Genomic DNA, 70,459 nt, shown 5'->3' on the forward strand with positions numbered 1-70,459 from the left:
GCAGAGAAACCAGAAACCTCTGACCTGGGGCTGCTGGGTCAAGCACAGTCAGCAGCCGAACAGTGCATTAGCCCAGCAGCCCGCCTGCAGCCAGGGTTTCACTGCAGCCTTGCTTTTCTGCAGCCAAACCCTGGAGAAATCAGCAAGTGGGAGAAGGCAGTTCGGCAAGGGCTCAGGTCAGAACGCAGGGTGTAAGCACCGCATGTGCACAGAAATGCGGGTAAATGCGCCGACCCTCCTTGCACCAGAGGTGCAGGTGGCAGGCAGCTAGCCGAGAGGCTGCTGGCTGTATTTCATATATATAAATATATAACCTTCCTCCTGAAACTGAAAATGTGATGACCTCTCTGAAGAGCTGCCTAGGTGAGGAGGAGCAGGGTAGGGGAGCCTTCACCCCGCACCTCGAAGCGATGCTGGGCTCTGCGCAGAAGCCTGGTCCTCGCTGCGGGCAATCAGCTTTCAGAAATCCGTCCCTGTGGGAAACGCCAGGCTCAGGGCTGTGAGAAACAGCAGGACTGGCTGCTTCTTAATTAAATACCCATGTCGAGGGGCTCGGTGGCAGTGGCAAGAGGTGCTCAGGGCTCTGCCAGCTCAGGCTCTGGTCACCTGGAAGGGAAGGGCAGGCTGCCTGACACCTTGCAGGCAGTTACAGGCTCCATTTCCAAGGGGAAAACTGCACTGGTTTGTTGCAGACGATGCTACAGGCCCTTGGTTTTTACCTGCTGCTGCTAAATTGCCTCTTCCCGAAAGAGCAGACCGTTTCCCTGCAGGCTCTGCTCACGAATGGCAAAATCCATCACCTCTCCGGAGAGCTGCACGAGTACCTGTGAACTCCCCATGACCCGCCAATACCCTCAGCACTGGCTGGATGAGTTGAAATGGGTAAATGGATGAAAAGAATTTCTGCTCTAACTAAAAGACAGATGTATTTATCTTCCTTCACATCCTGAACTGTTGCTGGAGGATAATTTCTGTTGCTACAACACGATGCCTGCACAATGTGCCATGAGTGCTGGAATTGAGTTAGCAGGACCGGCAGAGCAACTGGCGTGTGTTCGGCCAGCTATTAGCTTATAAATCCAGCCTTAAATCTGGAGCCAGAGCTCCGATAGATCTGTCTGCACCTCTCCTACCGGCCTCTGCTCCGGTCGGCTGCATGCCAGCACCATCATTTGCCGATGCTAATTATTGCCCTCATTGCCGATGCACATCAGACCACTGTATGGATCCAAAAAGACAGTGTCTAGATCCATTTGAAGTCCCTATTTATTTACAGTCCCACCAAAATTGGTTATAGGCATATCAGAGATGGGAGTTTGACAGAAAACTATATGCAATAAGAGCGGTCTTGAAAAACCCCAGGGAGCTGAAGAAGCTCTCTGGCATTAATAATAAAGAGATTAATGCTATGGAGCTCAGCGTGACTGTAACTGTGGCATCGCCTTAAGGGGTGGCAGGGTACAAACCCTGCAGAGCACATCCGAAAGGAGCTGTGCAGAAGATGCCTGGGATCGCTGCCTGTAAGCAGGGGCTCACTCTGCACCCTTCCCAACACCATCTTGCACATACGCCTGCACGCACACACACCGTACCCACACCTACACGCAACTTATTCTTCTGTACTGAAGTGCATTTACTCCATGTGGGGAAATACTGGGAAGTTTTTGGCTTTACAGCATCTGTTTTGACTCCCTACAGAAACTCTCCACCCGCCTTAATCGCCCCATGAGCGAAGAGACTCAGCCGAGATGGAGAGCAACGCGTCCTCCGGGAACTGTACCGATCCCCAGATGTCCTTCCAGTCCACCCTGTACGCAACCACTTACACCATCATATTCGTCCCCGGCCTCCTGGCCAACAGCGCTGCCCTGTGGGTCTTGTGCCGCTACATCAGCAAGAAGAACAAAGCCATCATCTTCATGATCAACCTGGCCATAGCCGACCTGACTCACGTCCTCTCGCTGCCCTTACGGATGTATTACTACATAAACCACACCTGGCCATTTGGAAGTTTTCTTTGCCAGCTGTGCTTCTACCTGAAGTACCTCAACATGTACGCCAGCATTTGCTTCCTCACCTGCATCAGCATCCAGCGGTACCTCTTCCTCCTCCATCCCTTCAAAGCCAAGGACTGGAAGCAGCGGTACGACGCCGGCATCAGCATTGCCATCTGGCTCTTTGTCGGGGCGGCGTGCTTACCCCTGCTCGTACTGAGGAGCCCAGCCTTGTCCAACAGCACAGACACGTGCTTCTCGGACCTGGCGGTGAAGAAGCTGAGCCCGGGAGACTCCATTGCGCTGGTGACAGTGGCAGAGCTGTTTGGGTTTGTCATCCCCTTCGCCATCATTGCCTGCTGCACTTGGAAGATGTGGCAGTCCCTGCGGGAGGATCCCACGCAGCTGCAAAACACCAACGAGAAGCAGAAGGCTTTGCGCATGGTCTTGATGTGCGCGGCAGTCTTCTTCATCTGCTTCACCCCCTACCACATCAACTTCCCTTTCTTCATGCTGGTGATAGAGAACATCATCCAGGACTGTGCCTTTCACAGAAGCACGCTCCGCTTCCACCCCATCTCCCTCTGCCTGGCGAGCCTCAACTGCTGCCTGGATCCGGTCCTCTACTACTTCACGACCTCCGAGTTCCAGGACCAGCTGCTGCACCACAGCCGTGCCGCCCTGCGGGCTCGGTTCGCGTGCCGCGGGAGCAGCTTCTCCGTCACCGAAACCGGCCACGACATTCATATGAAGAGGAGACATCTTCCACGCTTTAAGTTTTGGTCTTTTACCAAGTTCTTCGGCCGAATAAACAGCATGGAAATCCCCCCCATGCCACCTGACGAGCTTCTGCTGGAGTCCATCTCTTGAAGCGTAAGCCATTTCTCTCCATGTAGGTGCTTCTCATAGCTTGAGTGAAGATTGCCTTAGGTCTCCAAATAAGCCTTGAATTACCCTTGTGTGCAACAGATGTCAGGATCTGACCTAGAAGGACATTTTAGTGAAGGAAAAAAAAAGGTTTGCTGGTTGTGTTGTCGCCATTGGGGACTGTTTGCCTTACAGTGTTCTCCATCACATTATTATTAAAATACCTGAAGCAGCCATCGCTGATGCCAGTATTTCTCCTGTGCAGAACTGCAGCCAGGTTTGGGTCCCTCTCATTTCTGTTGTTTCACTGCTTCTACATATTTGTCATTTTTGAAAATCCTTCGGAATCCTGAGTTGTAAGCGGGCGGCTCAGCCTTGGCACAGCTCGGGGAGGCAGCACCAGGGGAGTTTCAGCCCCGACCGCAGCTACCCGCAACCCATGATGACTTACAGCATCGACCGTGCTCACGTGAGGCTCCAGATCAGGACAGTTAATTATCTCCATATAAACTGAACCTCTCTCCATTAAAAAAAAAAGAAAAAATCTCGATCATCTGTACCTAATCTAACCTAACCTGGACTGCAAGACTATGACTTTACCAACATATATCAAGCAAAGAGTATTAATCTATATCCTCATCAGTGTTAAGGGGGGGTTCGAACAAACTGGGGTCAGCTCATGCTATTGAAAAAGGGACCCAGAACTGAGCAAGGGAATCCACCTGGCTCCCAGGAGCTACGGGATGCTCAACTGATTATGGGGGGATGAATACCTGGAAGACAGACTGTGACTGGATATGCCACGAGCAAAGAGGAGGAAGGATGAAGGATCTCTCCCAGGGCACATCTGCTTGCAGTGACCCAGGGCAAGCTGCAGAAGGGAGGACTAGCAGCTGGTGTTGCCCTCTCCTGTTGTTAGTAGGAGGCTTGTGTTATTTGGCATTTTGCTAAAGCCTGTGGTCACAGATCAAGAAAAAAAAATTTTCACGCTGAGGGTGGTGAAACACTGGAGGGGGTTGCCCAGAGAGGTGGGAGATGCCCCATCCTTGGAAACATTCAAGGCCAGGCTGGACGGGGCTCTGAGCACCCTGATCTGGTGGAAGCTGTCCCTGCCCATTGCAGGGGGGTTGGACTGGATGGCCTGGAAAGGTCCTTTCCATCCCAACGCATCCTGTGATTCTGTGTTACCCAAGCCTCTCAGCTTTGCTCTAAAAACCAGAAAAAGTCCCAGCCCTCACTGGGTACCGAGAAAAGTTTACAAAACTGACCTAAGTGCATCCTTAAGGCTTCAAACGCAGGAGGAAATAAAAGTTATCTCAACACAAATTTTAGCATTGCGGGTATTATTTTAAGTGCTTGTAAATAGTCTCATTATGCACCATGTCTGCTCTCAAAGCAAGGGCACAATCTGTGGGGGGGGGGGGGACACCCCAGTCTGGGGCTCAGAGAGGCCCCGTTGCCACCGCAGCCCCTCGCACAGTGGCCAGCGCAGGGGCTGCGAGGTTTCCTCCTTGAGAGCTAAAGCATTGACAACTGCAATGCCAAAAAACCCGTAAGGAACTATATAAGTAAACATAGGCAGAGGGGGTTTGGTAGAAAACAGCTTTGCCGGTGATGGGATGCGCCTTTCCAACCCATGCAGCATTCCTGGGGAGCACGGAGCAGGCGGTGGCTTACCCTCACATTGCCAAGGCTGGTCTTAAAGACGAGGGGAGATCCAGACAACCTGGAGGAATTTGCTTTGGTACTCACAGCATGCCAGAGACAGGCAGCAAACAGCTGCCCTGCAGCTCCGTCCCAAATCTTCTCCTCCTCTCACACACGCACAAAAAAACCCAACAAAAGGACATATGTTCCTTGTTTGCTCGGGGGGAAAAAAAGTTTTCAGGGCTGCAAAAAGCTGCTTCAGATGGCACAAACCCAGCAGCATGCACAGGCAAAACAGGAAACCCAAGCAAAACCTCGCCGATGCCGTGGCTGGCAAGAGCCGGCCCCGGGCAGCCACCACAGACAGGACAGGTCACACCACCAGCACCTTAACTGGGAGCGTGGTTTTAGCCTGGGAGTGTCTTTCGGGAATGGTACAACGCTGAGTAGCTGGGGTGGACGTCCAGGTAGCCCTCAATAACCACAGTTGGATATTTTTAAGTCCTGCTGACTGACCACAAAGCCCCTATTGCGGCTCTGACCTTACCGACAGCGCCAGCTCCAGGTTTCCCAGTAGCACCAGTTACCAGTGGGACTTTGTCCGTTTGTTTTCAGATTGCACAGCTTTTCTATAATGTCTGCAATGCAGTTTGCCCCTTCCAAAAAAGAAAAAGAAACAGGAAAAAAAGCAAAACAAAAACTCTTACTGACCTGTCACGGAGAGACGCAGCAGCAGCCCTTACTCGGGCTGCCCCTGCCGCCCCTCGGGCTTGCCTGCACCGCAGGCGCATCGGAAAGGGAACAGAAAAATCCCTTTCTGGGTTACATGCACAGGATAGCAAGGATTTTGCTGGGTTTTACCCAAACCCAACCCTGAAGAAATATCCTTTTCCAGTGCAAACCAGTGCTTTCTGCCCTTCGGAGGCCACGAGACGCCTGCCAGCCCTCCTGTTTTATCGCAGCCCACCAAGACCCGCTGCCACAAACACCCTGGCTGGGCACCGGGGCCCAAGCCGCCGGGATTTGGGGTCAGAAAGAGCTCTGCTGCCTGGATGCAGCAGCAAGGGGGGACAGACGGACAGGGTGCTGCTGGTCCCCGGTGCAGAGATGCAGGAGCAGGGGGTTTCACCAGCGGCAGCTCAGGTTCCCTGCGGGGCAGCAGGTCAGCGTGGGCTGGGGGATGCCTGGCCCCACGGTGCTCCTAAGAAGGTTTAGGTAGAAAGCTGCGACGTGGAGGATTTGCTTTGCTGAGGCCAAGGTGTGAGCTAAGGTCTTACAAGAGAAAAGCTCAAGGTTGAAGAGAAGGGAGAGCAAGGCACTGGGAGCCGACGTGGGGGGGGAAGAGGACAGGGTGAATTAAGAGCTTTTCAGGATTTCTTTCTCAAAGCCATTACCTGTGGGTGTTAAACCTTTTATTCACATGACAAAACCAGGCAGTAATAACCCCAGTGCTGCGCTTTAGCCTCATTCATTTTCCAGATAACGCTCTTGCAAGTGGGTCCGATGGCAACAGCACCGAGAGCACGTCCCTTACCCGGGGCACTCCCGTCCCCGCGTACCACCCTCGGCTGTTCGGACGGACGGACGCGTGGCGCAATGCTCTGGCCTCAGCCAGCCCGAGAGCTCAGACCGATAAGCCACTGGTGACGATTTTGGCGGCGACGGTTTCCTCCCCAGCAAGGCGTGCTGGCAGGAGGGCTGCCGAAATGCCCTCACGGGAAGGGCGAGAGGCCGCAGCAGCAGAGCGGGCGGCTCAGCCGGACCTCCGCCAGCACCGACAGCACCGGCACATCCTGAGCTTTTCACGTGCAATTAATTATTCTATATGGCTTAATCCTTTACGCCTGACTTTGACTAGAACTGCTTAGTTGTGTTTATATATGTGTGTTCATCCATATCCACATACACCCCTGCACACCGACTGCACTTACATATACCTAAAATTACACAGTACTTAGGAATATCCAAGAAGACGTCTCTTGTGCACTACGCTTTCTAGGGCACCGCAGGGAAGGAGGGAAGGCTGCTTTTCTCTTTGCTATAAATACCTTTTTGCTCCCTCCATGACCGCCTGCTTCCAGTCCAGCCCCAGCAAAGTGACTTTGCCTCTGGAAAACCACTCAGCCTCAGCAGAGCTCGCACCACCTACCCAGTAGCGAGACTCAGACGGATGATTTTTGGCACAGCACTAACAGCCACCACCACTGGCAACGAGCTGCTTCTCCACCCACCCACCCACCTCGCGCCGAAGAGAGGGGAAAGCGCTGCGCCTGGCAAAGGAACAAACACAACAACTTCAACTCCGAGTGCAACCTAAACGCACAGAAAGCAAATTTTGCTGCTTTAAACCAAGCCGAGCCAGGGAGCGGTTTTCCAGACAGTCATGATTTCACCAGACCCGAATCCAATTTTTTGATTCACAGGCTCAGCCAGCAACACCCTGCGAAGCCCAAGTCACTGGTGTTCAACGGGACAGCACCATTTGAGAGACCCAGGGCTGTCCGTCAGCCCCTCGCGCGCTGCAGGGTCCTGTTCGCAGCACAAGGGAACGGGTTTTGGGAACTCTGTGTCGATGCCACAGCCACGTTCAGCGCTGTAAGGGTTAGCTCTCCTCCGAGAAACAGTCAAAGCCTCAACCTTGCGGCGGTCAGCGAGTCCTTTCCAGCAGGAATTGCCACGCCAATTGCTCGCTCCTGCTTCTCTTAACAGGGGATTTTTTGCTTTTTTAAAGAAAATTTCCCTGCTGTAGGCGGATAGGGCAGGCACTGAGGCTGGGGAGGAAAATCCAGAACTTTTTAGCCCCCGGGCTGGTGAAAACAGCACGGCTGCACCCCTGGTTCCATGCAAGCCCTGCTGATGCTGGGAGCTGCGGGCAAGAGCCTGGCACAGCCGCGGGGCCAGGGCAAACATGCTCCTGCCCGGTGCACGTCCCTCCCCGGGCTCCTCCTGGGCCATCACCGAGCAAAACATCACCAGCCACGCGGAGAGAAGACAGACATGCAACCCATTCTCAGGAATTATTTCCATTAAAGACTGTCAGTGCAGACCAGAAATACCTTAGCTGTTTCTGTCTGAGGATCTCCTACAAGGTCATGAAGCACAAGCTTAGATGAACTGAAAATTTACAGTTTTACCTTATAAAAATTGGAAGTATAAGATAAAATATAAGTAATAAGAGAAAAATGTAAATATTAGGTAAAATTTTATGTTATACTGTCAAATAACTGAGTTGTGATTTGATGCCCAGCTCCAAGTTCTCCTGATTTTCGGTGGCCTCAACTACAGCAGGCTTGGGGAGGGTCCGGCCAGCGCTGCCGCCGTGTGCCCAGGGAGAACCCGGCTCGGAGGCTGGCACCCGGCTGCCGGTAAAGGCACCCTCGGGTTCCCACCCACGCGCCCCGAGAAGGGGCTGAGCCGGTGCCACCGCACGCGACGGCTCCTGGAGCGATGGGAAACGGGATGGATGCGGGCAGCCACGCACGCCGGCTGCGTGCGGAGCGTGGCACCAGCAAAACAGGATATGGTTATGCTCTGAAAGGTGTTTTTGAAACAAAAAGTCTATCTGTACAGTAAATAGGCTCGCTGCCCCAAGCGCAGGCTATGCTTTCTTATAAATAGGCTGGCTTCTGCAGAAATGAAAGTGCAAAACTGAGCATCCATCACACGTTTGATTAGGAAAAGAAAAGAAAAAGACATCAGAGCCCAGGTGCTGTTGAGCCACGGGGGCTGGCACTGCCGTTGTTCTTGGTCCTGGCCTCAACTCCGCTGTCTATGGAAGTGGCATCCAAACCGTCCCCAACGCAGAGCCAGGGTCACGCAGGGAAAGGCTGGCGGGACAGGAGCAGAGCCTGGGGCCTGCCAGGTTTCACATCGCATGATTTTGGGGTGTGGGGGAAGGAAATAAACGTTTTTTCTTTAAATCACTACGGTGAAAACACTTTGCAAAGCATGAGAGCGCACGGCAGAGGCAGCTGCCGGGAGGTGCTGGCAAGCACGGGGAAAGTTTTGCATCCCAGATCCCACTGCAGCTACAGAAACGCTCCAGGACTAAAGCGAACCGAGCTGGCATCCTCCACCGAGGTCTCAGCACATCTCCCAGGAGACTCCGCAACAGCAACAAGCCCCGTTTAAGCAATAAACCCCAAACCTCCGCTGCTTCTAGTCCAAAAGCATCAGATTAATCCATCCCTGCACCCAAGGGGACAACTCCGCGGCAAAGATCCCACAGTGCTGAAAGCTCTAGCTCCCACACAAAATTAATTAAGGCACATTAAGTAATCAGCAGGCTTCAAAAAAGGCTAGAAGCTTTAATTAGTAGGATTATTAGCTGCTGAAACAGGCAAGCGCCCGCGTGTTTTGGGAGGTGCAAGCTGCAAAGCCCCAGCGAGGAGCTGTGCCACCGCAGGGACGGCAGGCCCGGCACACTTTGAGGCTATAAAAGCCCACAATGGGCCCGAGAGATTAATTTCCTATAAACCATAATAAAAAGATGTATAGAGAGCTACAAAACCCTGCTGTAAGCGGGAATTGTTATACGAGTAAATCAATAATGCTTTAATGGAGGGGGTGTCACGGAGCCCCTGGTGCCTGCTGAGGCCACGGTGGGGACGGCGGTACCCAGGGCCACACCGACGGGCACCGCGGGACGCCTCTGCAGCGCCGCAAACCTCTCCGTAAGCCACGCTGTGAAACGAGTCCTGTTCTCCCGAGCAGACGCACAAGAAATGGGAATAAATGAAAATAAAAAAGTTGCAAATCATTTTAAGTCGAATTGCTATAGAAGTGGTTTAAAAAATAGTCACTTTTTCAAAATAACCAATTGAATCAAGAATCCTTGATCCCTCTTGATCTTAAATTTTTGGGGGTTTTGGTTTTTTTGTTTTGGTTTGGTTTTTGGTTTTTGTTTTTTTTTAATACTTCTTGAGCCAGACTCCCAGACGGATAACTACAGAAGTGCTATTTTTCAAATTAAAATGACTGAGCGCGCACAGGCAAGCGAGCAGCCAGCACTGCCCTCTGCCGATGGCCACCGCCCCGTGGGCGCGGGGCCTGGAGCCGGGGGGCCACGGTGATGGGCAACGCCGCTTCATGGCGCAAGCGGTCATTTGGAAGAGACGAGTCCTTGGCTCTGGCCCTGGTTTGCTGCGTGTGAGCTGCAGAAGTCCACTGAATAAGAAAATGATGACCGTGGAGAACCTCCTGCTTTCGGCGAAGCCCAAACTGGACCGTGAGCAGCTTCAAAAACGCTGCGTTCAGGGACAAAAACATCCAGATAAGAGCGAAGGAACCTTTCCCAGAAAGCTGGGGGAGAGGGAAATAACTGATGAAGCCCCTGGCTTCACCAGCCCCGTGGGCTGCGTGTCCCGAGCAGAAGGGGACTCTGCGGGCAGGCGCTCGCCCGTGGGACCCCGCGCTGCTTCAGCTGGGTGCCGCCGGGGCGTCGAGGCCCCGGCCCCCCACCGCCGGCAGCGGGGGAGGCTGCTGGGGCGACGGCGGCCTCACGGCAAACAGCGACTGCCAGCAGTTTCCAAAACACCCCGGAACCAACAGCGCCTTTACATCTATATATATAGAGAGATATATATACACACAAAACCACAAAAAAGAAAAAAAAGGGTCAGGTCCAGCTTGGACCCACAGGCGGGAGGAGCCGTGCGCGCAGCGCTGCCGGCCCGGGAGGACCCCGCTCCCCTCCTGCGCAGGCACGGGCTGCTGCTCCCAGCGGTTGCGCTTTTGCTTTGCACGTCAAGAGGGGTGGGGACCCGCCGCTGGCACCCACGGATCGGGGCCCGCGGGGTCACACCAGAGCAGCCCGCCGAGATGGCAAAGGTAGGACCGATATTCTTTTATCCCCGGTTATCTTCGGTTCAGGCTAAGGGGGTTAAATTGTACTTTTTTTTGATTATTGCAATATAGACTTGGAGCCTCTTGGTACTCGCACTGGAAGTGCGGAGAGGGGATGGGGACACCCCACCGAGAGGCCGGAGGGTGCAGCATTAGCCACCCACCCCTGAAAATCTCCAAAAGTAAATGAGTAGAAGCAAGGAGATGCAGGCTAAGCCCAGGTACGGGTGAGGAGCCAATATCTCCATTTACCAGAAGGGCAAGCTCCTCTAAGTGCTCACAAGATACTTGAGTAACTGAGGGAGAGGAGGGGTATGGCTTAAGCCAAAATAGCCAGCCATGAAGTCTCAACCCATATTTTCTGTTACTGTTACGTGATTATCAAGAAGCTGTGTTTAAGAGTAACCCCAGCTGTGGCAATTCTTAACCTTTGCAAAACCCACAGCTGCTTGTGAAGGGATTTGTCTATAAGTGCACTTCTTGAGGCCATACGGCCCCATCTCCACAAGCACGGGGATAACCGGTCCGAGTTACTCGTTACTCCGGGTCTCCCTTGGGTTGGTCTCACTGTATTTGTCCAATGGATTTTCTTAAACGGTCTGCTCCTCGCAAGAGGCAATACGCTGACTTTCCGCTGGCAATTTTCCACTTGACTGCGAGTGCCCGGGAGCGCAGGCGGGCGGCTGCGCGGCCCGCGGGGGGCATGCGCTGACGGTTTGGGTGGAAAACTCGCAGCTTCGGTGCTCGTTACTGTGCACATCTACCAGGGACATCGGGGTGCGCCAGGAAAGGAGAAGAGGGGTGAGGGATGAGGCTGATACACGACACTGCCGCTCTGGGTTTGTTTTCCCTTTTTAACCAGGATAAATATTAACAAGGAGGACAAGAGCTTTTGCAAAGGATTAAAGGCAAAAGCAGCCTATTTCACATGGCATTAAACCAGAGCGTTTTTTTTTTTTCCTGCAATAATCTTGGAATTTACCCAGCCGAAATCCCCCCGGCGTCCCCGGCTGCCTGACTCACCGCCCACCAGCGCGGCCCAGCCCCTCTTCCAGGGAGCTCCCCCGTGCTCCAGCCCCACAGCTCCTTCCCAAAATTCCGGTGCCAGAGGGGGAGTCTCCCTCCAGCAGATGCTGGCAGCTCCGCCACTCCTCCCAGCACGGACATGGGTGGAAAGGCAGGGAGCACAGGCGAGGCAGGGGGTAGGCATGCCAGGGAAACACTCAGTTACCTTAATAATGAGCAAATGAGGAATTAATGAAAGAACAAATAGAAAGAAACCTTTTCATTCCACATGCCAATGCCCCACAGTCCTAACCTGCAAAATCTTGGCTGTTTCACTGGTTTTTTCCCCTGGAACAAACGTTCACCACCTTTGGTGACTCACGTTTCAGGTAACCACAGAAATGGGATGGGATGAACAGGCACTTGCTCTGGTACTCTGCAGCCAGTCAAATTGAAGAAGCCGCTCTCATCCGTATTGCTTTGCAAACACGGCATTAGCAAATATACCCCTGCACCTCAGAGCAGAGGCTGGGCGAGGGGAGGGATGCTGTGGAGGCCACCGGTGCCCAGGCCGGGGCAAGGCAGGCGGGGACGGCGGCGGCCAGGGTTCGCTGCGTCAGGACGAGCGCAGCAGAACCCCGGAGGCCCTGCGGACAAAAGCGCCGTGGCCTCTCTGGGCAGAGGCTACCAGAGCAGAAATAGAAGAGAGAAATCTCCGCAGCTAGCACAGCAAGAGGCAACCGCTCCTATGGAAGGAGATATAAACCCAAATATCTGCCAGAAAACTGCTTCAAAGGAGAAAAGCCTTTACTTTCTCCTGACAATTCTGAAAAGAACTAAAAAGCAATCCTATGCAATGATCAGTTTATATTTCTATCAGTTCTATTTTCAGTTAAGACCTATTAATTATTACTACTAGTAGTTCTCTCTGCCAAAACGGGACAGCAGCCCTTTGGGTGACGTAGGAAGCGAGTGGCTACTGGGAGAAACCCGGCACAGGACACGGCTGCCCTGCTGCGGTCCCCAGGCCAGCTCCCGCGTCCCCACATCCCCGGCACAGCGAGGGACAGAGCCAGCACCGCAGCACCTCTGCTTGCGCAGCTTCAGCAGGGAAACTAAATTTCTATTTATCTATTTATCTTTCCATCCTGTGCATGGTCTCCTTTTATTTCAGGCCGTGAAGAAGAAGGAAAAATAGAAGCGAGGTGCCAGCCAGGAGCACAGCCCAGCCCCCCCCAAAGGGTAAGTCAGCAGATGACACCAGGGTGGCAGCTGCTGCTCTGCCCGTGTCACCTCTGCCTCGGGCGTTACGTGTTCCTGCGGCATAAATACCAGCCCCCCACCAAACACGGGGCCCCCGCGCACCCACTGCTCACCTGGCCAGCAGCAGTCCTTGCAAAAATGATGCTCGGTGGCAGGATCCAGCCGGGCCGATCCCTTACCCTGGTTCTGGGAGGGAGCAGGAGGAGTCGGGCAGCATCCCGGGTTCCCTAAGGACCTGAGCGCCAGGAGAGGACCAGGCACGATGCTGCAGTGGGAGCAGCACCTACAAACAGCACCCAGCCATAGGCTTCTTCCCCCCAGGCTGGTTTAAAAGCTTCTCCTCCACCGAGCTGGGTTTTAAGAGCTGCTGTGGCTTTGCTTCCTGGGGTAAAACTCACAGGATTTGCTAACGAGGCTCCCGGGTTGCCCCGGGCAGTTATAACCATCCTCAGGTGAGGAGCCTGATTGCTCCGGTGGGCTCTGATGCGGGCGTGGGGCAGGGCCCCATTGCATCCCAGGCCCACAGGTGGTGTGGCTGTGACTGCTCCCCAGCTCCCGCATTTGTTCATATGGATCGTACGGATACATGGCTGCCCTTCAGCATACAGAAAATATTTCACACAATATGTGCCCAGCTTTAACAAGCCCTGGTTGTAAAGGCTAGCTACCAAACCTACCTGGTGTTTCTGACTCATTACGTACAAAGGAGAAGTCTTCATCCAGCGCCCTGACGTGGCTGATGGTGGGGTCTCCTTGGCAAAACGGGCGGGAAAAACCGTTCAGGGGAGGAAGGAAACCATGCCTGGGGAGAGTCTCGCACCTACCGCCGCGGCCAGCCCCCCGCGCCGAGGGGAAGCGAGCGCAGAGCAGGCGAAACAAAATTTCCTCTTTCTGGAGCTTTTTTTAGCATCCTGCTGGTTTTTACATAGCACATTTGGCTGAACTTTGCAATGTTAGTGCTCGGGATTTCCAAAGCGTGGTTTCTCACGTTGCCATGTTTCTACCCCCGCTCTGAGGGCGGCCGCTCTCGCAGGGGCGTTTCTGGGTGCCCCGGGCGAGCACCCACGCTGCTTCTCGGCTTCAGCTGGGCTTTCTGGGACCCCTCGTGCTGTGGGTTTGCAGCTCCGGGGAGAGGCAGAAGGTGCTGGAAGTGCATCCCTGCCCCGGGGCCGGGCTGGAGGGAGCAGGGGATGGCATTGCAGGAAAGCTGCTGTGCAGAGGGGACGGGGAAATGCAGGTGCTGGGGGGGCAGCAGGAGAAATGCCCGCGTGCACGTGTGTGTGCACGTGTGCGTGTGCTGGGCTGTGAACAGACAGCTGGGCTGGGACTGCGCCTTGTCCTTCCCTTCACGTGTCCCATGGCCCAGCGACGGAGGCAGGGTGAATTTACCCACCCGGGAACGTAGTCAGAGGGAAAGGAGCATGATTCAGCCTCCCTGAGTGGGTGATAGGAGCCCCTGAGAAAGAGATGAAAGACAAGCTTGTTTAAAAAAAAAAAAATTAAAAAGTCATGGGAAGGAAGAGCTGGGTGATGTGGGCTTAGGGCTTTATCTTGCAAACACCCCTGTAGGTGCTCCCCAGCCAGGCGCAGCCCTGCCCGAGCAGCGTTCCCGGGAGCGGTGCCGGCTCTGCTTCTGCAGGAGCGGGGCACCCGTATGGGCAGCGAGCGATGCCACCGCAAAGCCACCCAGGCTCCTTGCTGCTGGTGCTTCGCAGCAAACTTCGGGCAAGAAGTTGAGACATTCTGGGTGAAAAAAAGTGAAGATCAAGCCAAGGCAAAGCTGTGCAGCTCCTCGCGAGGCACCCTCGCTCTGCCGGGCAGGCTGCCCGCGTCCGAGGGGACGGTGCTGGTATCTGGGAAGCCAGGAGGAACAGAGGAGCTCTCCGGGAGTGAGAGGATGAACCCGGTCCCGCTGCCTGGGCGCACCCCAGGGACCTACAACGCGGTTGTTTTGCTCGGACGCCCCGGCAGGACCAGGACCTGGATGGGAAGCCCGGACACATCATGCTGAGGAGTTTGCTGTAAGAGTAAAGGCAGGCACGTCTTCATGGGGCCTCAGCATCACCACGGAAAACCACCGTGAAGGAGAGCATCCCTCCCATCCTCTATAAGTACCAGTCCCCACTAAGCAGCTCTGGGTGCCACATCCACAACCCCCTCCCAGTTACTTGTGCCAGTCAAGCTCCAGGAAATGGAAACTGAAGCCCTTGGCCCAAGTTACCCACCAGTGACGGATAAAACCTAACGAGTAGGTGAGCACCAATTAGTTTTCCTGCATGACGAAGAGATTACTCACATTTCTAGAATTAGACATGCAGGTCTGTGCATCAGAAGTTGGGCGGAGAATTAATAAAAGAATTGGAAAGTCTTTGAACAGAAGGCTAATTAACTCTACGGCTTATTAATCGTCGCTTCTGAAGTTTAACGGGATTATTTCACAAGCCATTTTGCCCTACTGGTTATGTTAGATGCTGGCTCCCTGGAAGAAAGGAAGACATCTCCATCTCATCGGACTCGTTACTCAATGGTACGCAAGAGAAACTACACAAATAGCCACAGAAAAGCTGCCCACCTGAACCATTTCCTTTTGTAGAAGATTTTCTGTTTCCACCCAAAACTACTTCAAAGTTTCGGTACATTCACACTGCCACATCGGCTTCATTAATAAATGTTCACATTTTAACGCCTATACCTCAAAGCACAGGAAAAACCATCTGGGATTGCAGCAGGATGTAATTTTGCCTTTATAAATGTGCCTTTGGCATCTTGGTTGGTATCTAGAAACTTTTCCCACTTAGACCTGTAGGTTAATTCTTCATGCTGAAGCAAAAGGCAAACCTGAGAGAGTTTGGACAGAAATATGAATTTCCTCTCTATTTTCAGATCTGGGTTTGTGTTTTTTTTTTTTGTCTGACAGGTTCAGATAATATCAGCTGCTTACCATGCAAGCAATTTTAAAATAAAGTCCACCTACACTCACCTTAGGGACGATATCTGGTATTTCCAACAGCCACAGCAGTCACACGTGCAAGATGGGTAAAGGAAAGGCTTAGAAAAAGCAGCTGTGAGAAAGTCAAATTGAATATAATGGAGGTAGTTCTGCAGGAAAAAGTGTTTAATAAGTGGGCCAGTTGTCCCTGCTTGCATGCAAGTATCATTTATATTCTGTTTATGAAAGATAAATGAAAAAGTTGACCCCGGTTCAGTGAAAGCCACCGACTTGGGACTTCCACTCCATGCCGCAGCAGCAGCGGCTGCGCCGGTGGAAAATGTTCATTTCCCAGGCGCGTGTGTCAGGCTCATTTACATCAGGAGCAGATGTCGTTCTGTCATCTTCTCGCCTGTCCATAGCCGTGGTGCGGGTGGGAAGCTTCTGGAGAGCTTCCTGGGAAGACCAGGGGAGCGTTAAACTCACGAGTGCCGTGTCGGGCGAGAGCATCCCTCTGCCCGCGGCAGGGCAGCGAGGGGGGACGCAGGCACGGCGCTCGCCGGAGCATCTCTGCGCTGGCCGCGTGCTCGGGCGCGGGGAGACCAACGCGAGGGAGATTGGGATGGAAAAGGTGGAGCTGGGAAAGACGCAGCCAGTTAAATAAGCCCTGCGATCGGGGCTGACTTCTGCTTGGTGGTACAGCATGGGAGGCTGGTTTGTGGCAGCAATTAAACAGATTTTCTATTTATACCTCAGTGGTTTTGCACCTCCCTCCACTGGGAGAAGCATGGTGGGAGAAGAGCTGACTGCCACAGATGCCTCTAGCAATAGGTTTCTGCTAGAGAGATGCTCCCACCGCTCTTGCAAGCTTTCCTGTACCTTTTGCTTTGTAAGACCCGTGTCTCCCCGCAGCGTTGTAACTGCGCCTTTCTGCCTTTCAGCTGCAGGGCCACATCGGTTGTCAAACAAATCCTGCGTTGAGAAAAGCGGCTGCAATGCCACCCAAAAGGTGACAGAGGTGCAGCGCCGGTGACGAACTGTCGACTGCTTCAGCACACGATGATGCATTTCTTGGTGTGGATCCCCTCCCTCTCAATCCTGCAAGAGACTGGAGTAAGGCCTGGTCACTTCTGACGAAGAGCATGAGCAAAGCACCCGAGCAGGACTTTAATTAACTCACTCACCCCATAACGAAGCTCCTCCCCAGAGTGGACACGATGCCCTGGTAACCAAAGCCTCACGCAGGGGTGCCAGGGCTGAACCTTTTTATTTAAGCACTGACGACCTGAGGACAACCTGGCCGCAGGATGCGAGTGAGGAACATGTTACCATGCCGGGGCTGAGCACGGATCTGGAGCACAACCATGACGAACAGTTCGACCTGCACCGAAACAGACCTCAAGCCCTACTATGCGATTACGTACACTTTCATCCTCATCCCTGGACTAATAGGAAACACATTAGCTTTGTGGGTCTTTTACGGGTACATGAAAGAGACTAAAAGGGCCGTAATATTTATGATCAATTTAGCCATTGCCGACCTATCGCAGGTTTTGTCCTTGCCCCTGAGGATTTTCTACTACTTGACCGGGACGTGGGAATTCGGAGGAGGTCTCTGCATGTTTTGCTTCTACCTGAAGTACGTCAATATGTACGCAAGCATCTACTTCTTGGTTTGCATCAGCGTACGCAGATATTTGTTTCTTATGCACCCATTCAAATTCAGCGACTGCAAACGCATCTGTGATGTGTATATCAGCATCGTTGGGTGGGTTGTGGTCTGCGTTGGCTGTTTGCCTTTCCCGCTTCTCAGGTTTCACCAGGATGCTACAAACACGTGTTTTGTGGATCTCCCCGTAAAGGAAGTTGAACTTCCCCTCTCCATTGCGATGATGACGATCGGTGAACTGGTGGGGTTCATAACACCCCTATTCATCATCCTATACTGCTCGTGGAAGACCATCTTATCATTAAAAGAAAAAAATTCTGCTTCACATGACCTCGGAGAGAAAAAAAAGGCTTTAAAGATGATTCTCACTTGCGCTCTGGTATTTCTGATTTGCTTTGCACCTTATCATATCAGCTTTCCACTAGATTTCTTTGTCAAAACCAAAAAGATTAAAAACGGGTGCGTCCAGATCTCGGTGTTTCACGTCGTAGCTTTGTGCCTTGCCAGCCTGAACTCCTGCGTGGACCCAGTCATCTACTACTTTACTACAGATGAGTTCAGGAGACGCCTTTCCAGGCAGGACTTGCAAGACAGCATTCAGCTCCACAGCCTCAGTTACGCGAGGAAGCACTCCAGGGATACGCTCAGGGAGGACGCCATGGACTACTAGCACTGGCCTTCCCCAAACGGTTGCCAGGATTTCAAACATTCACTATATTTTGGGGTTTGGCCCAATTTTGTTTTTCCCTAGGACACTGAGAGCGACGACTCGGGCAAGCTTCTGCTGAGGGCTGGAGAAAAACAAACAAACCTCCCCCAAAACCCAAACCTGTCCAAAAATATGTTGACTTAATACTTTGGTTGCACATTTTCTCTGAATATAAATAACACCGTGTCGTTCCCGCAGGCCCTGTTTCTAAGCTGGGCACCCAGGAGCGGGTGGCTTTGGCAGCAGGAGGAGGACGCGGACCCGTGGCGAGGGGTGATGCTGTGACCCGTTGTCACTGGTGAGGCCATTGCCCGGCCATGTCCTGGTCACACACTCTGGCTTCAGCAAGAGGCAGCAAAGATTTTGGGGTCTTGCTATGCAGAAAGAATTTGTTCCTAAAAACTAGTAGGTGACACAGTATTATATATTTCTGAGGCAAAAGACAAGCAGCAGTGACTAACTCCTACGGAGAGTGCCAGGAGCCTGCCTTGGGCCATGCTGACCACGGGGCGAGGAGCGTGAGGTGGCCCCAAAGAACTTGCCATTTAAATAATTAACCAAGCCTCCATTTTGGGGTGTAGCAAATGACATACCCCCAAATCACAAAGTCATTGAAGGGTCCAGACACTATTTTTCTGCCATCAGTTCCCATTTGTGGCTTGCAAGCCGTACGGTTTGAAGCTGTATCACTGCCTTGGATGAGCTTTAACCACGGGGCTGCGCTTCGAGGGTATTTATTCAGGCTAGACGTCCACCAAGCCTCTCAGGCCATCTTTTCACGAAAGACGGGGCAAATTGTTTCGCTTTCACAGATAACTGACCCTGCACCGTCGCATCGGCTCTTCGTTAACAGCAGCGTGATTAAAACCCAGAGGAACCAAACCTTTCTGAAGTTTACTGTAATGGAAACTCACTATAAGCAGTCAAAGGTGCCACGCAACAGGCTACGAGAGATTTTTAAGAGAGGCTCAAACGTGGATGTATGTTTAATAATGATTTCTTTAAAATCAAACAACAGAAGCTTTGGGCTTGACTGGTATTTCATTTGCACCTTCCTGTAAAATGTATTTTTCTGTGAACATTTGAAATGTTACATTATGAAACATAAAAATACTGTGACAGTGTGAGCTTTTATTTAATGCAAATGTTGTTTTATAGATTTAATTTATAACAAAATATGTATTTTATAGAAAAATGATGTGAATCCCAGAGAGTGCTGGAACACAGAAAGACTTTTTTTCTTTTTAAAACCCCTTTCTGTATAATAAACCAAAACTCCACCACCTCATCCCTACAGGAGTCTGAGCCAGCGTGTCTGTATCCGCGGGTCGGCCGAGTAAGCACTGCTAATTCATGGGAACCACAAAGCACATTGTCATTTGTTCACAGCAATGAAAAAATATTTATATTTCCTGTTGTTTATGATAAAAAAGTCCTTTTTAAAAAAAAAATTTAAATGTAATTCTCGGCCCGCTCTCCCCTCTGTAACTGCCTTCATCACCAATACGCGCATCCGTGGACCAACGCGTGGCAGCACTTGGATGGCCGACGCCTCTCGAGCCCCTGTAGAACATTTCAGACGCCTTTTCAAAATTATTTTAACCTCCTTCTTGCACCGGGGAGAAAAGCAAAACGCTGGCTTGCACAGGGACAAAACACACGGCTGCAAATCGCAGCAGCTCTCTGCCCCCCCCGAGAGGTTCACCAAGAGAACGGGATTTCCCACAGCTGAGGGCCAGCACCGGCGCAAGCCCATCGCCGTCCCTTCTGGCCGCCGTCCGCGGCCGCGTGGGAGGGGAGTGGGATGGCCCTGTACAACCCCCCGGACCTACTTTTAGCTTCCGAGGGGAAAAAGATGTTACACAAAATGGTGTCAGAAGTTCAGAAATTGTTCAATGAGAAAAACCTCAATAAGCTTAAGTTTTCCCACCTAGAAAATACTGTGGGTGCAACAGGAGCCGTTTCCCCTGCTGCCATAGCAATGTGGTTTATTCATATTAGTATTAACGGTCTCTCTTTACAGGAAGTCTGGCGTAATAGTCGCGGTAGCTCACACGGGCCGAATTCAGGCGAGACCTGCCTGCCCTCCCCGTGCCGCGGCACCTCCGCCCCGGGTGGGACTGGCTTGGGCCGCGCTCTCCGTCGCAGAGGTCTCGCGAGCCCTTGGCTGACGTGGCCACGGGCATCTGGAGAAGCGAGATATTACTTAGATTAACCGAAGGTGTATTTTCATGCCCTGTTGGTGGCTCGGGATCCATGACACCAGCCCATGCTTGAGCCCCGCAGCGATCACGCACCAGCAGAGAGATGCTCTGCTGCATTTCTGCCAGCCAAGAAAGCCTCAGGTGGGGATGGCACATGGCACACGGGAGGTTCAGAGAGGACAAGTAACGCCCGGCCACTGCAGCAGCAGGCAGCGATTGCTGTTTGATCGCTTTTCTGCCCAGCTTCGAGCTCTGTGCTGGGCCAGATCCCATTCTTCACCTGGACTTTGCTCAGCTCTGCCTGCAGCTCTCTGTTAGCCTGTTCAAAGTCAGCAGAAGCTGATATTCCCATGGAAATCTTTTCTCCGGAAGGCCTTTTCAGTAATAAATCTGGTCCGCGGCACTGGACTGGGAATCTGAATGAGAATGTAACTGAGAGCAAAAAAACCCCAGCCCCAGCATCGCCTGTATTCTGCAGGAAGCATTTCCTCCGGCTGCTCGAGAAGCACCTCTCCCCTGCGAGGGCTGCTACTGCCGAGAAGCAGAGCTCTGAAGTCCCTGCCAACAACCGCGCCAGGCGGGCTTCGTGCTGAAGCGACAAGTGGCTTTTTGACACAAACAGCGTTAGGTTTAATTTGTGCTAGGCCAAAAGAAAAGGCATATTCTCTTCTTTTTTTTTGCAGCGGTTATGTTTCAGGAGAGTTATTCTGTATCTGGCAGTGAAAGAAGCCTCTTTGAAGGGCTCTCCCTGAAACTGGAAGCACGCTGGGGGCAGGCTGCATCCCTCCCGATCCCAAAAAAAGCCATTTGTGGCAACAGTGCAGACGCAGGGAAGGTCTCAGGGGACGCCTGGGGACCTTAAGCTGTTCAGATACAGCATCAAGACAAGTGGCTTTTTGGGAAGCATTATTTATACCCAACACGACAAGGCGAACGAGGGTGACACGGTTCTGGGTGGAAGCAGAGCTCTCGGCGCGTTTCTGAAGGCCGCACGTGGCAGCCCCCCGTTTCCATCGACTCCCACGCAGCCGCGCGCCCCCGAACCCGCGCGCCGCGGAAAGCGCAGGCGCCGCCTGCAGCAGCTGCAGATGATTTCATCACACCTCAGGCGCCGCTTCTCACAGCTCCCTTCATGTCATTGTCATCACGAGATGAGGCATGATGGGTTTGTTGGTTTTTTTTTTTTTTTTTTTTTTTTTTTTGCACGTCGAGACTGTGCTGGCAAGCGAAGGCTGCTGCGGAAGCGGAGAGCGCGCGCCTGCCCCTCTTCCCGTTCTCCTCTTTACACCTTCGCGAGCTGGTCGTGCCGAGCCAGAGCAGAGACCCCCGAAGCGGCTGACCTGCTGCTGGCGGCGGGCTTGGGGAGAGCGGTGAAACGCCGGGCTGCGGGCAGCAACCCTGCCCGGGCACGGCCGTCCCCAGCTGCCGGTTGTGGGGCTTCCTGCAGCCACATCGCTCTCCAGAGCCATGAAAAGCTCTTTTCCAACCTGCTTGACCAACGTACGCCTGAACCCACTGATCCCGGTGGCGATGAATCCGGCAGCAATGCATTCCTGTTTTAATTAGACGACCATCGCTTGGAAACGTCCCGCTGTTGCTTTGAGCCGGCCACCTGACAACGGCTTTCGGTGCCCCTTCCTCTTGCACCACGAGAGGCCAGTTCCCTTTTCAGCTCCTCTGCACGGCTCGTGCCTCCGCGGAGGCGAGGCCTCACCCGCGCTCAGGACCCCCAGCCACCTCCGGGGCGGGAGCAGGGCCACGTGCTGGTGGCCACAGCACAGGTCCTCCATGGCCACAGCTACCACCTTTCCAATCTCCTCTTCATCTCCTCTGCCATCACCAGCCGTTGCCCATGAGCTATCCATGTAACTCAAAAAATCTCCTTTCATCATGAAAAGAGCTGATTTACAGCTCCTCTCCCCTAAGCAGAGTTGTTCTCCCCCCTTACACCTCTTTTCTTTTATCAGCACTAGAATTTATCTGCTATTTTGTCATCTGGTTGCTCAACGTCCTGAGAAGACTCTCCATTTCTTGGTAGGCAGCGTTAAGATTTTCCAGCTCCGGTTAAGGCTGCACCAGCAGCAAACTTTGACACTTTTTACTTCACCGTTTACTTCCTTTTTCGCTTTGCTATTAGCGGCTCAAAATTAGTATCGTCCCCAGCATCACGAAAACAGCTCGCTGGCCATAAAGGCACACCGAGCACCAAACCCGGCGCTGCCGGACACCGCTCCTCAGACCTCGATAACTAAAAAAAACCCAAACCACAGCGAGTGACCCAGATACAAGTCAGCCCCATCCAGTACAAAAACAACAAAAAAAGCTAAAATCTTGTCAGAGATGGTTTGATAAATGCCCTGACAGAAAGAGAGCAGATAAGCTGGAGGTGCCTCGCCAGTGCACGGTTCACGCTGCCGGTTAAGTCAGGGCAGAGGAGCTCCAGCATTTGGGCTGATAAACTGAGCTCTGTGTAAATGTGATCTGTACGATACACATTAGTGGTCAAAAGATCAGATTTTGAAAAAGATCCAGTTACTTAAAGCCATCAAGAATAAAATAATAGTAATAAAAAACCAGAACACATCTGGAACAGCTGTTTTGGTACCACCACTCGCCGCCGTAAGGAGTTTGTTGGGACCAGCAACTACCATCGGATTAACCTGTTTCACTCACCCTTCTCTCTAACGCAGTGATTTCCACTTCAGAACTTTACTGCATGGGTAACACTGCTGAAATACATAAATAGAGGAAGATTCTATGAATTTCCAAAACTAAAAGAAAAATATGCCGCAAAGGAGAGTATTTGGGAAACTCGGGGTAAAACCAGGACATTCCAGTTGAAACAAACAGTCAGAGATACAGGGATCTTTGTTTTGCTTATCATCAGTTCTTTCCTCCAGTGTCCCTTTAATGTTTTATGCGCTATTAAAGACTCGTCCATAGCATCCCGGTACTGATGAATTACCCCAAAAAACATTTCATACTTTGATATCGTTCCTTACTTCCCGAGACTGAACCCCACGCAAAGACTCCTGCTGATGCCAGCAGGCTCCTTAATTTCCATTAATGCAAACACTGACCTCCCCAGGAGCACACGGGGACGGACACCATCGCGTATTTGGATTAGGTCAGCCGATGTGAGGTGACTTTGGTTCAGTCCCGTGAAGGCTCAACCCTTGTCCAAGGCTCTGCTCCCCCAGAGCCAGGAGAGAAGCAACAGAAATGCCCTTTCTCATCATGCTTCCAGTGGCTACAAGGGGAACGACCGCAGGGCTGGCTGGCCCGGCGGGCTCCTCCGCCTCGCACTGCATTTAGGAAGAATCTCCAGCTGTACCAGAGACCGCTTCTGGGCATCAATATATCTTCTTTCAGGATTGCCATCATCCTCTTCCTCAGAGAGCGACCTTCAGCCGAGAGGAGGAGGTGCCTGGGCCGGGGTCAGGCGCTCCCATCTGGTACACTAAGGGCTAGATTTAACGTAGGACCGGGGTTTCTAACAATTCTGCATCGCTTCAGTCTCTCTGGGAGGAGCGCACCCTGGTTCTCAATCATGGGGAAGGGACAAGGCTGTCACTGCCCCTCCCCTAAGTACTGTCCTTGCCTAAGAAGGAAGGAAAATGGTTAAAATTCCTCCTTAATTTAAGAAAGGATTTGAATGCCTGTTTCTCCTCACTAGGCAAACACCCTTGGCTCGTCGGTGTGAGGACAGTCTCTGCTCCTCCATCAAAGCAGCGCGAGGACGAAGCGATCGCAGCCCCGTAGGCTGGCCCTGGGTACGGGGAACAGACAGAAACACGACTTTTGGTGGTTAGTGCCGTCTCCTCAAAGGGGAAGACCTGGGTGCTTGTTCCCGCTTCCAGCTCTATTTCTGTCTCTTACGTCAAAGCAACACGGGATACGCTCCGTAAACACCACCAGCTGCTGGCAGGGTTTAGGTGGGGTTTTTTGGTGGCAGTTAGCGCTCCGTTTTAAGGGATCTCCATCCCGTCTGCGTGCGGGCGATGATTGAGCAATGGCGACCTCTAAGAAAGCCAGTCCGGCGACATGCCCAGACGTACCCAGAGCCTGTTTCAGCATGACTTAGACCTCAGAAAAAGTCCTCATCCCAGTCAGCGCCGGTGCTCAGTTCTGGGCTCACACAGAGGTGCCAACATAAAGTCACGGGCAGAGGAAAAGCGAAGCCTCTCGGAGGTTTGGGACCTCCCTGGTCAGCAAGCGGCTGAGCTACAATCGTCAAGATTAGAATTTTTGATGCCAGTCTGTTAAGTTTCCTTCCACCCCTGCTTTTTTTCTCCTAAACCTAGAATTCAGAGGGGAAAAAAAAACCAAAAAAACCGAACCAACAAAGGTAGGATGAACAGAAATGATGTAAGCGATTGCCATACCGTATTGTGAGAATTAACAACTCTCTTACCTCACCTGCCTACCCGTTTTCCCAGCGGGCTGGGCAGTGATGCAAGAAGGGGATACCCTGGTGGGGCTCCGGCCAGCGGCCGGCTCCAGGCACCCCACGGCCAGCTTCGCCTCCCCGCTTGCCGCCCCAGGAGCCCCAAGGGCAAAACTCGGATTTAAAGCTTTTTAATCCACCCAAACTCTTGTCTTGGCTGCCTAGTTTCTCTAATCTGCTGTCAGCCTGTTTATCGGCCCTGTGATTCAGTGCCGTTATCTTCGCAAACTCCGCTATGACATGCCATAGTCGATATTTAAAGAAATGGTAACTCCTTGTGGTCAGACAGAGGTCTGTGCAGTTAGAGAGAAAGTTCCCAGGAGACCGACATAAAACAGAAGCTAAAACTCATACGGCTTTGAGTTTCTAGTTTAATGAGAGGTTTCTCATTTAGGTGAATTAACGCTAACCATCAAAGCCCCACAGCCCAGCCTGTTCCTGTTGGTTAACAGTCTATAAAACCCAGAGCAGCACCATCGCAAGCCCAAAGACAACAGCGGCACCGTGCCCATGCCGGCATGGTGCCGGTCCTGCGAGTTCCTTCACCCCAAGTTTCTCCCTCCGGGTTTGTTTGCGCCCAACTGACCCGGCCCAGGTGTCTCCCATGGGACGTCAAACCCCGGTGGCATCCAGCTCAGAAGCTCTTTGGCTGCTGCCTGGTTCAGTGGGATCTTCTACAGCAGCCACCAGCTTGGGACAGGGCCATGTTCTTCTGCTCGTCCCACAGGAGGGACGCAACCACCGGCGCTGCCACGGATGGGAAGCAGGATGGTTTGGTGCGGGGCGAACGATCCCACTCCTCACCGGGATACACGAGAGCCCCGAACCACTGCCTCGCTTCCCAGGGGTGCCCAGCCCTTCGCAGTCACGTAACGCGGGCAACGCTGCAGAGCGCTTATTTTTAAGGTCTTCTCCCATTAGCCAAGAGCTCTTTGTTTGGCGATCGGTCAAATCCACAAGTTCAGCATAAGGGAAGATTGCTTCTGGAAATCGAAATCCCTTTGGAGATGCACCCGTGTCCAGGCAGCACTGCCAGCACCCACCACGGCAGCACGACAATAAAGCCAACTTGGCACCAAACTGGTTGGGTATTTAGGAGCTGAAAAGAAATAAAAAACCTGACTGTGAACTATAGAAATAAGCGGGCTGAATATGGCACACGAGCACTGAACTAAACACAGGAGAAATCCCAGATTCAAGCCCCGCTGATTTTGTTCCCGGTGGGTTTTGCCCTCGCTGCCTGTTGCACTAAAGCCCATCCGTGCACTTCTGAACCTTCCTCTGAATCGCATTTGGCACCGGGACGGTGTTCCCGTGCTGGCTCAAGGCCAGGTCTAAGACCAACGCTGGGCCCAGAGATGCGCAGGCTCTCCAGGGCTCGGTGCTGAGCCCCGGGGGGTGGCCGTTAGCATTTGCGCGGGCCCCGTCAGGGTGCATTCGCCTCCGTTTGCATCAAAGCAAGTAGCCCTTCCTAGAAATACCAGGCAGGGGACCACAGCACTGTCTGCTCAAAGGATGAATGCAGAAGCAAGGCTGAGATTTTACGGCTTTGAAGAACACATCCATGCTCCTCAGTGCAACAGCCACAGCCAGCATGACCTCTTCGATGCGGAACAGCGTGGGAGAGCAACGGGGCAAACCAGGCCCCTCCGCCCACCTCCCCTGCGAGGGGGCGACGCTTTTCTGCAGGAGCTCACCCGAACGTCAGCATCCAGGTGTAGGTCCCGGCTCTGCAGCAAGGACCCATCTTTTCCTTGTAGCACTGGAGTTTGTTGGCTAGTGGTTTTTGTTTAGGTTTTTTTTTTTTGGTTTTTTTTTGTTTTGTTTTGTTTTGTTTTTTTTAGATGTACACAAAAGCACAGAAGAGGAAGAAAATCAAATGACGCTGAGAAAGCAAAAAGAAGTTTTGCAGAGAGAAACCATTAGCTCCATTAAAAAACAACAAATATTGTGAGTCTGCAAATAGATACTGCAGGTATCCAGTATTTCTGCAAATAGGGTATTTATAGAAGAAATACAGAAGTTGTCGAGAGCTGGAGCTCACTTCTTTCTTATGCTCGAGGCACCCAGCCAGAAACTTTGTTTTCCCTCCAGTTAATATGAGTCATTTCCCTATTGAAAATCAAGGGTCTTAAATCTACGGTGAAAACAGGCCCTCCGAAAGGCCCCAGCAGTCAGCAGCTCTAGGTGCAAGCTCTCCCCAAGCCACGTACGCGTCCACTCGCTAGCCACCTCCACCCGCGCACACCTTGCCCGCAGAAAGCCCGCTCAGGCAGTCGGCAGCAGGGGACTGTGTCTTTGGGGTGTCACTGCTGCCTCTCAGCCACCCCCCCGATTCAGCCATGGTTTGTAAATTGTCAGGAGCAGTTAACACCGAAGCTTTGACGAGAACAGAACGAAGTCAGACATCAAGGAAAGCAGCTAACACTGCAGCACAGATGTACAAGATAAGCAGAAATGCTTTCATTTCTTTTCAGAGCAGAACCTGCAGTGGAAAGCCAGCAGTTACGGCTCAGCTCGCAGCCCGGGATGTGCTATGGTTTATTTGTGTGAAACTCTGGTCCCACCCTCTCCCTCTTTCTTTGTTTTTTTTAAAAACGTGAGTTGAGGCGGCAAAGCCGTAACTGCCTCACGCTGGGCGATAAGGCACGCTGGCAAGGGCAGGGTAGCCTGAATGGTGCCTTCTACGTCCCTCTTATTTTTCTAAGCATTAACTAGAGAAAGAGGCGAAGAATGGGAGATGACAAAGAAGCTACAACTGCCAAGTGCGGAGAAACCAAAGTACCGAGTCGCTTATTGTCAGGTGAGAGTGGAGTGTCACCGCTGATATCAGCGCCCCGCAGAACCAAACGCCCCTGCAGACCCCTTCCTCACCACGGGATTTTTGATCATCAAGTGGAAACCGTCGGTTTGCCTTATCCGTGATCTGTTCCTGACGAATCCCACGCGCAGGCGCTCTCGCTCCAGCATAAAAGCGCCTGGTCCCACTCGGACAAGGGATGGGGTTTGTAGGAAGGAGGTTCCTCGGTCCCGAATCAGGTGTCCACACAGGGGCTTAACCCAGAACAGCTTCAAACGTCAACAAGGCCGAAAAGGGAAGAGCTTACGAGAACCTGAACGCTTCTGTAACAGACGCACGACGTCTACATCCACGGTCAGAACGACTTTTAAGACAGCAAATTCACTTTTACAGTCGTTGATGTGGGACCCTGGGGAGTCACGGTACAAAAAGAGAGAAAAATACGCTGAAGTAAACAAAATAGTTGAACTATAAGAAATAATTTCCTTTGGAGGTGGAGTGCTAGGTGGAGAGTCTTTAATTACTCTCAAGACAGGAAATACACCCATTTATATTGCCTAGGTAATATCACAAATATATTCGCATAATGATGAAATAATTTTAATGAAATCATGTGGCTGTAATTACACATATTGTAATTACTTTGCTTGCAGTCTCGAAGCTTCGATCGGTGCTAGCATTCGGGCTCTGTGCCACAGCCGGCAGCCGAGCCAGCCCCGCCACGGCTCAAAACGAGGACAGTCAAAGCAGCTTTAATCCCTCCAAGCCTGACCCCAAGCGCAGCCTTGCCAGCGCGGCAATTCAGCCACGCGGCTAGCCGCTGTGCCGCTGCGGAGGCCTCGTGGACTGCGCTGCACTTATCGGGCCCTGCAGATGTCCTCTTCTGCTCTAGGATTTATTTCGGGCATGTTAGAAGAACATGAGATGAAATGCAACAGACCAGGGAAGTGGTAGGGTGGAAGAGGCTGTCTTTAGTTAAATGTCATGGGTTTTTTCTCTTTCCAGCCTTCCTGAATACTTCAAAGACCAAGAAACAACAGCATCAACCTACAACATCTGAAGCTGGCAGCCGCTCCGTCATTAACCAGGGGACTGTCCCATTCAGCCCACCCCGCTGCCAGCAGGGCTGCAGCAGCTGGGGAAGAACGAATCCCAGACACAGGAGGACGATTTAAAAATAGCAAACCAGAATTTTTCTCAGGGAAATTCAGAGCTGATTTCAGCACGCTGATATTTCTGCCGTCATTCACCACAAACTCTGCCGAGCACACCTGAATTTTCAGTAGCTTTCCCTGCGATGCCAAGAACTAGCGAAGCCCACAGAAGTAAGCCCAGGCTTGCTGGAGTCCTAGGTCCTAGTCCTTTCCTAGGACTAGTCCTAGTCCTAGTCCTTTCCTCTTCATCCTCCAGGCACCTGCATACACACCGTGACTTCTGCTGTGGGTGCGAGGCGAGAGCTTTTCGCTACCATACCAAGCACGGCTGTGCTGCAACTGTCCACAGTGCAGAGTTGAGCTTATTGTGAAAAAGATCTCGCTTTTAGACAACCAGTTTATCAACTCCGAGGCGCTCAAGCTCTATTTCATACCAGGCTGAGGCCTCGCTATGCCTTTCAATGGTGTCCACGCTGTCGCCATTTTCTTCTTCCCTGGATCTTCGTCTCAAGGTATTTATACAGGCAAATAACAGTTTAATTCCTATGAATTTTTGCTAAGTCAGGCTGGAGGAAACTCTGCAGTTCTAGTACAGATAGCAGCTACTCTAATGGAAGTGCCTGTCACACCCTCCCCAACACCCGCCGCTATCTTACCCACTCACACTCAGACAGAAAGCTATCAGGCTTCTGCAAAGGTCAACAGCAACTCCCCCGAGTAATGAATTCAAGTCTGCTCTTCATTATGCGTTTTCTCCTTGATTAGAGTGCTTAAACTTGAAAAAAACCTCACATGTAATGCTGGAAGAGGAATCATCCAAAGCACCGGATTGTCAGCTTAACGTTCATAAAGGTATTTAAAACTCGCACCTAATTACACCGTGTCAGAAAAAGAACATGCAAGCTAGCATAAAGATAACTTGCCAATAAGCAAGTGCACAGGTATTGCCGATTGTCCCGTGCACACTGGTTGCTTTTTCAGTAAACACACCTGCAAACAGAAGCTACTACAGCAAATAACCTTGCATTTGCATCTTGGTAATGCTATCCCTTCAGTTACCACACCCATGTCTGAAGCACAGTCTTACCTGGCTACTTAACAGGGTTTTACACAGGTTCCAGTTATGTTATAAAAATGTTCTTTGCTATAGATAAAAACTATGCAAAGACACTGAACACCACCTAGAGGAAGTTTTCATCAAACCATTTTTAGGTTTAGTTTTGGCAAAACACCCGAACACCCGTACGTTACAATAAATACACCGAGTTTATCATTTACACGCACTTTTCGCCCAAGCGCTTGCTGCCTGTGCCATCTACCGGTGCGAAGGCCGCCTCTGACTCGCACCCTCTCCCCTGCCTCCTGCGGACCAGCTGAACGCAGGAGCTGCTCAAGCAGGGACGGCGTTAGAAGACCCTGCCGATACCGGCTGCCTTCACAGGGGCAGCCTGAAAACCGCAGCCCTTTGATCTGAACGCCTGCCCCCAGCACAAAGCGCTCGGGGACAGAGAACGTGACCGAAACGTCAGCTCCTTCCCCAGCGCAAGAGCCCCAAGCAGGTAAGAACAATCTGTTCCTTTGAGCACGCTGGCTTATTGCCTAGAACATCTAATAAGCTCTTCAGGAACTGACTTAATTTCTTTTAAAATCTTTACCAAAGGTAAGAGAAACTGTTTCAGCCCATCTGGAAGCACGTCCAGCACTCCGGTTAGGCGTCTCCGGGTAGCCAGCAGGTTAAAGGCTTGTCCGGCGAGAGCCGCCCACCGGACAGTCACTCAAAGCTGGCAGGAAGAATTTCTATTTTTTGTTTTCAGTAAAATCAAACCTCAACGCTGCAAGCAGATGCTTCTTGCTCCCTGCAACTAACACATTTCCAAACCCTTCCACTCAAGACTACCAAAACAAACCAGCCAGGCAACCCACTCTCGATAGCCTCTCAGACAATCTGGAGGAGGAGGAAATCACCACGACAGTAACTTGCCCCAGCACATAGCAAGTCTGGAGCAGGCGCTTGTCAGCGCGGCTGCTTCCCCCAGTAACACATACCTGCTTCAGCAGAGCATACCTGGCTCCCGCTGACAGTAATTAGAGCTTTCCACAGCATCCTATTTCAGTAAAGTTAAGTACATCATGACGTACTCTCCTACGCTTGCTATTTTAGAGCCAAGCAGACCAAAGCTCTAGTTTTGGGGCACATCCTCCGCATCGCATCGCCACGCACCTCGGGAGAAGAGCTGCGGGGGTTTCCAAGCCGAGGCAGCCGAATCCCCTGCTGCCCAGGGGCTCTGCTCCTCTCCTCTGCACAGTTTCATGAACAGCAACCGAGATCAGCTACTCCTGCAGTCCCTTCTCATTCCCTAGTTCCTAGTGCGGAAAGCCTGCTCACTGTTTTACTTCCAGCTGTACAATCCAAGTCACTTCCCAGGAAAGCCAGAAGGGTTCAATACACACATTAGCTCTCTGAGCAACCAGTCACAGGAATTACACCGCAGCGCTCTCGTAGCTCGGAGCTTAAAGCCCAGCAAAGCTCAGGGGTAAATGCTGAAAGGTGTTACAATAAGCTGATTAACCCTCCGCTATCTCCATCTATTATGATACGCTAAAAAGACTTCTCATTAACGCTGCCATAAACACACTAAGCCAAGCATACCTTTAGTCACCAGCCTCATCAACGCCAATATTGAAATGGATGAATTACAGAACACGTCCTGCCTTTGCCACCCCACAGCTGCCAGTCAGGGCCGGCGTGCCGGGAGCTCCGCTCAGCGGGTTCGCCGAGCATCGCTGGGAACTGCCTGCTGGGGGATCAAGTCGGAAGCCAGATGTCTTTTCTCCCCTCTGTTTCCCAAGTTCCTTTTGCACCACAAAGCATTTCCACAGCAACAGCAAGAAGAAATTCGGCTTCACAAGCTGAAAGAGAGGGGAGGGTAAGAGGGGTAAGAGGGAAGAGCGCCGCACGCTGCCCCAGGCCACAACCACCACTGCCCCCAGGCGGGCCGCACACCAGCGTGCTGCGCTCTTGCCTCGGAGCGCCATGAAGTCACACAGACGCCAAAGTTTTAGAGAAACATTTATTATAGGGTTGCAGAATTTATGCCAATATAAAGTCCCTTAATAAAACTCTGAAGTTCATCAACTGCAGGACACTAACTCTTCATTATCTTTATACTGCAGCTTTCAAAAAAAAGGAACAATGCTCTGACTGCAGTAGTAATGCTACTTGCTCATAAAAAGTTGATCTAAAAAGTTTATATAAGCCAGAGTAGTTTAAGTTTACAGCTACAGTCACATTCACAAGTGTGCTATACCAGAATAGATTCTTGAAATAGGAAGTTACAGGATAAACTAATTCATAACCAAAAATACTGACAAGCTTTAAGAGCAACTCTATCCGAACCTAACAACCAAATACCACAAAACCAAACAAAGGTAGAAGAATTAAACATAAGCTTGGGGAAGGTTCCAAATATACATACGAATTCAATACAGTAATTGCACAAAATGAAAGAGGGTAGTGTTAGAGGTTTATGATCACTGAGGTTGGATTTTACATGCTTCACACATGGTAGTTAAAATAAACCTTTAATGATACGCATCAGAAGGTTTTTTTAGCCAGGATACGGAGTGCAGAGCTATTCTACAGAACTACACAAAATGTGCAAACCACAGATTATTAATATTAATCATTCTGTGAAAGTTAAGGTGAGCAAAATTGGTTCCAGCCAAGGAATTGGTTAACATTTTTATATATATATATTTTTCCGCCATTCCCAGATTACACTAAATCAAACACATCCAACGGATAAACTGGTATTAACCTTCTAAAAAAACAACAAACCTTACTTAAATTTAAGTCTTACATGAGACAACTAAAAAGTTATACCAAGGATCAAAGAAAGCTGAAATGGTGACTGTGTCTTCTGAAATACAAGCAATACACAGAAAATGCATAAGGCTTTTGATTATCACTGCACATTTTAATTTAAGAAGTCGACGTCTAATGCTCAGACTTCTCAATGAAGGTGTGAACTAGTCACCTCCCATCCGACACCCTTCACTGTTGACAGATCTTTGTTTCAACAACGAAAGAGTTTTCAAAGTGTCTGATTGAATGACAGTTCTCCACTGAACGTTTCTGCAGACCTGGGGACGAGAGAAAATGAGAGCCTCAGTAAAGGAGATCTAGAACCCAGCAGCAAGGATTTACAAGTTTTGTACCGTTATAAACAGCAGCAAGATACAATCATTCAGCACACAGCATTTCTACAGCCATGAGTTGCCACCAGGGCTTGAGATCAGTTTGTTATCTATCAGAAAGCCTCCCTCATTTTCAGAATTGGTAACAACGAGAGGGGCCCACGTACGACACGGGACAAAGCAAGCAAGCACGCACTTTTTTCTAGTATCCTGCCACCATTTCAGTGACAGAAGAGCCAACGCTAAATAGATTGTTTATGGCAAAGTTTCTCCTAGCCCTTCCTAACCACAAAGAAAAGGAAAAGCAAAGCAGATTGAAATGACAGGGCAAGAGTTTAAAAACCCAAAGGGTGCAGGGAAAAAAAAAAACAACCAACAACTTAGTTCTTCATCAGCACTTCCCCCCACCCAGCGTGTACTAACACAGAGTGTGCTTCTGTAGAGCAGTCTTCACTTTGATGAGAGCCCTGTGAGGATCTGCCACTCAGCTGATGATCTTACTCAAGTTTTTCCTAACACTATTAAAGTGATTTTCTCTATTTTGGGACATGCCAGTGTTGGATCTGACGCAGGCTGTTAACCTGTATCAGCTGTGAATCTTTACTAGGAGCCAAGAACACAGTAGTCCTGCCGTCCAGGACAAGCTGCTCAACTAAAGCACTTCAACATACAAGAGTCAGAGGAAGATTTCTAGCTTGTTTAATAGGCAGAGAATTGTCCAGAGTAAGCAAGAGAAGCTACTCATCGAAGTCTAGAAGCACTAGCTCTTAAACCAAACCCAGCAGGGCACTGCTTTGGTTTATAAACACTTAAAATATAGGCTCTCCTTCAATTCGCCTCAATCTTAATGCCTGTATGAGTAAGAAGTTTCCAGTGGCTATCTAACTGGGTACATAACGGAACAGTCAGGATAAACCGTCCTGTTTCTCACACGCCGCCAGTTCCAACTCCAGGGAGCTGCCGCAAAACCCAAGGTCAGTTTGATCTAACAGATGAACCCATGAACTCTACAAAAATCCGAGAGCCAATGCAGCACCAGCTAAATGTGAAGACTTCTCCACAGAAATTACAGGAGTTTATCCGGTTTAGTCTAATTAGTTAGGTGTGCATGGCTTGTACACACTAGAAGATGTGCTAGAAATTTGACCTGGAAGGCAAGACAAGCCTTGTCCCTGAACAATTTTCTCCTCAGCAGCAGTATTCCATTTGACTACGTTTCCCGCCCCCCTCCCCAAGGGCAAACAAGGTCAGTCACAGAACAGAAGCTGTACCAAGAGGCAGTATTCATTTACTACAAGCTTTTTGTGCAAGTATTCTGTAGAAGTCTTTTACTATGCAGCGAAGATGTCAACAACATGCTATAGCAAGATGATTTAAGTAAACATAAATACTCTTTGCAGTATTGTCTGTAGACTACAGTCCTTCAGTCACAGCAGCAATTTAGACTTGTTCAGAAAAGCGCCTTCACGACAGCTAGGAGACACATGCCTCTCCCTCCCATAAAGGCAGCGTTTACTGGTTCTTCATGGGCCCTGTTAGCTACACAGGACCAGTTTTATGCTCCCACATACAGAGCCTTCCATCTAGTAACAGGATGCAGTCTGTAGCAAACAGCAGATGTGGCTCCTGAGGCTGCAAGCTGTAACCGGGCTGAGGAAACTCTTGCCTAAGAGCTTGGCAGGAAAACCAGAGCAGAGTTCTGACAAACCAAACATTTGCATTCTGAAAGGCTGTAACCGACAAAGGATTCGTTCACTATGTGTTTGGTGAGAGCAGCAAACTATGAAACGCTTTGAGAACTACAGTGAACTACAATTCATAGCATCAGATTTCTGTACTCCAGGCCTCCTTCCAGTACGTCACACCACCGACACCTCAAATTCAATCCTTTTCACAGAACGGCAGCGGGGTGGCGTGAGGAGACAGGCAATACAGAAACTGAGGCCAGAAGTTCCTGTGAAGTGTTCTTCCTCTTTCACAGAGGAAGTCTGGGATGTCCGGAGCTAGCTGTTCAGTTGTTGTTGTTGTTGTTGTTGTTGTCCCAGAGCAACCGAACGAGAAGATAATGCTTTTACTTGGTGCTCCTCTAACCCAGTTTTAGACAGGACAGTGACAGACTAAGCTGCACCTACAGAGACTCACATTATTAGATGGATTATATGAATTTGGTGGACAAACTAAATTACAGCTTCAACCAAAAGATAGAACAGAAATAGGCTTAAGTTCAAATTTGGTTTGAGCATGTAACCTTTAATTCCATAACCGAAACTCTCTCTCACCATGTTTGTATGAAACTTCAGATACATACCTGAAAGTAGGGGAAAATACCCATCAGTTCTGTGAGCAGTCTCAGCTCATGTCGAACACTCACAGATTTCCAAGTCTAAAAACTCCAGAAGTATTTACCCTTTGCCTACTCGAACAATAGTTTTGGTTTTTTTTACCGAAGGGAACTTACCCGTTATCTGGTCTCTGCGCTGAAGTCTGAACGTCTCTTTTCCAACACAGAGTTGGTAGATGAAGATACCCAAGTCAGACACATTATCTATCTCCTCTGTAACCACCATTTCTTCACGGACTAGGTAGGTCTGAGGCAAGTAAGAGCCAGTCTAAAAGAGAGAAAAACCTTGAGATACATTATTCTGCTGACAACGGACAAACATCACTACGTTTTACTCTCTGCTTTGGAAGGGCTTCAAGCACTAGATTTCAGCTTTCCTTCTTTTTAATACTAAAATACACTAGTCTTGAACAGCTGCATACCAGGTAAGTTAAAAACTGACATAGGCCATTTCAAACAGTTGCAGTTACATCCGAACAAAGCACAGTTAACCTTAACATTGCTCACCTCACATGGTGCAAACACAAACAGAACCTGTTCAAGTTTATTTGTACGCAACAGAAAGTTTGCGGTTAAAAGAGGAGAAAAAGCATCACAAGAGTTTCCATGTTTGAGGCAATATATTTCTAATACAAAAAAGCAGCGCAACCTACAAAAGTTCAGTCTTCACCATAAGATCAAAGCACTACTGAAACAACTTCCCACCCACCATGACCAACTCCTAAAAATGGGGGCATGGAGACATGTTAAAGCTTGTCTTCACAAAGCCAAAGAAAATGAAACGAGCTAAGCTAGATCAGGTGGCCTCTAGCACTAGGTGTAGGGGAGTCAATCACTTTTTTGAAAAGTACATTTGACACACGATAGCTCGATACCGTGTTTCATTTGAAATCAGCAGCAAGCTCTATCAACTTGACCCATAAGGTAAGTCTTCTTGGAAAAATTCCAGTTTTAGTCACTGAAGAGTCAAAGTGCTTGTGGGGAGCTCATAACTTCAGTGCCAATAAAACAGAAGAACAAGTTAGCATTGTTCTTTTCATTAAAACTCTCGTGGGGCAAGTGAGCTTTCCGGTCGTAACTTTCAGGTTTAGGCTTTCAATGATATTTGGAGCATTATCAAATTCCTTTATAATAGCTAAATTTAACCTTATTTGCTAGTTGCTTGCAGCTTTCATAAAGCTAGGTATTAATAAGAGCATTAAGCATGAATCTGCTCAACATAATATACACTGACAGCTGGCCCTAACTTCAGTACAGTGACTGAGCCAGGGGGATTATGTACTTTGATGGCAAGAGGACTGTTCTAGCAAGGGACTGTAGTTCAGGAGCAGCACCCAGCATTCTTAACAAAAGGGATCTTGTCAGCACAACTAAACAGTGAAGTTTCCACGTACCGCCAGTTTTGCGAAGAGATCCATCAGATTTCTTGGCGGCATAACTATGGATGTGTTCAGGGGAATCACGTAGCAGTTACCCAGTTGCAAGTCAAGATAGGCTGTCAAAAGCTATTTTGAAAACAAGGTTTCAATTAATCAAGTGTGGCCTCTGATTATCAGAACACAGTTCTACAAGGACTAAGAAGGAAGCTCAAAAAGCTGGAGCTCACGCACAGCTAGTATCAAAGTGATGAATTCAGGACCTGTCTAGTGTTAAGAACTTAGCTCTCACCACTTTTGCAAACAAAGTGGCTACAGCTGTGGTTTACAACCAGACTTTTGTACAGAAGTGGGAGCTGACTATAAAAGCTGTTTCTATCATAATTCGAAATGAGTACAGTTTGCATGAATACAGAGGAAGTATTTGGGAGTGTGTTCTCATAACTGGAGAAGTCCAACTAAGCACAGTGCAAAGAAAAGGTCTCCAACTGCTGATAAGCAATCACTCCCTGTAAATACTTCAGAAAAAGTACTAGTCTCTAGGAAGTCGCATCAGCATTACCTCTGACTGCAAGAACTGCAGAGACTAAAATTATCAACATATCTACCTGTTTTATTACGACATTGCATAGCACTTAGCCAGAATCAACTGAAGATCTTACATTGCCCGAATCCTTTAAGTTATAGCCAAGGTTCTGTCAAGACAACACAGATAAAAGCTGCAAATACTGCGAACGCAGGTAGCGCAGCTTGGCTGCGTGGCATTCCATGCAGCTGTTAAAGGCAGCATGTACAGAGGTCAGCTCTAGCATCTTTACCGTGATTATATCTGCGTTGCCAAGGTTTGATTTACAAACAACCTACGAGAGCTTTTACAGCTGACCAAGGGTAACTGTTAATACTATCAGTGCAACTTTAATAAAAACGTCAAATTAAAACCATCCTCTCATCTTTGCTTTAGAGAAACCACATGCAACTGACACAGCACTTCCAAGTTCTAGGTTTCAGCCACTTGAAGTAATTTTTCCAATTCACTTATCCAAGGAGAAGGAGCCCACACTTGTTTGGAATTCTACATTTTGCTGTTACAGTCTGGCAGAATCTTAGACCGAATCCTCAGTTTCCCTATTTCTTCACTCACATTTACAGTGTTCTCCTGCCCTCACTTTCATGTACATAGGATTCTTGACCAAACAGCAAGTGTCACTTCCAGACATCCTATGGGCAACAATATTTAAAGTTGCGTAGCACCGAGATGCGATGTTCTGAGAAGCGACCCAGTCAGAGCCACTGCGGGCGTGAACTCCTCTAACATTCTTGTAACGCTCCTCCCGTGCAGAAGTTAAGTCTACTATTATAGAGTTAAAAGGATCAGATTTCCCGCACTTAAACCCATGCCCAAAGAGAAGCTTGCATTGACAGTAAGCTTTAAAGGTCTCAAGAATGAAAACCCTGGAGCTGTTATGATTACCACCCACCCCACAGTTTCCCAGTGAGCAACAAGACTAGTTATTTCTTATTGCTTCACATATACTCACCCTATCAAAGTCATGAACGATTGCTGCTGGATCACTGTCCGAGAACTTTGGAACGGGCACATCAATGATGGCTATGTTATCATCTTCTCGAATGTCAGCTTCTTCAGCAATAGGGAGGAAATAAGGTTCTACCGCACGATCACGATTTTCGTTTTCAAAGTAACACATTTCACCACGGTACACCTTATGCTGAAAGCAAGAGCACGGCTAGTTATTTTTACAGTGAATGTTGCTTTAAAACCACATTTCTAACACTTGTCCTATGACGAAGCAGAGGTCTGTCACACCTGGAGCTTTTATAAATGACACAACAGTCTTCGTGTCCCAGTTACTGAAGGTTTTTCATCACAGTGGTAACTCATTTAAGATTACACTTGTTTTATTCCGCAATGCTTCAAGAACTTTCACATTACCTTGGGCATGAAGTACTTGTAGATGCAGGCTCCACCGACAACAACTCCTGCCAAGATGAACGCTAGACCCAGCAGAGTCAACAGACATCTTCCAGATGAGTTTTCACCTCCATGTGTGGCAACTTCAGGATCCTTTAAATAAAGACAGAAGAGAACTTAGAAAGTGCAGCTGCTCTGAATTTAAAGCAAGCTGTTATCTGCTGCTTCACTTTGAGCTACCATCTTCTGTTTCTTCTAGGTATGCAGCCAGAATTGTAAGTCAAGCATCATATAATAAGAAAACCCTTACATGAAATACTACTGTATCATATTAAGATCAGTTTTCAAACAGCACTGGAAGAGGATATTTTCTTAGTTAGAGGACACTTTCTAGACAAACCTTTATCCAGGAACTATTTGAGGTGTAAGAAATTTAAATAACTGTAACAGAAGATACAGTGCTGCAGCCGTAATATAGTACAAGAAAAGCAAGATTTTTAGAGCAAGGTCATTTTAAAGGTACACAGTGTTTTCAGGCCTCTTCCCAAAAGCCTATTTCCTATCCTCCTCTTGCTATCAGATGGATTAAGATAACATTACTTTTCCTTACAAAGCTGGACTAACAGAAAAAGCCAAGATGCAACTTTGTCTATTAGCTGGGGAACAGACATCTGACACGAGCCAAATATTCAAGTTTTAGAACTTGTAATATGCACAAGTCAAGTCCACTACGAAAGCGAACCACTCGTCAGCTTAAATGCAGCTTCAAATTATGCCAAATAAAAACAAGCCCCTGTGGCACACCCTCCCTTGCAGCTTCTTTCTTCCACCCAAGTCCCAGGGAAAGTTTGTTTCCAGCAACCTGAAACTTATCTCTTTAGTTCAGTGACTTGTTCCGCCCGCCCCCCCTGCAGCGTTCTCTCAAACAGAAGATGACTGCATCCAAAACTACCATCATCATCCCACAACGCGGTGATGCCTTGCGTAATACCGACTGCAAAGTTAGTGGTGGTGTCTGAATGGCAAGTTTAACACTCTTCTTTCAGTGCCTTTCTAGACTTCCAGGTGAAAGGCTCCCACAAGCCAAGTTGAGAGGAGAACAGCAAAAGCACTATCAAATACTAAACAATCAGAAGAGACATTCCCTTTGGGCAAACACACACTGGGTTTGGGTCTTTCAAAAGAAAAAAAAAAAAAACCAAAACAAACTAAACCCCAAATGTTTACATAATCTATATATTCGGTCAAGTATGTCCCTTTAACGATTCATGACTCCGGTATTTAGCAGCTCACTTTCAAGACCTGTTCTTTGTACTGGTCAGGAAGAAAAATCGGATTTCACAGCAAAAGATCTTTGCCTTCATGTTGTTCCTAGAGTCAGTAGCTAGATTGAGCACAGCAGCTTCCATGGCCTGCCCTTATTTGGGTCCCACTACCCGCACTCCTGGAAAACACAATATATTTAAATGACCCGTGATCACGACAAGCCACAGTATTATTACAAAGGCTGCACATATTTCCATGCTCAGCAAGATATAGCAGTGTAAAAGTCAAACACATCAGCTATGCAAGTACTGAAACAAAAACCAAGCTGTTTTGTGAAAGTCAATACTCCTACATTCCACTCTTGCATCCTCCAAACAGAAAAATGTTGGTTCAGCAAGCCATAAGCTGCCACAATTGGCTAGTTAAGCATTTGTCAAAAAAACAAACTAGTTTCAAGAATTATGCCACATTTATACGCCATTATGTGAAAACCATCTTGCAGAGGTAACTGGCTTTTAAGATCAAGACTAATTCTGTTCTCTTCATATTCTGCCACCTTCACCTACACCTTTCAATAACTTACTCATCTAGCCTATCATTACTTGAACACAACAGTCTGCAGCAGGTTTTGGCACCGCAGACGTCCTGGTGCTTGGATGGTGTCGACACGTAATTAGCTACACCTGCACTACACGTATTTCAAACAAAGCAAAGGTATTTATCATTCAAGAAGCAATGTAGGCAGCCTGAATCTGAGAAGAAAGAGTTGACAGAGCTGATAAGAGAACACAATACCAAGACTTCGCTCCAGTAGGTTACAAAAGCCTCTGCTCAAAAATAACAAGAGTCATAAAAAAAAAAAAATGCAAAGAAAATGCAGTTCTAAGCTGTGCAGTAACAAGCAAAGCAAGCTAGGAGTAAGAGAGAAGAAGAAAAAAAAAAAATCAGTTGTGTTAACATCTGCAGCTAGCTCAAGAGAACATGTTGACACAGTCAGCTCCAAAGAATCTGCAGGGAGAGTATTCTGCAAGCTCAAGTGTTTTGTGTAGATATTCTAGGGGACTCTTACTGCGCTGTCCCAGCCAACGTTAGCCATTAAGCTTGTTTGCTCTGCACAAGTATTCGAGCAAAAGGAGATGTTAACAAGCACTAGAACAAGTTTGTCTTGGAGTAAAATCATGAACTTGATGTTTACATGCAACTCTAAGCCCTGAAGTTAGAGCGAATTGTTGTTAAAAACGCAAGTACACAGGCGCACACACAGAGAATACTGTGACAGGTATAACAAAACAGCACGCGTAGCTTCTAAATTGAGAAGAGCAGCTGTCGTGAGAAGAGAAGAAAGGGTGCAAGTGTATATTAGAACTACTATGCTCGGAACTTGCACGGTACAGGGCCAGTAAAAGTATGTGTAAGGAGTTGCCTCAGGAGTAGCTGATGAGTTTGTCCTACAAGAAACTGGCCAGACTAATGACATCTTCAAAATCAAAATGAGTCCTTTATCTACACCGTTTCACTACTTTCTGCCCCTCCTCTTGATCCAGTAACTCAGAGCTACTGTATTAACTGCGCACACACGCAACTCCTACAGCTCAGAAGAGTCCACTGAGCAATAACCCCGCTCTGCAGCACTTCCCCTTTTGAAGGGAGGCTGTTTCAGGAAAGGCAGAGGCTCTGCACACTAGAAGTCAAGCTGCTTTCCTGATTACAGCTTAGAACAGGGGAGGGGGGAATAAAGACACTAGAGTCCAAGCCCGCAGGTGTTTGTGTTTTGTTTTGCCTTTTGGTTTTTTTAATAGTCCCACTCACTGATTACAAATAACTTGCTCCATCCCCTATTCCTCCTCTAGAGCTACTGATTTATTTACCTAGACACTGATCTTCTTCATCTGCCTTAAAAACGTCAGCAGCTAAGCAAGACATCTTCAAAATAAAGTCTCCCACAGATTTGGAAAGTTCAATTCGAGTCAGCGAAACGGCAACTCGTTAGGAAGGAAAAGCCAACCACAGAGTACTTGCCTGGGTTTCTATTTAAAACCCTTTATGGCAGGTTTCTTAATTTAAGCTAGACATACCAGGAGCCCAGACACCTCACCGCAGCGCCGCTCTCCAACTCGCTGCCTACGAGGGTTTCGGAGCGGCAGCGAGCGGAGGCTGAGCCCTAACCCACTTTGTTTGCCTGGAAAACGCTGCTGCAAACCTGCTCTTTTCCTGGGGGGACCCGGCTGCCGCCGAGGGCACGGCGCTTTCCCTCCGCCTTTTCCCGGGCTGGCAGCGGCGCCGGGACGGAGCCGAGCCCCGGGGCTCGCCAGGGCGCAGGGCTCACCCCGCCTGCGAGCTACGAAGGTTTAAAGCCCCGTCAGGAAACAGGGCCCTGGCACGGGCCCAGCTGCCAGATAAACAGCCGGGCCTGCCCCCTGCCTGCCGCCCCGAAGCCGGCCCGGCTACCCCACGCCAGCCCGCTGCTCGCCACCGCCCGGGGCCCGCCGAGCGGCAGCCGGGCTGGGAAAGCGGCTGCGGGAAGGCAACCGCAAACCGCTGCAGCGGCGCGACGCGCTCGGGCCCTCTCAGGCCCGCAGCGCCCGGCGGCCCCTCACGGCGGCGGCCCTGAGGGGAGCGACCTCCCCCCCACACCCCCGCCCCGGGGCTGACCGCAGAGCGGCCCACGCTGGGAGGCTGCCCCAGCGCCGGGGAGCGCCCGAGGGAGCGGCGGGGCGGCCGCCGGGCGAGGCGGGGGCTCCCCGGGCCGCGCCTGCCGGCCCCCGGCCCGCTGCCTCCGCGAGAAGATGGCGGCGGCTTCCACCTCCTCCTGCCCCCCCGCCCTCACCGCCCCGCGGCCCCGCTCCTCCCGCCGCGGCCCGGCAAGCGGAGGGACCCCGCTCCCCGCACCTTATCGGCCACCAGCGCCGCGGCCGCCTCCTTCTTCGGCTCGTCCTTCTGGGCGAAGGGGGAGTTGAAGGCGATCTTCACCATCTTGCCGCTCCTGCGCGCCGCCGCCTCCCCGCTGCAGAGCCTCCGGGCGGCGGGGCGGGGCGACCCGGCATGGCCACGCCCCCGCCACGCCCCGCGCGGGGCGGGCCGCCGCCGAGGGCCGCCTCCCGGGCGGGGCAGCGCGCCCCCTGCCGGCCGGGCGGCTCACGGCGGCGCGCCGCCGCTCTCCTCATGGAGCTTTCTGGAAAGGCGATGGCGGCCCCTGTGAGGCGGTCGTGCCAGCGGAGTCGGTGGGGTTGGAAAAGGCCTCTGAGATCATCGAGTCCAACCGTTAACCGATCTGCCAGCTCCCCAGGCACCACATCCACGCGTTTTTTGAACACTTCCAAGGACTGTGATTGCACCACTTCCCTGGGCAGCCTGTTCAATGCCTCACCGCTCTCTCCGTGAAGAAATTTTTCCTCATATCTGATCTAAATTCCCCTGGCAAAACTTGAGGCCGTTTCCTCTCATCCTATCACTTGTTACTTGGCAAAAGAGACCGACCCCCCCGGCTCCAGCCTCCTTTCAGGCCGTTGCAGAGAGCGATGAGGGCTCCCCTCAGCCTCCTCTTCTCCAGGCTGAGCCCCCCCAGCTCCCCCAGCCGCTCCTCCCCAGCCTTGTGCTCCAGCCCCTGCCCCAGCCTCGCTGCCCTGCTCTGGCCACGCTCCAGCCCCTCCATGGCCGCCTTGGGGTGCGGGGCCCAGCGCTGAGCACAGCATTCGAGGGGCGGCCTCACCGGTGGCCAGCACAGGGGGACGATCCCTGCCCCGCTCCTGCTGGCCACACCATTCCTGATACAAGCCAGGGTGCCGTTGGCCCTCTTGGCCACCTGGGCACCCTGCTGGCTCATGTCCAGCGGCTGTCGACCAGCACCCCCAGGCCCTTTCCCGCCGGGCAGCTCCCAGCCGCTCCTCCCCACGCCTGCAGCGGTGCCTGGGGTTGCTGTGCCCCCAGGGCAGGACCCGGCCCTGAGCCTTGCTGACCCTCACCCCGGGGCCTGGGCCCATCGACCCGGCCTGGCCAGGTCCCTCTGCAGGGCCTCCTGCCCCCCAGCAGATCAACGCTCCCGCCCGACTGGGTGTCCTCTGCAAACTGACTGAGGGTGCCCTCCATCCCCTCGTCCAGATCATCGATAAAGACATTGAACATATTGAACATAAAGGGCCTGCGTCCTAAAACCAGCCTGAGATGTGGGAGCGGCGGCCTGTGGTGCGGGGAGGGCGAGGCGGTGGGGGGACAGCGGCGAGGAGGCGGCCGTTGCCCGTTTCTCCAGCCTGCCTCCGCACCAGGCGTTTTCTTTCCTTCCACCTTTGTGCGCTCCTTCGGCTGGGGCTGCACGGCTGGAAGGCGCGTCCCCTGGGTGGTGGATAGGGGATCCCTCTCTGGAGGGTGCACCGGATAAAATTGAAGAAGGTGCCGCGAACCAACGCAGCCTAAGGGAAGGCCACCCTGACAGAAAAACCACTGGCCCTCCAAGTCATGGGGGCTGGGCAGGAGGCCAACTACCTCCTCCCGGAAAAAAAATAAAAAGTTGCAGAAACGACGAGCATCAATTCGAGATGGAGGTGGAGAAAATCAGTAATGAAGTGAGGAGGAGGAGATGGAACTGGATCGGTCACGTCTTGAGGAAAAAACCAACAGAAGACTGCGCTGTGGCCCTTGGGTGACTCCAGAGCACGCAGCCGCAGACCGATCGAAGTGGAAGAACGATGTTCGCGCCTTGTGTGCCTCCTGGCACTGAGAGAATTCAGATTCAGATCAGACCTTTGTGCCCTGCTCCTGCAGACAACCATACATACCTCTCACACTGTGTATTGGCACCAGGAGCACATCGCTGCTGAGAAGGAGGCGTCTCTGGGCCACATTCAGCGATGGGGACATCTTTAGCCAAGCCACCTCCCTTCTCTTCTGAAATAGGGCCTTAGGGATCTTTAACAGCCAAGACGACAGACAAGGCATCACCACTCATTTAATGTCTCCAAAGGGGGAGAAGAAGAAAAGGCCTCATATATTAGACTGTCTGACACAATCTTCACCTTCATACGGATGAAACTCTGCGTCCGTCTCACTGGAATTAGACTTTATGGCTCTAGAAAGAAACCTGGTTTGAGTCTGGTGCCTACGCCATCGAACCCTTCCTCGGAGACAGCCGTAATTAAAAAGAACTGAACACTATGCAAATATTGCAATAAGTAGTTCTTCTAAGTGTAAACAAAATGCAGCGTGTATTCCAGCATTCAAAGCATGTTCCTGTTATTCTACAGATGCATTACCACTGTTATTTCCTTTCAAGATCATAGGTTTGATAGTCCTCCCTTTCATGTTAATAAGAATTTTGACTTTGACGTCAGTCACAGAAGAACAGAGTCTTTTATGTTTATTTAACCTGACTTTGTCTAGTAACAGAAAACACTTTTGCCTCATTTTACCAAGAAACCATTGAAAAATTAATTTTCATATTTCTTAGCTTTAGCATATTAGGAAGAAGTTAAGCCATAATCTCATCAAAGTCCCTGAAACACAGATTTAAAAACAGATTAAGTAAGTTTCCTGTGTGGCCGATGCAATATCTGTACTCTACAACCTGTCACTTTATAAATTATATGAATACTTTTCAATATCTTAATCTAGTATAATTACTTCATGCTTAAACAAATTGACTTTATCTTCCAATTACCCAACCCCTTTACTCGAAAAAGAACACAGAAATAAAAGTGAAATAGATTTATCTATTTATCTATTTATCAAGATCGGCATCTGTGCATCCCGGCTTGCTCAGTGTCTGTGTTCTGTGATCTGTTGGAAGGGATGGACACACCTTGAAATATTGTGCTCAGATAAAAATGAGAAAAATATAAGGTTTTTTTACTTTTGTCTGCACTCACTGAATTTGCAGAACTGGAGCTCTCATAAGATCTGTCGTGGGGTTTTTTTGTGCATTCCTGTTTGTAGCATCTGTGACAATCATTTATTTTAACGTCTTCAAAGCTTATTTAAGTGCAGTGTCCAGGAGAAAGTAACGCCAGTATCATCAAACCATGTCTCCTGTCCTTGCCCAGCTGATGATAGCTGTCAATTCGGTCAGTAGCTACTCCTTCAAACAAAGCTCCTCCTCCAGCAGTCTGACTGCGCTTTGTGGAGCAGTAGCAATCTGAAGCACCAGGTCTGGAAGACAAATTCCATCCTGGGATGCGTAGAGATAAGAAAATTCAGATTTTTTTACCATCCTGAAATGATCAGGCTGTTCGACTGAACAAATCTTAGAGATCTCCATGGGTGACTCCACCACTTCACCTCTAAAATGCTTTTGCATTTTGCTTTTTTTGCCTCTTAGCACCGGCCCAGTTTTCTTTCAGACATTTTCCGTATGTCGGCTGCAGTTTAGGCCTGGAAATCCCAAGACATCTGAACAAATAATACCACTTATTCTTTTGAATTCCATCATATTTCTGATTTTCCTTCTACTACTAAACTAAAGCCACCCTGGCTTTAGTTTACTGGTATTTATTCTGAGATCGTCTTTATCACCTTGAAAGACAAGGGATTATCCCCTTAATTATCCTTTTAATCCTTCTGGTGTTTGCAATGTTAAAGCAACACCGCTTAAAAATTCAACAAATATACGGACTAGATTGTCTTAGAGACCGGAGGAATTTGGCCAAAAAGGAGGGTGAACTGCTGTGCCGTCGTGGCTATGGTTCTCTTACCTTTAAGCTTACTCACAAAAAGCGGTGAACTGTACTTTTGAAAAGAGACATTAAACAGGGACCCCTCCCTTTTTAGTGGTCGTAAGTAGCCCAGACAGCCTAGGAATATTAAAGAAGAAGGTTTGTAAGGTGAGGTAGCACCTTTTACTGGACCAATCATTGGTTCAGCAGATAACGCCACCTGAAGCACCTTTTTGAGCAATCCTGCATAGCACTAAAACTCATTTTTACTGTGTAGGAATTTTTTAAGTACTCTAATGTACTCTTTAAAAACCACAAACTTTCAAATACATCCATGTTTATTCTCTCTCCTTCTCACGTACGCCAGGAGAACACTTCCTTACCTTTTGGGAACAATAGGATATTATATTTGTTCTAGTTTGTGCAGTATTCTCAGACTTTGAAGCAGAAGGTCCTAGGGATGCGCATAATCTTCCGTCGCGTCTACTGTTCTCGCCCAGCCAAAGCTGGGATCAGGAGGGCTACGGTCTGGCAAGACGTGTAAGCACACGCTTTGCATTTCAGCGGGCACTCACAGCTTAATGCTAAGCGTCTGTTTAAGTCTTTTGTTAGACCTGGGTCCCCCTGCGTCGCTAAGTAGCGAGGCGCACGTGCGCTTAGCAGGAGCTTGATCTCGCTGCACGTTGCACAAGTCCACGGGTAACGAGGGCTGTCCCCTGCGCCGGGCATTACACACGCACAGAGCATTGCGCAGTTGAGCCCCAGCCCGGGCTCAAGATAGCACAGGTAAAGAAACAGTAAATAATACGTGTAATTAAAAGTAGTTTTAAATCTATCTATCAATGGAATTTTTTTATGAGTAGCGTGATTACTGAAAGAGGGACAACAAAAGGTAAACAATAAGTACGTCAGGGAGGACTGTTAAAAATGAAAGAGAAACTACAAACTTTCTCCTTTCCGAAAGGAGACCTTCTCCAAGTTTGACGTTTTATGTGTACCCAGATGCCTGAAGTGCTCCTTTTTGCCTCCAGTCCTTTTCCATCCCTCTTGCTGAGATCTCCTCCTGCACCTCCCCAGCCTCTCTCCCCTCGCTCTCTACCTCCGACATGCGCTGCCTTCGCTCCGTCTCTAATCGGTGACTCTCGGACCTCCTTTGCGCTTCTACCTCACTCTTGTTTATAGGCTGTTGATCAGGAACCCATCTGTATGTCAGACTACGAAACCGAAACGCTGAGAGCTGCCAATACAAATGTTTGTAGAGGGAAGTTTTTCCTGCTGGGTTGAGATGAATTTGGGCCCTTGACTGAGGATCTCTCTTTCTGGACAGCGATTACTGTGCCTGCTCCACTGACTTCCCTCGCTGCCTGGCATGCTTTTCTTTGCTGCAGCAGTATGAAATTAATATCTGTCGCAAAGAAAGCATACGTTACTCACTTCTACTGATTGCCTTGTTACAAAATACTACAACAGGAGTATTAGTTAAGTGGAAAATAGCCTGTTTACATTCAGGGGAAAGTCACAAGTCCATTTTCTCTGTAGTGACAGACGGGAAGCGATGAGCAGAAAAGCGAGCCTGAAGGAGACAGAGGTGAAGAGGTGATCACCGATTAAGCAACGACGTCAAGAGCACATCCTCTAATGGCTGTGCTCAGGCCGACGGCGAAGGGGACTCGCTGCCCACACAGCCGTTGCCTCACGGAACAGAATTCCACAAGAAATTCCAGTCCTCCAGAAAATCTGCCGAGCAAGCAGCACGCCCAGAGTGATCAGCAACCCCAAACAATTAAAGGGCCAAATTCGCCTCTGCTGTCACTGCAGTGAGGCAAGCAGAATTGCACCACAGATACATTAGGAACCCAGAGCCTTGGCAGGGCTAAAACCAGCATTGCCAAACACTGCTGTTAGAGGAAGAACAATAAACGCTCAAAGCTCAAGCTGTTTCCTACTGAACTGACCGAATGCGCATTTTTGGACACAGATGAATGTTTACCTTGGCATTGAGGGGTGTCATCTCGGGTTCCCCCTTTTTCCGTTCAGGCACGCTTTCCCCCAAACCCACCCTGACGGATGGCATGCCCCAGCAGTGCTCCCTCCGGCAAGGGGGGCTGGCGGGGGCTCAGTTCGCTCCGCGGCTCGGCACCACCATGCTGCCGGTTCACCTGCCTGGCGCTGCTGTGGGCGAGGACCCCCGGACTGAGCAAGAACCATGGGCTGGTCAGGGGCTGTTACTTGTTAGACACCCTAAATGGGAAAGTGCTGGGGTTAACCCCACCCCTCCATCCTTGGCATTTTCTCTGTGTCCTAATCTCTGCGTGCTGCAGGGTGGTGTCTCAGCCAGCCTGCTGGAATGCAGCGCGGCGGAGCCCACACCTACGCCCCGCCGCCCGAGGCTCAGCCGACGTCGCTGCAATGGCCAGCCTCTTATCAACGGCAGCAAAACAACCCCGTATTGACCATGCTTGTGACCACAGTCGTAGTTTGAACTTAGTTTAATGACGAGCGCGGACACAGGTACATCTTGTTTGGCTGTGCTGTCCCAAACTGTGCTGAACTCGGCATGTGCTTGCCTGCAGTTAAGCCAGAGCTGTACACTGCGGCTGTGTGAAGATGTTCCCAGATCAACAGAGCTGTGCTGGCAGAGATCCCTAACGTGCTGTCAAAACCCTGCATTGACTGGTGTAGCTTGTTCAACTTGTTATGTGGGGGTTTACTTTGCAACGTGTCGATATGGCTGGGCACACAGGGGCGGCTCTTTTCTGGCATAAAGCAAATCGTACCTCTAGAGACGGTACTCCTGACCTGCGTAGATGATTGCTGTGTGGGCACATCACCAGTTTAACATCGATTAAGTCTTCCAGTGAAGACGCAGTTCTGAAAAAAGCCGAGGAAACGAGAGCTCTGGTTCGGTCTGATTGTTTACATCCGCGTGCGTTGCATGCCCGCCACTTGCATACAGAGCAGCTGTATCTATTAATATGACATTAATAAAGGATTTATAGCTAGACAACATTCCAGCCGGAGTTTGCTCGTTCACAGGGTGATGTAATGAGGCACCCAGTCTGAGCACTGCACTAAGAGGCTACAAAAGGTTTTGGACCTGGGGTGAATCTTTCAAGGGCTTCAGCAGAGTGTTGGCAGTCATGCCGAGGTATATCACAGCTGGAACTGATGGTACACAGTTAGTAAAAAGCTGTAGTGCAATTGTAGAGACACCTTGCCTGCAAATAACACCCTGCTTTCTGTCACTTTTCTATCTAAAGAAGACTAAGTATATATTTTAGATATCATAGCAATATAACTAATTTATAGGAACTTTAAAGAATAAAATATTTTATTGCATCACCTTACCTACTGAACTTCAGTCCATTAATGCTAACAAAAATCGCCCCTCTACTTGCCGTTGAGAAAGAATACGTTACCAATTTTTGCAGCCAGTTGCACTGCTCTTTTGCCTTCTTTTACCTAATGAAATAATACGAACCTTTGAAAAAGAAGCGCTTCTGGAAAATGAACCTGCCTTCACCCTCATCTATGGGTATGTTTTTAGAATACAGGTGTTCCTTTTCATCTGTATGAAGCCTATACAGTCAAAAATAGAAATACCGCAGAACACCTGCCCTAACAGCAGCTTGGAGTGCAAATATCATCAGTTAGAGAGATTTGTTGCCTTTTTTTTTCTGCAGATTGCCAGAGAATTTGTGCAACGGGGTGCAGATTTTCTGTTAAGGGGCAGAACAGGTGATTGCGGTATGCTGGTACGGCATTTAGCTGCGAGCAAAGGGACCGACAGCTCCGAGGCGAAGCCTCGACCAAGTTGCGGTGTCTGCTCCTGGGTGCAGATGAAAGCTGGGTCTGTAAGAGGCAGGCTGACAAGCCCAGCTTGCGTTTCCTCTGTGCAGTGCAGCGAGGAAGATGCCTGCGACCGTACGTACACACACACACACACAGACAGACAGACAGACACACAGACAAGTTTCCTCCTTACAGTGCAGAGAGGAAGAAACATGCTCACGCACCCCGCTGCTACAGGCACAAGCACGTACTTACACCAGCGGTTCAATGCATATATGAAATATTACGTTGTCGGAACAGATCCTAACAAAATTGTTAATTTTTTTTTTTTTTATGTATTTGTTTTGAGAAGATGGCTTTTGATTTTAAGGGAAAGGAAATCTACTGTCTACAGCATTTTTAGACTACAGGTTTTACTGCAGAAGGTGTTTTCTGTTCATATGATAGATACCACATCATGATACGGGAAATAACTTGCAGTACTTTATTTTCCTGTTCTAAGAAATCTCTTCATACTGAGGAAACACCTGGTGATGTTAGAGGTCTTTGATGGGACCCCATGCGAAGCTATTTTTGAATGTCTTGGCTCTCCAGCAGACAGCAGAGTGAATAGCATTTGTGTTTTGAAGGAGTGGAATTAAGAAATCCCTAAAAAACGGTAGTTCTATTGCACTTTTGTATGAAGCCCTCCAGTTCAGAAAGTCTTGTTGAGGAAAGCAATTCAGGATATACTGAAATCTCACCAAATTAATGTTAAAGACGTGCATTGGCCTGAATTTAAGATCACAGAAACATGGGAGTGTTTGTTGGAAGAGAATTCTGTTGTTTTTCACTCCAACCTCCCACTCAAAGTAGGACTATCACCAACATTAGATCGGGTTTTGTGTAGATGAATCTTGGAAAAGCATCAAGGATGGAGACTCCTCAACCTGCCTGGGTAACCTACTCCAGTACTACACTACCTTTCTACGGACTTTTTCCCCCTAATGTCCAACCTGTGCCTCCTAAGCCACAATTTGGGGCCGTTACACCTTGTTTCTATCTTCTGATAGGAGTTTGGTTCTGGCATTTCTGTAACTGCCCTTCAGACAGTTGTGAGCAGCTCTTAGGTCAGCCCTTGGCCTCCTCTTCCTCAGGCTAACAAGCCGAGCTCCACCAGCCTCTCACTGTCAGCCAGGTCCTCTGGGCCCCTGGCCATTTTGGTATCTCTTCATTGGGTCCTCCCTGGTGTCTCCACGTCCCTCTTGAGCTGCAGGAGAGCCCTGCACCTCTTGCAGTAAAGCTGCATGCAGCCTCCAGGTCTCACTGAGTAGAAGGGGATAATAGTTTCCCGCATCCTAATACAGCCCAGGATGCACTTGCCTTACTCAAGAAGAGCTCACGCTGTTGGCTCATGTTCAGCCTGGCATCTGCTGCAATCCCCAGGTCCTTTCCAGCAGGGCTGCTCCTCACCCGGCAGCTTCCCAGCCTTTACCAGGGCAGGGGTTTTTCCTGGCCCACGTGCAGGACCTGGCATTTTCCCTGCCGTACCTCAGGGGTTTCTGCTGGCCCAAAGGTTCCTCGCGTCCCTCTGGGCTGAGGCTCTGCCAGGCCACCACTAAACACGTCTCATCGTCTGCGCCCTCTCACTGCATCACGCCCATTCTCAAACACAACTCTTATTCTGCTCGGAGGCAGCAGTCCTCCCCAGGGCCATTTCTGACCCTTTCTCAAGGCTATTTAGGTGTTATATAGTAAAGCATCGTGTGCTTTAGTGAGACCAGTCACTCACTAACGAGGTGAACAAGCAGGAATATCCAACTGACAGCAATACTACCTTATCGCTTAACAGTGGACACAGTGGTTAAGTAAAATGTTCTGAGTTTCTGGTTCATATAACTAGTATTTAAAAAAAAATCAACCGTATTATGGACGGATTGGAATATTTACACCCAAAGTCCTGTGCTGGGATGTGTGGGCACCGTTTCCATTCCTTTCATACCTCCAGGGCTCTTAACTCTGACGGCGTGGAGGAGGTTGTGTTCCCACTGCCCTAGTTCTAACTCTCGGCTGTTCATCTGCTCTGCAACTGGGTGTATAGGATGAAGGTTTCCAGGAATGTGACCCCTTCGTCCAAGTAAACAGATCTCTGTTCCTCTGCAATTTAGAAATCTCTTAAAATTTTAGTAGCTCTTTCTAAGTGTCAGTCATTTCAGTGCTTAGACCCATTTCTTGGAGGTGGCAACGCAGTCGCCCTAAAGGAAGAATCACGGAGAGGTAGCAGTGTGTTTACTTCCACTTCTCTAAGGATTGCATCACAGAGAAATACAGTTCTCGACAGTTATGGTGCAACGTTTCATGGTTTGGTAATGCTCGGATAAACCAGGAACCAAATTTTGCCCCAGCTTCATGCAACAATAATCTCGAAATGCATGCGTTGTTGAATTCACATGGGACCTTTTGCCCAAAGGGCTAAAGACTCTTCCCAGACTCTTCCCTTGGGATTTCTAATATTTTCCAAAGAAATTAGAGCTGCTTCCACTGTTCGCAGCCTGCTGCTCTTGCTGCCATGCAAAGTGGCATCCACGTGCCTGTCGTGCTCAGCAGGAAAATTGGTACAGTCTCAGCACTACTTGAGTTTCCCATGGGGCTGTCAGGAAAACGATGACCTTATTTCTAGGTTATTTTCTTCTACTTCTTCCCGAGTGACTATTCCCATTAGCGAAGGACATGATCCCCCCTGCTGTGTCCCCCTTACTCTGAGCCGTCTGCTGGAGGCCTGGAGGTGATGGCATCCTGAATCCAAATTTCCCCCTGTGACAAGTGTGCATCACCGCTCTCCTGAAATTTAGCTACTTCCATTTGGCAGAGTTGGATGGTGTTTGCTGATGTGAAAAGATGCCACTGAAATTAATGACAGCATTAGAATTTCTTCCACTGATATCCTGTATGACCTCCTGGCAATAATAAATACGCAGACTATAACAAATAGATACGTCTTTGGAATTGCTTGCTGAGAGCATTGCTTCAGTTTCTTGGATGAGCTGCTTTTTCACCTTAATTAGCAGAACTGTGTCTGGTTCATTTCAAGATTTATTGAAAATTAATATTAACTGAGGCCAGTTTCTGTTCAATTACTGCGCTAAGAGGATGAAGTGCAGCCTCAGTCCTGGTTTCCATCACGCAGACACTGGAAATGGTCATTCCGCTAAAGATATCGCGCAGACGATTGTTCTCATCGTGAAGCTGCTCACCGTGTTTTAATCCGTCTGAACAGCAAGGCAGGAGGGGCTGGGAGAGCGCTGGGCACGGGAAAGGGCTGGGGGGGCAAGGAGGACAAGGGGCACGAGAGGGGAAGGAGGCATTGCTGTAATGTAAAATCCAGTGCTCTTTAAAAACATTCTGCCCTTCAGATACCCGTTCCGATCCTTTGTGCCAGCCATTGCGGCCACCAGCAGCATTGGGCTGCGGGCAGTTTTGGAGCCCTGTTGACGCTAGGGAAGTATCCTCAGCGTACCCAAGCACAGCACTGTCTCCTGGAGTCCCCGTCTTACTGGGGAAGCACTGACGTTTGCAATTAGAAAACAAGTAAAGGGAAAGAAATTATTTACAACACCTGAAAATGACGGTTTGGGTACAGGTACAACTGAGTCATTATTTACAATTGGGGTTTTTTTGTAAAAAGGAGCTGGTACAAGAAACCACATGAAAGGGTGTTGGCTTTTTATTTAAGAAAAGACAAAGACCTCTCCGAGGGTGGAGCTCCCGGGAGAGGGATTGCCCAACGCCTGGAGCTGGCGCAGGCAGGGGAGGCAGCTGCCTGCGGGAACCCTGCCTGATGCTGCCTGCGGTGCAGCTGGGCGCCCATTCGCTCCCCAGCCTCTCGCGGCATAACCGCTCTCCGGAGCTTGTGCTGTTGGCTTGCGACGGGCAGGGGGCCGTGGCATATTCCATCTGAAAGACGGGCCAGGTGAATTTGCCCGCTCCTCGACAGGCTGACAGCAATCGTTCTGCTGAAAGGAAGTCAGCAGACCGAGTTGCAGAGTACCGGGAAGTTCGGAGTAGTGAAACCCAGTACCGGGCTGACCATGGCAATGGATGTGCTGATCTAGCACCTCATTCTCTCCACTCGGACCGTGGCAAGCGGCTGGGGTTCGGGCCTTTGCTGCTCTGCTCTGATCTAGACACAAAGTGATGCTAAGGGTGGGATTCGAGAGGGAGACCGTTAGTCCATCCCATTCCTTTGGGATCCGTGCACAGGAGGAGACAGGAGGCCAGAGAGAGGTGTGAGGGTGACGAGAGGTCTGCAGGCACCTCAACGTTGTCTGCTGTTGCCTGGGGTCTGGTGGCTAAGCTCTTGGAGGCTGCGGGCAGCCATGCCCTGATTCTGCTCGCCTTACCGAGGAGGACCGTCCCCACAAAGCAGGCGGCACCGCTCCCTGACAGCGAGCCCGGCAAGCCCTGGCTCCCAGCGAAGACCGGAGCGGCGGCGTTATTCATCAGCTTATCTACTCAACGACATTTGCGCCTCTGCCTTCCCCTCACTGAGCGCAGACGTTTCCTTGCCGGTCCCGAACACGAAAAAGCACACCGAGAGCCCAGCGAGCCTTATTGCCCCCTGCCTTCCGCTGAGCTCCGAGCTGGGTTCAAAATTTGGCTCTTTCTCCTCCAACTCTTCCCCTTGCTCGCCCAAGCCCCCGCGGGGGTGGGGACCGCTGGAGCCGTGCAACTATCGCTCTCAGGAGTGATGCCCAAACGCAGAAGATTTTTTTTTTTCCCCCTGTAAAACGCACTTTCGGAGACTTTTCTAGAGCTCAAATGCCCTCAGAGAAAAATCCGAACCTCACTTCTTTTCCCAGGTTTTCCGCAAGAGCTTCAACTAGAAAAAAGAAAACAACCCACCAGAAAGGTGCTTACAAAACAAAACCTTCAATCCCCAAAGGCTGAAGGGAAGTGAAATCAAAAGAGAAATGGAATTTATACACGTAAGCTTTATATTTTGGGGAAGTGCCTGTTGGCAAAGGTCAGGGAGGAACATGCTGCTGGGATGGTTGTCTCTTAAATTTTGCTGCTGATATCAAATGCTGAAACTCAGTAAAATATTTGCACTGATAATTTTCTGTCATTCTTCAGAAATAGCTGTGGGATATATAACTAGGGAACTTTGCAGAAGTAAAATTGAACTACAAGGTAAATGATGGGGGAAAAAAAGCCTTCTGCCTCGCAAATATCTTCCTTTTATCCCTCATCCATGCCTGAGCTTTTCCACAAAGTGCTCTCTCTTCTGCCGTCTCGTCCCCTCCCGTGGGGAGGGCACACCGATCGCAGGGTATTGGAGTATGATTGCTTATTGAAGAAGAAAAGCTGCATTGTTCCACATCTTCCTCTGCTGAGTGATGCCAGAGTGCCACCTATTTTGGCAGAGTCTTCAGAGTTTCCTCATATCTGACTAATAAGAGATGATGAAAAATGTGATTCATTAAAAAAAACACAGATAATCATCTGAGAAAATTAAACAGGCATCTTTAAATGTGGCTTAATTTTCTTAAATAACAATCAAACCTCCAACAAAAGGTTTAATCGCAAGGCTCCATCTTGTGGCAAAGTAAAGCAAATTCACTTATTGTGAAATTAATATTTGCCCTTCCTTAATGTCCACCGGTTCTTCTGTAATAAGAGAAAACAAACCTCAGGATGCTGTACCGCTGCGGACGGGCTCGAGCTTCGCCCGCCTGGGAGCAGAAGGGCAGGCGGTGCTGGGCAGAGGCCATGCGCTTCTTGCTGGTCCAGCGCTATTAAAGCCGCCCGCGTTACCGCCGGGCACGCGCGCGTTTCCCACCCCGCTCCTGCGAGCGGTGACGGCCGAGGGCTCAGCTCGCTCACGGACAGCATCGCTCCGATGTCGCACCCGTGCACGCCTAGAGCAGTAGGCAGAGCTGTGCTAGCTGTGACGTATCCCCAGGATCCTGACCTCCGGAATATTTGCATCTCATACGATAGCGCTTGAGTGCACCCGTGTGAAAAATCTCTTGCAAAAATGTAGGATTTGGCATTCAGTTTTAGCTGGCATCTCTCGTCCAGCCTCGTTAAGCCCTTCATTTAGAATTGCGTCGATGGTGCAAAGCGTGGCAAAATTGTTATTATTATTATTACTATGAATGATTTTTGATCAGTTAGCAGAAATTCTGATTGTTATTATTATTACTATGAATGATTTTTAATCGATTAACAGAAATTCTGATTAAAAAGCTGGTTTACAAGTGGGAAGGTACAACCAGCCAGCGAAGCGCTGCAGCCCGTCCGGGGCGAGCATCGCCTTGCTCACACCCAGGGCCATTTGGCCACTCTTTCTGCTGTTAAACTGCTGCTTTATTTCTTAAAAACCCCGTCCCTGGTGCCGTGCCTCCTCACGGAGGAGCAGGAGCTGGGCAGCCCTGCCTTCACCAGATAAAACATGGATTTGCATTGGGCGGACAGGGAGGGAGGACCGCTGCCTTATCTTGCTTCCTCCAGCACCGTGCGGGACTGCATCATCTTTTTATTTTTGCTAAATATAAATTGAAGCTGGTTTTCAGCATGCAGGAGCTGGCGAGCTTCCCGGAGCACGTCCCGGGCAGGAGCGGCGGGCAGCCACGGGTGCTCCCCGCCTGCTCGCCCACCCCGGGCAGCCGGGGAGCCCTGGGACCCCCTGGCTGGGCCGCGTGGGAGGTGAAGGTGCAGCTCCTGGACTGGGCTGTCCTGGCTGCTGGTTTTATCCTGGTAGAATTAATATTTCTCTTTTGTGATGTGGGGAGCCAGGCGTCATCTCCCAAATCGTATCCTGGGGACCCAGGTTGGATCTCGCTTTAGTACCAGCTTCTGGCGTGGTTGTGAGCTGAGCCCAAGCTCCCAGACCCTCCTGTGCCCACCTAAAAGGGCATCGGTGGGGGCACAGGCAGCAGCAGCTGCTGCCTTTGCTGAACACGTGGAGAACTACTGCAATTTCGAGGGGGTAATTGTGCCGATTCAGAAGCGTTTAACAAACTGAAATATCATTCTGCTCCACACCTTTTTATTTTTTCCTGTTCCAGCTACAATGTCAAGTAACTAATGAATGCAACATGATGGGGTATTAGGTTTAAAGCAGTATTTTCCTGTTGCTGTTCCTTACATGTTGGTCGCACCCTTAATGATCTTCGTAGGAAATATTTACTTTGAGGAGTTTGTTTCTAAGTATGCCAAGTGATCAAAACCAGGCAAGGCAGGGTTTGCTCTCGTATGACTTCAGTTTTTCCTGGAAAGAAACAGGAACACAAAAAAAATCTTACTTTCAAAATTAATGCAAATCAGCTTGAAAATCATCTTGTCCCCATAAATGAACACTCTGTTCTTTCTCAGGCAATTTAATATTAACTTTTATGGGAATAGAAACTCAAGGAAGAATAAACACTGGGGGAAAGCGAGGTCTGTAATGGTGGTGCTGGTAGCGTCTGAGTGCAAGTGTTAATGCATAGCGTACATACGGGGGTTGTAGATACGTCCTTGCAGCTGCCCCCTTTGGGCTCTCTGAAACTGGGGTCTTGGCACTGAGAAAAGGGAAACAGCTATCTGTGCAAAGCTTTCTCCTCAGTGCCGTCTCCAGGTTTAATATCCTCGAGTCTTTTTAAGTACGCAAGGAAGCAGCAGCCTCATCAATTGGGTATTGCTTAAGGGGAAAAATTGCCCCACCGCTTGTTATTACTTCTGCTGCTTCACCCAAATTTCTTACAGGCTGAATTGCAAAGAAAACCGTGCCCACGTGAAGCTGTATGTGTAATACATATTTCCGTCGCTGTGGGATGTAGCCTCTTCGTGTGCCGTAGAGGCCGAAGGAATATGATTTTGTCAGGCCAGGAATTTCTGCCCATTGCAAGCCCTCAGTGCAGCATGGCCTGGGAAGCGGGGATGACTCCTTCATCACCCTGTCATCAGCCTGGGGCTAAACAATGTTAGAAATGCTTGGACAATTTTCTGTTACTTTATTTGGATGTTTCTCTTTGCGAGTCTTGGTCTATTAGGCCGAACACTTTGGTAACCCTAAATCAAACGTGCAGGAGCAGGGGTTGCCATAAGAAATCTCTTAGCAATGACCTACAATGACTTTTTAACGTTAAAAAATGTCACACGTAAAGGTCTAATAACAGGAACGAGGGAGGGGGAGATGCACAGCTCACACTACCGACACAGCTCAGCTGGCACCGCTCTCCAGATCCACTGGCCTTGCCAAGTGTCCTGGCGTGGGCAGGGAAGGGGTGGCACAGGGCTGCACATCTAAAAACACTGTGGGTTGGGGTTTTTTTTTCTCACTTCTTTGCAGTCCCCTTTGCCCCGGATCCCAGGTCTTTCCTTTGGAGCCCATCCCGCCGTCACACGCCACGTCTGCACATTTACACAGCCAGCCGGAGCGCGGCACCTCTCCTGGCTCAGCTGCCGTCAACGAGAAACAGTTTTGGGCAATGTGAGGAAAAACCCTGTTTGGGTCATTGCTCAGCAGTCGTGCATAGATGTTTAATGGCTTTTTTTTAAAAAACGAAGGAAATCGTTATGCAAAAAGCCTACATTAGTGTGGACTTATGTTTGAGGGAATGTATTAGTAAAGAAAAGTAAACTATAAAGCAGGGATATTTTAATTATTCCAGCCTAAGAGCTAGGAATTTGAAACTGCAGAGTTAAGGTTAGACATGACAAAGCTGTGCTGCCGGGAAACCCCTCGCATGCTTGGTGATACTGTCACGAGCAGGGGAAGCAGCTTGTGTATCTTCAGGGTCACCACAAGAACTCGCGGTCTTGTCCCGACGACCGCCCTAAAGACAGGCGAGCGTACCATGCGCGTGCGTGCACACTTCCAAAATTATTGTTTGCATCGCTTTTTGCAGCTTTTTAGGCAGTCGTGGTAGTGGCTCGGCTCTCTGGGGCAGCTGCTCAGAGGGATGAACTCAACATGGCGTGCGTGTGCCAAGGAAGTGTGGGTACCTCCGGCCTTTCCCAGACCATAAAATATATGGCCTCTTGCTTAAAAACCTTTAAAGTTGCTTAATTACCTTTTAAACTCCCAACATCTAATTCAGATGCTGATGTTTCTTTGCTGTCACGGTGTCTGGTAACAGATGAGACATGGATGAATCCCATCTGGAGTTGGTTCAGGTGATGCTGGCGGGGAGAGGAGAGGGCTCAGAGGAAGCCGGAGGAGAAGCCGCGATGCCCTCGCAGTGTGAGGGTGGCCGTTACCTGTCCTGGGAGGTGATAACTCGGGATTCCTCTTGGATTCATTGGCATGAGTCTCATTCGCCCTCCAGCCTGGTAGGAAAACTCATTGAACAAGGAGTCACAGTATTGACTCTCTACTTTGGGGAATGAGCAAGCTTCAAATGGCACTTCTCAGTTACAACCATGCACTTATTTATAAATGATCAATAAAACCATGCAGTTAAACATGATAACAGGAATTGCGTAAGGACAGCAAGCGTTGAATTTTGCTTTCCACCAGCGTACTGGAGCGTGCTCTCCCAGCGAGTCGCAGCGGCTTGCAGAGAACTTTGCTCCTGCTGTCTCTGCAACACGTCAGCTCGTCTGAGATAGGCTGGCCTCCAGCTTCGCTGCTGAATAACGGAACAAGGAACGTGTTCAAGCTCTTGAGTAAACCACCGTCATCTGTAAGAGATTTCCTATTCTTGTGCCTTAATTCTCAGGACAAGTCTTTGCAGGCTCGTCTTATGTTTGGTGGGAATGTGCCGCTCTTCACCTTGGTCTGCTGAGATGGGTTTTTTAGAAATGAGGTTGAGTTTCTTTCACATGTTAGATTTTCCTTTATTTGTTACTGATTAATTATTCATCAGTCTTGTGTAAGCTGGAATTTTACATGCATTTTGTCCCTTTATTGATCCTTGAATTCCTGTGACGCCACGTGCCATGTTTTGTTTGTCTCTGGGCCATGCTGCAGCGATGGAGGCTCCAGGGACGCAGCTCCAGGGACGCTCTGACATACACCAACGCTTCATGTGCCTACTCCATCACTTTGTACCCGGGATCAACTCACCAAACACTCTGGTTGATACTGGGAATGGGCAGAGTTTTTCCATAGGGATGTCTTTCCTGTTAGGGCAGGGGGTCCCGTATCTGGAGGAAACCCACCACCCCGACCTTGCTCAAGCTGTCTTCTGCAGCTGTCACTGTCCCCATCTTGGTGTCACCGCATCCCCAAATTGCTGGTGAGCCTCCAGCCCATGCCCGGGAGCTGCTGAAATCCCCCACTAACTGCCATGCCCGCATTTATTTTGAAGCACCACACTAGTGACCCTTCGCAGACAAAAACTTGCTGGCAGGATAGCCCTTCGGCGAGTGGCACCTGCAACGAATTCCAGCCATGGGTGCCAGGATCGCTTCGGAGGCTGAAGCTTGGAAACAGTCTGAAGAAATCCCAACCACCTTACAGCTCAGCAGCCCGACGGTTGCTGACCAAGATACTGACAGCTCCGTTTTATTTGCAGTCCCCCTCCGAAGCTTCATGGTTCCTGTTTCATACAGATTAGGGAGCGCTCTGGATGCTGTTTTCACCTCCTGCAATTGCCTTGCTCAGCTGCTCAGCTGCACCTTGCCAGAGTTTGAACCCCCCCGAGGAACTTGCTCGTCCCCAGGCTGCCTTGTCCCCACCGTCCTGCCTCCCCTCGGGGCTGCCATGACACCAGCTGCCTTCACATCTTAAATCCTCACTCTTTGCAATCTCAAATGAGTTGGCAGAGTGTTGGCGTACCATCATTTTCCGGTCGCACCGTGGGCAGCTGTAGCAGGGAGCCGGGCGTGCGGGTGCAGCGGTGCTGGCCCACGCTGCAGCATCCTCAGGTGGCTGCCGAGGGGCAACGTGAGCACCCTCCTCTTGAGTCTGCGCCTGAGCGAGCTTCCAAGCTCTGCCCTGCCTCTCTCAACCTTTACGGCCCTAAATTCATCTTCCAGTGCGTTTTCTGCCCTGTGGCTTACCTGTCGTCTTTACCCGCTGCTCCCCGGGTGGAGCCATCTGCTATTCTTCTGTGCTGCGTGGAGCCTTTCAAGAGATCTCCATGCTATTTGCAAAATAGTTTGCAGTTTCATTTTATTAGATTGTCAATAAACCAGCAGGACATAATTACGCACCAAAATTATCTGGACTTGAAAGCATGGCGATCGCTCCCTTGTTCTCCGTGAGCTGTAACTTAATGCAAAACCCTCTGTCGTTTTCCATTTTCTAGTTCTTTCATTCATTCCTGCTGAGTAATTAAAAATGGCTTATAAATAAACACTGGGGATGATTTCCGAAATGTTCTGTATTTACTTGCAAGGCTGGTACTTCTGTCATTGGCCCACTTAAGTGATTTTGAAAGATTGTATACAGGTTCCTTTTACAATGTATTTGAAGTTTGTAATCCTGCTTAAATACACAAAAATAGGAAGGATTAACAAACTGCCATGCTGAGGCCAAAAGAAGACAGAGCTAAAAGCAATCAAGGAGCAGCCTATCGGATACATGAAATAAATTGGGGGGAAAGTGGAAAACTGTCAACAAAAATAATATGTTAGGGATCCTCAAGCCTTTGTGTTTATGCTAGAGGAAGCCTAAAATAATCTGTGGTTTCTGATGCTTGATTTAGTTTTCCACAAGCCTAATTAACACCAGATTAAGTTCGCTGCCACTATAGTTTATTGCTGAGATTGACAAATTCTTGCTGTTTATTTGTTTTCTGAAAAAATGACTGGAGGCAATAACAGTATGACACAGTTAATAAGCTTGAAAACAATGCTATAATATTCATTTTTATAAACTAAGTCTTTAGGAGAAACTCCCATGACTTTCCATATTAAATTCTGGCCCTACAGTCCTTACGAAGGAAAAAATCCCATTGATTGAATGTCTCACTGATTTAAGATACAGCCCCGTGAATTTAAGCTAAAAATTAAGCATGTGCTTAAGCGCTTTGCTGAACAGAGATGGCCTGTGCCATATGTTTAAAATCACCCCTGTGCTCAGGGGCTTGGCCAGGTGTGGGCCAGCGGCTCTGCAGAACGGAGCTGCGCAAAGCAATGGCTTACGGACAGAAAATCCAGCACCGTCTGCGTCAGCCCCTAGCATGGACGTTTTCTATGAAAAACATACTGGAGTGGCATCAGCCATCGTATGACTCTGTCGATACGAATGTCACGACATCAGGATTGAGCCTGATTCCCAGAAATCCCAGAACACCAGCTACCACCTAGGTGAAATCCCAAATCTGCCATCATTTAGTTATGCAAGCAGCTTTGCTCGTGCAGGATGACCCGCTGAAGTCACTGCGATTTCTGACGCATGAACAAACTCCTTGCGTGGCAAATGTGTGCAGAAGGACACCTTGCCCCGTGAGAGCCGAGGGTGCAGCTCCCCGGCCTGCAGATACGGGCTATTTATGCCAAAGGCTGGCAAACAAACTTTCAGCCACATCCTTTTGCGATCGTCCTTGGAAACGCGTACTCCATCCAATGGCTTCGTTGTGGCTCCTTCTGGACTTGAGCCGAGCCGAAAGACAGAGAGGCTGGCAAAAACAGCCCGTAAAAAGTTACCTGAATCCTTGCAAACCTCGTAGCAAGTCTGGCTCGGGCATAGATCGCAATCTGGGCGGAAAGTTGGTGTTTTACAGGGCTGACCTCTTTGATTCATATTTTTCATTCATTACACGTCAGCAGAACCAGAATATTTCACAAAAATATAGAAGTAAAGAGCCTGTTTATACTTTTTCTTTCCTTCCTCTCTCCGATGTGGAGGAAAGCTGTTACCGAAGCGCTGGTGCTCAGGCCTGGGGTTCACAGCCCTGCCACCTTGGGTAAGTCACTCCATCTCTCCGTGCCCCACTTCTTCATTAAAAAAACGTGGATAATCTTTCTGTGCCAGAGAGGCGGCGTGGGGCGGTCGCATCCATGTCTGGGATGTGCTCTGTTTCTCCGGTAGTTCGGTATATAACGAATCTGAGCTCTGTATCCTGCTGAACGCATTTTATTAAGTTCCTTAATGGGTGGTGTTACCTGAGCTGGCTCGAGGAGTTGTCTCCATCCCCTCCGTGCTGATGGAGAAACACGGTGCCGGTGTCCCCTGTCCTCACCAAATCCGTTCTCAGCCTGAGCGTTGGCCTGGGGCCGGGAGGCTGGAAATGCTCAGGCTTTGCCTCGTGAGAGGCCAGCGCTGTACGACACCGGGCACGAACCCTGTGGCTTCCCTCACCCAAAACAGTCCAGCTGAACCCTGATTTTCTATTCACGCTGACAAAAGAAGCTCCAAGCAAGTGGATAAAGAAATCCAGTTTTCCCTCTGCAGGCTTCACCCGTTGTACAGCAGCTCCCCGGCATCGCCTCCATCCTCCTTGCTTTGTCTTTGCACCTTCGAGAAACTACAACTGGTGTTTTCTCACTTTTTTTTTTTGCCCAAAGCAGTGCTGTCCTGCTGAGGGAATCATGCATTCACCAAAATGACACAACAGCTCACACCCAAAGTGCAAATGAAAAAATATTAAATCTGTGGTTTTCTATAAAGTAGCACTGCCAGATTTTCCACTATTCAACCCAAGTTTCTATGAAGTAAGTTTTAGGATGCTTCTCCTGAAGCTACAGCACGTGGAGGCCAGTGACCACGTACCATCACCTCTTGCTAAGACAAACCTGCTCAGAAGCAAGCGGCTGGTATGGCAGTAAGGAGACAAGTGGGGAACGGGGAGCCTGAGGAGGGAGAAGAGAGTGGCAAGTTGGCAACCTCCGGCACTCGGCATCATTTAAAGCCTCCCTGGGGATGCAAAGCTCCAGGTCTGAGTTGGTGGTACCCCGTCAGGAGCTCTGATGCTTTTTGGGGGCTGTGCTGGGCTCCTGGCAGACCCTCAGCCTCTAAAGAAGCCAAATTGAGGGAACAGATTATATCTATGTGACTAAAATGTGGGCATAGGTAAGGATGAACAGGTCAGACAAATTTGCATTTTCACTGCAAGTCAGAGCCAACATAGTCACCGAGTTTTCATCCTTGACTCTTCATCTCCCCCTGAAGCAAAGGCTAAAATATTCTTGTCTTCGTGCTGACCTGAACCCGGACTATTTTTGGAAAGGCTGAACAGATAATGTTACTGCTTAGTGATACAGCCAGCAGCTCAGCTGGGAGATGAACAGAAAGTCATAAGCCAGCGCAAATGTCTGATGATAAGGGGCAAATGTCAGGATTTAGTGGCTTTCTGCTCTTTTTCGCTCTGTGTTATAAGTCACCGATGGCAGCAGCTCACTTGAGCCTGACGCTGGCTTAGAGGAACCCACCCGCCGCGGGACGGCTCGCACCTTCCTCCCTGGCCAGCAGAAATCGCGGTGACACCTCTGAGCATCCCGCATCTGGACGCTCAGGGACCTGCGGTCCCGCCTGCGCGATGCTGGTTGAGCGTACCTTAAAGCTAGTGCTGTTGTCTGAAATTCACCTTTTAAAGGATTTCTTTTGCAACAGATGTCGCAGCCCCCTGCTCCGAATTGCTCTGCAAAGCTCCGATTCGTAGCAGTGTCAGGGGCAGCCCCAGGCTCGCTCTGAAGCCACTGTCCTGCCACCAGCCACCCTCAACCAAAAAGGACAGGACTTAAAGGAACTGCACTGAAATGGAAGAAAAATACTGAAGATTTCTTCGAACATTCAGTTAGCATCAGGCTGAAAACCTCACTGAAAAAGCTATCGCTTTATTTAAGGTGTACTTGGGGAACAGCTATTGCAGCGCTGCACTTTATCGTGCCCCATGATACTGTTAATTTTGCTAAGAAGTGAGCGAGGCAGCCTTGGGCTGCAGAGCCATTTGGATTTAATAATATACTTCCATACCTTCTTAGCCCAGATTTCTCAACCAACTGTGCAAGGATTTATCGTTTGCTAACTGTAAGTGAATTACTACAGGGTAACACAATCCCGGGTTGAATGCAGAGGAGGGGTGATGTCTTTCATATGGCCGGGGAGAGCCCACGACGGGCTGGGGCCGGGGCTGCATCACAGGTGGCTCCTGCTGCAGGGGACACCATTTCCTTCAAGAGAAGAAAAAAAAGATATGAGAAGCCTTTTCTGGGTGTTTAATTCATATTTTGCTTAAAGGAGATGTGCCAGAGCCCAGCGCTGCCGGTCACGTTGCGGGAGAGCTGGGGCTGCGTGGCGTTGGGCGTGCTGGCCCTGCCTGCCTGCTCGCTGCCTGCAGCAATCCCTGCCCGCTCCCCGAGCCCCATTTGGGGCCATAAATGGGGCAGACAGCATCGCCCGGGGATCGGAGGCTACGATCAGCCTGAGCAGCTTCCCGCATCGCCAAAGACTGCTGCAAAGGCAAACACCGTGATGCAAAATGCAACTGTAACTTGCATTAAAAGAGGAAAGTGATTATTTTGAAATGTCTCTCAGAAAGGAAACGCCTGATGTCCAAGGCGGGTGGCTACGGAGCTTTTTTCTTGAATATATTTTCTAATAGCATGGTCAATGCTGAGTTATTCTGCTGGTGACCCTCCCTGTTGGCTCCTGAGCTGCTCGCCGTGGCTCGCTCGTCACGTAATAGCAATTCTCCTCCTTTCCAGAGGCTGCATCACGTAACGGAGCAGGAGAATCACGCCGTCTGCTCCTGCTTCTTGCATGAGCGGCTGCAAAGCTGGGGCAGCTCTGCTGTGGCTGTGGACCGCAGGGGGATGCCGGCAGGACCCAAGCCCCACCAAAGCAGCACATGTTTTGCAAACCCAAGCTCCTATAGCTGCCTCTGCTAAATATTTCGGTCGTGTTTATTCATCAGCTTCAGAAATGAGTAGCTGAGCCATATAACAGAATTAGAGGGTGTTTCCCCAAGCTTTGGATGCACGCCTTTGTTTTAAATCCCATCCCCATCTGCTACAGAGGACAGGGCTGCTCAGGGCAGTCCCTGCCGGTGTCGGAGGGGGATTCAGTTTGGGGGGCTGGCATTTGGGCACGGGCTGGTGCGGTGGTGTTGCTTTCCTGGGCCATCACTGGCCATTTTAAGCACTGAGTATCCCCGCCTGCTCCCCAGGGTGGAGTGGGAAGGGCTGTCACCTTTGAGTTATTGGTAGGTACCTCTTCAGGCTGCCCTGTCCTCCCTCCTAACCCGACACGTGCGTTATTTATGGGCCACGGCCTCCCTGCTGTCACTTCATCAGCTGCACCGCTGCGGCGGCCGCAGCCCCAGCGAAGCCTCCCCTTCCCTCCCCTCCCCTCCCCGCCGTCCCGCGGACGCCTCTGCCGCTCACCGGGACTTGCTGAAATAGGGATGGCTTAAGTGCTGTTTTACAGCAGGCAGAGAAGCAGCGAAGGTAACTGGGGGGTTCTCAGGCTCGGCAGGGACAGAGCCCAGCAGGGAGAGGAAGGCGCCCCGCTATCCTATAGCTATATTTTGAAATACGTCGCAGGGACCGCAGCGGGAACAGAGCTGACAAAAGCTGCTCTGCCTTCCTGCGCCCGGCCCCTGCAAACGGCCTCTGGTTTCAGGCCAGCGCCTCGGAGCTGCCCTTCTCCTGCGCTGCTTTGGCTTTGTCTCCCCTCCAGGCAAAGCAAAGCCCGGAGAAGCCCAACCTCATCTTCTCCCACGTGGGGCTCTGACATGTAACTACGGAGTGGTGACTCCTCTTTTCTCCCACATTTTATGAAAACAGCCACCGAGATGCGACCTGACACCAGGATCCCAAATGCATCCGTTGCTTCTGCCGCCTCAGCCTGACCAAAACTTTTAAAAATGGAGTGGATAATCAAGAGCATTTTGGGGTCACATTTCCAGGTGACTCATGAGCTTCCCGGGATTCCTGAGCTGTTTCACAACCCCCGGGACTCTCCATGTTCTCACAGATAATAATTACACCCAGCAACTGCAGAGCACAGAACTGAAAAGCCCCGTTTGCTTTGGTGCAACCTCTGCAAATCTCCACATTTACTAAAGAGCTTTTCTTTCCTTTACTCCTTTCTCCTCTTCCCTCAGGCTCCCGTTCCCTCTCCCCGCTGCGGCAGAGCTCGGTGTGCTCTCCCTCCGGGGGTACGTGGCAGATGATCCACCTTTTCGGGTCCTCCCAGAAGGGACATTCAGCCGCTGAGTCAGCAGAAAGGTTTTTCTGGGCTCGGCGCCCGGCAGCCCCGCAGCGGTGGGCTGCAGCCCCACGTCTGCGAGCACCCGCTCCCACCTCGAGCAGACCCGGGCGGCTGCGGCTGAGGTCGGGGTGCGGCTGCTCCCCCATCGCCTGCGAAGCTCACCCCGCGCTGGTGGCTCGCACCAGGGCTTTGCCACGAGGTGGCTTTAAGGTAAAGGAGATTTGGTGGATATTCAGCTAAAGCCTAAATCCAGGTCAAAGTTGCTTTCTTCTGCTAATCCTTCTCAGTCTTACTGGTGGACCGCAGAGTCTGAGAGCAGGACTCAGATTTTTGTGAGCATCGGGAGGTCAGCAACGCCTCGGATACAAATTGCATGTTGCAGAGTGACACATTTTATGGGACAACGTCACGTAGAGATCCTTCATACAGAGCGTCCGACCTAATGTCACTTGTTCCCTGCCATCAGTTGTACAGAACGATCCTTATGCTCAAACTTTCTTCGTTAATTGCCATGGAAATTTGATAATTTCATCCTAAAGGAGAGTTGAGGAAAACTCAGGAAGAGCTCCGATTACTGAAAACTGGAAAAAATTAATCTTGATTAAAGCACTTCCCCCACGAAAATAAGGACCTCCTGAACTTTGCAGAGAGCTGATTGCTCAGAAGCTGTTCTTTGGGCAACGTCGAATTCTACTTCAGCCAGTTTGTCCTGCAACATTATAATAAAAGAATCTAGCCATCACAAGACAGAAAAAAAATATCTGTAGAGGTGTAATTTAGTCGCTATTGGCAAGATCTTGCTTCAGTTCGCTTCTAAGGGAAAGTGCCAAAATATGCGCATTACCCTCCAAATGCATAATGGCTGTAAAAATGCCAGCCAGCTGTCAGCGCCCGTAGAGTTTCTCAGGTGAAAAAATAGGACTTGAGCATCAAAGACTTTTTGCCAGCACCAACAGAAGGAGCAAAAGAGAAAATGGAGCCTGTTTATTTGGCATTTTCAAGATGAGAAGGCAGAAGTCCTTTTCAAAAGATCAGCCTAGTACGGATTTCTGTGTTTTCTGGCAGGTCGATTCGCTGTACGGTGAGAGAGGATTGGGATGGGAAGTGCTACAGGTCTGCTTCATGGCATTTATGCACACCTGGATTTTGCATTTAAAACCAATCTGTTTATTTTATTTTAATTTATTTCACTTCATCATTACTTTCTTTAATTAAGTATTTTTCTTATTTCCTTTGAGCCACACATTTGCCTAGCACGTTACAGAGTACGTGTGATAGTAGCTCTTCCCCGGTGCGTGCAGCGTCCCTGCGGCGTCCAGGCTTTTACACCTTGGACAAGGATCCGGAGGAGCATGCCCCTCTATTTTTACCCTTGCCTGCCTCGTCCCCACCCACTCTCATACATGGCACTACAGATGCTTACAATTATCTGCAGATGCAGAATGTGAATGCAGATTTTGTGGTTACAATTTGTACCCCCTAAAATTGTCCGTTTGAAGACTTGTCTCCCAATTTCTCCAGGCTTTCAACACTCTATTTATTTAGCAATTGACTCGCAGCGTAAGAGAGCAAACATCACCCTTGCTCCCAATCCCCCTCAGCAAAGAAGATTTATTGCATTATTATGCAGAAATGTGCCGGATTTGCTGGGAGGGAGAGGACGTCCCTGGCTGGAGCAACCCCGAGGTCAGTTTGCCATCGGATTAGGGCTGGACCTGCCCTGGTCCTCCCAACCCACGGAGAGGACCTGAGGACACAGCAGAGCTGCTTTTCTCAGCTAGCCTAGGGATCTCTGCCAAGCCAGGGTAGTCAAACCAGCAAATTATTCCAACTTTTGGGGAGCTGTTTCTGCCAAGAGCTCCACACTGCTGCGGGATCTCTCCGTGGGGATTTTGCTGCAAGACCCCGTTGCTTCTCCTCCTTCCAGCGGCTTTGGAGACCAGAACAAAATGATGGAGAAAAGTGTGTACAAAGCAACAGGAGCCACTTCCATAGCCGAAATTGCTACTGGAAGTGAGCATCGATGTAAAACCCAGCACCCCACATGCTCCAGACCCCGGCTGGACTGGTGATGGGGTTCGCCTCAGTCTGTTCTGGGTGGGATGCGAATTTTGTTGCCAGCTCCTTGTCTGCCATCGCTTCCCAGGAGATGTGCTTGCATCCTGCTGCTCAGCAGAGCCCCACGTTTCTGAAGAATGTGTTACAGCTTATGGCGTGGATCTTACAGCACAACCCTGCTTTGAGCTGCAGGAGCTTGAGAAGAGTTTGAAAAAGCCTGCGCGCTGCCTCCGATGTGGACGAAGCACCAGCAGAAACCCATGCAAAGCTCCCAATGAAACGACCCCGCCAGCCAGGGCTGCTCCGCTGGTGTCAAATCACTGCTGCAGAAAAAGGAAATAACTGAAGAAGTGAAGGATTAGTTCAAGGAGGCGCACGTCCACAGTGGGAAACACTATACGAGGTCTTGGCAGCACCAGCTCGCGCTCAGGGCAGCCCTTCCTCCAGCGACTCAACGCAATGACCTGATTCCTATTAAAGAGATGTTTAAAAGACAAGATAAACCCCAACCGCTGCCTACCCCGGGCGGTTCCCGCTATCCAACTCATCCTTCACCTCTACAGCTTGCGTCCCTCTGGGCTGGGCTGGTTTCCCATGGGACCATTTTCCAATAGTGCCACAAGAAGGCGAACACGGACCCCGAGGTGATGGGGAGCTGAGGCTCGCCGGGAATTGGGAGCAGCTTTAAATGTGGTGCTCATACTCATCAAAACTGATCATAAACCATGAAAAGCTAGAAATGCAGGCCTTTCCTGCCCTGTCAGACCTCGGTCTGAAGCTGTTGGAGAGTGAGGGGAAACAAAACCATGCTTCAACAGTTACATTACCCCCAAAGAGTCGCCATTTTCTTGTGAATCACAAAATATTTGCACTTTAAAAGTTCTGCCCTGATTCCGCTGGGATCCATCGTCTGCCCTGGCTGTTGGGGCAGGTCCAGCCCCCAGTCTGAAACCCTTGCTTGGTCCCAGCCCAGTGGAGGCTTTGTGGCACCTTTAGTTCATCATTAAGCAAAGCAATGAAAACAGAAGGAAAGCAGAAATCCACGGGCCACCTGGCCAAGATCCATACCCGAGATGCACAGCCGTCAGAGGATCCTCACAGATTTCCTTGCCCCAGGGTAAACTTGATGCCATGAGTCTGTATTTTCCTTTGTGCAACATTTTGCTGAGGGATACCCAAAGCGGGTGCCAGCAGGCTGGATCTCCACCAAACTGGCGTGTGTAGATGCATGTTGGTGCCCATGTCTGCACTTGGACAA

General features: G+C 49.9%; 3 protein-coding genes across 3 annotated transcripts; 2 read left to right on the forward strand and 1 right to left on the reverse strand.

Annotated features, from left to right (window-relative positions):
• Positions 1-1,719: 1,719 nt before the first annotated feature.
• LOC309595642 (putative P2Y purinoceptor 10) lies at positions 1,720-2,918 on the forward strand. Its single transcript, XM_082322874.1, has one exon. The coding sequence runs from the start codon at positions 1,749-1,751 to the stop codon at positions 2,862-2,864; it is 1,116 nt and encodes a 371-aa protein (XP_082179000.1). The 5' UTR covers positions 1,720-1,748; the 3' UTR covers positions 2,865-2,918.
• Positions 2,919-10,177: 7,259 nt separating this feature from the next.
• On the forward strand, positions 10,178-24,430 carry GPR174 (G protein-coupled receptor 174). Its single transcript, XM_082322912.1, has 3 exons — positions 10,178-10,337; positions 12,532-12,599; positions 16,491-24,430. The coding sequence occupies exon 3, from the start codon at positions 16,914-16,916 to the stop codon at positions 17,886-17,888; it is 975 nt and encodes a 324-aa protein (XP_082179038.1). The 5' UTR covers positions 10,178-10,337; positions 12,532-12,599; positions 16,491-16,913; the 3' UTR covers positions 17,889-24,430.
• Positions 24,431-31,588: 7,158 nt separating this feature from the next.
• ITM2A (integral membrane protein 2A) lies at positions 31,589-42,683 on the reverse strand. The gene is made up of 6 exons (XM_082322913.1): positions 42,532-42,683; positions 38,398-38,529; positions 37,985-38,173; positions 36,465-36,575; positions 35,188-35,338; positions 31,589-32,675 (listed from the first exon to the last, which is right to left on the reverse strand). The coding sequence occupies exons 1-6, from the start codon at positions 42,613-42,615 to the stop codon at positions 32,587-32,589; spliced, it is 756 nt and encodes a 251-aa protein (XP_082179039.1). The 5' UTR covers positions 42,616-42,683; the 3' UTR covers positions 31,589-32,586.
• Positions 42,684-70,459: the final 27,776 nt, after the last annotated feature.

Source organism: Platalea leucorodia, assembly GCF_965183815.1.
Source record: "Platalea leucorodia genome assembly, chromosome: 10".
Taxonomy (NCBI): Eukaryota; Metazoa; Chordata; class Aves; order Pelecaniformes; family Threskiornithidae; genus Platalea; species Platalea leucorodia.

Bases quoted from the DNA above. Each gene is read 5' to 3' on its own strand.
- GPR174 (XM_082322912.1), top strand. From the start codon at position 16,914: ATGACGAACAGTTCGACCTGCACCGAAACAGACCTCAAGCCCTACTAT.
- ITM2A (XM_082322913.1), bottom strand. From the start codon at position 42,615: ATGGTGAAGATCGCCTTCAACTCCCCCTTCGCCCAGAAGGACGAGCCG. The intron at 38,530-42,531 runs GTGCGGGGAGCG...CTTTATTTAAAG, and splicing joins CGGCGCTGGTGGCCGATAAG to GATCCTGAAGTTGCCACACA. The intron at 35,339-36,464 runs GTACGTGGAAAC...TCTCTCTTTTAG, and splicing joins ATCTCTTCGCAAAACTGGCG to ACTGGCTCTTACTTGCCTCA.
- LOC309595642 (XM_082322874.1), top strand. From the start codon at position 1,749: ATGGAGAGCAACGCGTCCTCCGGGAACTGTACCGATCCCCAGATGTCC.